Genomic DNA, 72,089 nt, shown 5'->3' with positions numbered 1-72,089 from the left:
GTCCATGAAAGCTGCCGGTGCATTGGTCAACCCGAAAGACATGACTAAAAACTCATAATGACCATATCTGGTTCTGAATGATGTCTTCAGAATATCACATTCCCTTACTCTTAACTAATGATAGCCTGATCTGAGGTCAATCTTAGAAAAGCAGGTGGCATCCTGAAGCTGATCGAAAAGATCATCAATCCTCGGAAGAGGATACTTATTCTTGATGGTAACCTTATTCAACTGACGGTAATCTATACACATCCTAAGGGGACCATCTTTCTTTCTCACGAACAAGACCAGAGCACCCTAAGGTAAGACACTCGGTCGAATGAAACCCTTATCTAGAAGGTCTTTCAACTCTGCTGGTGCCATTCTATATGGCTGAATAGAGATAGGACGAGTATCTGGAATGCGATCTATGCCGAAATCTATTTCTCTCTCAGGAGGAATTTCGAGTAGATCATCAGGAAACACTTCTGAAAACTCTCTTACTACAGGAACTGACTGAAAAGGAGGCATCTCAACACTAGAGTCATGAACTCGGACTAAGTGATAGATACAACCCTTTGAAACTAACTTTCTCGCCTTAAGGTACGAAATGAAATGACCCTTAGGCACTGCTGAACTACTACTCCACTCTAAGACTGGCTCATTCGGAAACTGAAACTTGACTGCTCGAGTCTTACAATTTATCGATGCATAACTAGCATGGAGCCAATCCATACCTAGAATGACATCGAAATCTACCATGTCTAACTCAACCAAATCAGCCATGGTGCTCTTGTGATTGATGGAAACAGGACAATCACGATAAACTCTTTCTGCTAAAATAGAATTCCCAACAGGTGTAGAAACACAAAAGGGTTCACAAAGTCTTTCCGGAAGAATATCAAACTTATTTGCAACATAAGGAGTTACAAAAGATAAACTTGCTCCTGGATCTAACAAAGCATACACATCAAAAGCAAAGACTTTGATCATACCAGTAACAACGTTAGGAGAGTTCTCTTGTTCATGACGACGGGTGATGGCGTAGAGGCGATTTGCTCCTCCACCGGTACTAGAAGTAGCTCCTCTAGGTGTCGTCCTGTCTGGGGGAGCAACTGATGAAGAATGGGCCCTACTGCCTAGACTTCCACTACCTTGATTGTTCTTAGGGCACTCTTTCATGAAGTGACCCTCTTGCCCACATTTGAAGCAACCTATCTGGCCTTGACGACACTTCCCTGGATGGACTCTACCACACCTAGTACATGCAAGACCCCGGTTACTTTCTTGTGCTATATTATTCTGAGACTGTGCAGGTCCAGCTTAGAAGTTCTGTGAATTCTGTCCTGCATACCCACTTTTATTTCTGGGTGCAGGTGCACTAACAGATGATGGAGCAGGTCCCTTTTGCCTTTGTTGAAAGGAGGAACGGTTCGCATTACCTTTCTGCTGCCCGAAATCACTACCGGTCTTAGATCTCTTATTTCTGAACTCTTCTCTGTCCCTCAGCTTTTCTTCCTCAACTTGCTGCACATAGACCATCAACCTAGATATGCCCATGTCCCCGATAAGCATTGCAGCCCTACCTTCCTTACTGTAACACCCCGTATCCGAAAATAGAGATTTCAAATTTCTGGTGTTACAGGTGGCACTCACGGACACCATCCACGGACCGTAGATGGACTCACGGTCTGTCCTGCAGGTTCGTGGTTCGTGACAGAAAACTTCCCCAGAACTCAGTCAGAAAATTTGGCTAAGTGTTGACCCACGGCAGGACTTACGGTTCGTAAGTCAGGTCACGGACCGTAGTTCGTGTCCATGGATCGATGTCCCAAAAGCCCAGCTTCAGTCCCGAACTACGGTTGACCAGCACGGACCGTCATTCGATCCACGGTCCGTAGGTCTGACCGTAGATCGAAGGATAGCAACCAGTTAGCTGAAAATTCTGATGGGTCAACTTCAGATGGTCATAACTTTTATCACAAAATTAATTATGTGTCCCATGACCTATGGTTAGATATATAATTGAATTATCTTTCCAACGCCACCAAGTTTGCTAAATTCCAACCTCCGAGTAAAAAGCTATGCCCGTTTTAGTGAAGGCCTGTCGAACAGGCTTGACTTACGGACGCAATCTACGGACCGTAGATTGACCTACGGCCCGTAGGTCCAATCCGTAGATCCCTCCGACAGCAGTTAATTCAGGGGTCTTTTGGTCTTTTCCTATTTCGTTTAACCCCTAAGATACGTCGTTTAGACCCTAAATCATGAGGTTTTAATCAGTTTAAGCCTAGTAACATAACTAGAACTTACCTTAGTCAAAATCATTAATCAAAACTTAGAAAATTAGAATCAAGAAGGAGAAAAAAGGTCAAGAACCCTAGTTCAAGAACACAGCGAGGTTTCTTCAGTTCCAGCCCCGAAATCGAAAGATTTCTTCGTGGAATTCGTCACCAGGTATGTGGGATTTCACTAGTGGGTTCTTTTCGCCTATTAGGTCCCTAGAATTCAGTCAGATTCTTGATTCCATGATTATGAACAGACCTAGGGTTTCTAGAATTATAGCAGATCATCATGGATTAGTTATTTAAATGTTCCAAATCAGATTATCATGTTATTGCTCAGTTTATCGCATGAATTTCAGAACCCTAGCTATGTATTTCTTTAGTTCTTGAATTACACATGCTAGGTCAGATATTTCAGTATTCAGTTTTACATGCCTCAGTTTATGAATGCATCATTATCAGATTAATTATTAAATTCTTAGTTTGCATGTTCAGTTTCGAGCTATCCAGTATTTACAAAAATTCAGTCATAACCAGTTAACTACTTAATTCATTGGGAGTAGCATCATGTTCAGATTATTTCATTGCTTTGTTCAGTTATATGTTCTTTCAGCTTTACTCTATCTTGCCTGCTCAATACCTTTCAAGGACTGACGCATACGTGCACTACATCTTCTCGTGATGTAGGTTCAGGTTCTCAGTATCTAGATCACGCTTAGATCGGTTCTCGATCTTCAGTTCAGCAGCATCAGTGGTGAGTCCTCATTCTTCGAGGACTAGTGACATGTTTATCTTTATCGCTTTTAGTCTTTAGTTTCAGTTTTGCTAGATCTAGTTGGGGCATGTCCCGACATTTCTAGTCAGTTTAGAGGCTTATTTCAGACATAGTTAGATTCAGCTTAGTGTTTTGAGTTTGATATTTCTTTTGTATTAAACTCTCAGATTTGATATATTCAACTATGGTATATGGGTATTCCCCATCTTTTCAGATTTATTTATGATTTAGCTTCCGCATCAGTTTATTATCTTTAGTATGCTCATGATCATGCCAGCAGGGTTAGCTTGGGATGACTTGTGGTCCTAGGTCCCGTGTCCGCGTCTCGGGGGTAGATCGGGGCGTGACAAACTTGGTATCAAAGCATTAGGTTTAAGTGTTCTACGATGTCTGAAAAGCCGCACTAGGTAGAGTCTTTTTCATGGGTGTGTAGTGCGCACCACATCTAATGAGAGGGAGGCTACAGAGTGTCTTTAGGAAAAATCTTCATTTTCTTGTTACTCTTATCGTGCGTAAGGTATGATCTAATTCCATTCTAACTCGACGTTCTACGTTTCAGTGATCATGCCTCCTCGTAGAGCTTATGTCAGGAATGCGAATGCCAGGAACGCAAACGCAGCTCCTCCACTTCCAGATCAGGAAGTGTCGAATGCTGAATTCAAGAATGTTATTCAGATGTTGGCTCAGAGTGTCGCTAACCAGAACAATCAGCGGGTTCAAGCTCCTGTGAATGCAAATGGTGGATCAGCAGCAAAAAGGGTCCGTGACTTTGTTAGGATGAATCCTCCAGAGTTCTTAGGATCGCAGACTGGTGAAGATCCCCAGAATTTCTTGGATGAGATCAAGAAGATCTTTGAGGTGATGCAAGTCAATACGAATAATCGGGTTGAGTTAGCATCTTACCAACTTAAGGATGTAGCTCATATTTGGTATACTCAGTGGAAGGAGAACATGGGTACAGATGCCACTCCCATTACTTGGGATTGTTTCAGGGAAACCTTTCTAGACAGGTTTTTCCCTATAGAGTTGAGAGAAGCAAGGGCTCAGGAATTTATGAACTTGAGGCAGGGTAACATGACTGTCCAAGAGTATGGGCTCAAGTTTAACCAACTCTCCAGGTATGCTCCTCACATGGTTGCTGATTCCAGGGCTCAGATGAATAAGTTTCTCTATGGAGTGTCAGACTTAGTGAAAACAGAGTGCAGGAATGCTATGTTATTGGGAGACATGAACATCTCTAGGCTCATGACTCATGCTCAGCAGGTTGAGGGTGATAAGCTTAGGGAACAGGCTAAGGACACTAAGAGAGCAAGAACAGGTAACTACGAGTATTCCCAACAGAAATCGGGTGGTGGAAATCGCTCGCATTTTCAGCAGAAGTCTTCTACTCCAGCCCCTTCATCAGCTAGTGTTCCATCCCCCAGGTTCCGTAATGATCAAAAAGGTAGGGCGTCAGACTCTAAGTCTCAAGGTAGTGTTTCAGGAACCAAAACCTACCCAACTTGCCCGAGATGTAGTAGGAACCATCCGGGCGAGTGCCTTGCAGGTAAGGAAGGATGCTTTGGGTGTGGCCAGTCTGGTCATAGATTGAAGGATTGTCTTTCAAGACAAGGTCAAGGAGGTAATGGTAGAGCTCAGTCTACAACTTCAGCAGCACCAACAGGTCGCCCGACTCAGCAGGGTAACTCTTCTGGTACTGGTGGCGGACAGCGCCAAAACAGGCTTTATGCTCTTCAGGCTCGTCAAGATCAGGAAGATTCTCCTGATGTAGTCACTGGTACGTTACGAGTCTTTGATCTTGATGTTTATGCATTGTTAGATCCAGGGGCTACTTTGTCTTTTGTAACTCCTTATATAGCAGTCCAATTCAGTGTTAGTCCATAAATTCTTTCAGAACCCTTCTCAGTCTCTACTCCAGTTGGTGACCCAGTTATAGCTAGACAGGTATACAGAAATTGCCCTGTCACAGTCTCTCAGAAAGTCACCTCAGCAGATCTTGTAGAGTTAGAAATGGTAGACTTCGATGTCATTTTAGGCATGGATTGGTTACATTCTTGTTATACCTCAGTCGATTGTAGAACTAGGATTGTTCGTTTTCAGTTTCCAGACGAACCAATCTTAGAATAGAAGGGTAGTAGCTTAGCGCCTATGGGTCGATTCATTTCTTACCTTAAGGCCAGAAAGATGATCTCTAAGGGTTATCTCTATCATCTAGTTCGGGTTAAGGATTCTAGTTCTGAAACCCCAACTCTTGAGTCAGTTCCAGTGGTTAATGAGTTTCCAGAAGTGTTCCCAGAAGATCTTCCTGGAGTTCCTCCCGAAAGGGAAATAGACTTTGGAATTGATCTCCTTCCAGATACCCAGTCTATCTCTATCCCTCCTTACAGAATGGCTCCAGCTTAGCTTAAGGAATTGAAAGAGCAGTTGAAAGACCTTCTAGATAAGGGATTCATCAGACCTAGTATTTCACCATGGGGTGCACCAGTGTTGTTCGTAAAGAAGAAAGATGGTTCTCTCAGAATGTGTATTGACTATAGGCAGTTGAACAAGGTCACAATCAAGAATAAGTACCCTATCCCCAGGATTGATGACTTGTTTGACCAACTTCAGGGTGCAAGTCATTTCTCAAAGATAGACCTCAGATCAGGTTATTATCAGCTTAGAGTCAAAGATAATGACATTCCGAAGACAGCCTTCAGAACTCGGTATGGTCATTACGAATTTGTAGTTATGTCATTTGGACTAACCAATGCTCCTGCAGCTTTCATGGATTTGATGAACAGAGTGTTCAAGCAGTACTTAGACTTGTTCGTTATCGTCTTTATTGATGATATCCTCATTTACTCTAAGAATGAGGAAGAACATGCGAGTCATTTGAGAGTTGTTCTGCAAACTCTCAAAGATCGTCAGTTGTTTGCAAAATTTAGTAAGTGTGAGTTTTGATTACAATCAGTTGCCTTCCTTGGGTATATTGTGTCTAGTGAAGGAATTCGAGTAGATTCCCAGAAGATAGAAGCAGTGAAACAATGGCCCAGACCTACCTCTGCTACAGATATCAGAAGTTTCTTAGGTCTAGCAGGTTATTACAGAAGGTTTGTGGAAGGATTTTCATCCATAGCCTCTCCATTGACTAAGTTAACTCAGAAAAAGGTTAAGTTCAAATGGTCAGATGATTGTGAGAAAAGCTTTGCAGAACTAAAAACTAGGTTGACAATAGCTCCTATCTTGACTCTACCAGAGGGTTCAGACGGTTATGTGATCTATTGTGATGCATCCAGGGTCGGCCTAGGTTGTGTGTTGATGCAGCGAGGTAAGGTTATAACTTATGATTCCAGACAACTTAAGGTACATGAGAAGAATTATTCAATTCATGACCTCGAGCTTGCAGCAGTGGTGTTTGCACTCAAGATTTGGAGACACCACTTGTATGGTGTTCATGTAGATGTGTTCACAGACCATAAGAGCCTTCAGTGTGTATTCACCCAGAAAGAGTTGAATCTTCTCCAGAGAAGGGGGCTTGAGTTCCTCAAAGATTATGATTTGAGTGTGCATTACCATTCGGGTAAGGCGAATGTAGTAGCAGATGCTCTTAGCAGATTATCCATGGGTAGTGTAGCACATGTTGAGGAAGAAAAGAGAGAGCTAGCAAAGGATGTTCACAGACTTGCTCGCCTAGGAGTTCGTCTTATGAGCATATCAGATGGTGATGTAACGGTTCAGAATGGGGCAGAATCTTCTTTGGTAGTAGAGGTTAAGGAAAAGCAAGATAGTGATCCAATCTTACTTGAACTTAAGGGTGCAGTCCACAATCAGAGAGTGGAGGTTTTCTCCCAAGGGAAAGATGGTGTACTTCACTATCAACGTAGATTGTTTGTTCCTGATTTGGGTGAATTGAGACAATATATTCTCGCAGAAGCCCACAATTCCAGATATTCTATTTATCCTGGCGCCACTAAGATGTACCGTGATCTGCGGGAAGTCTATTCGTGGAATGGTATGAAAAGAGATATAGCAGATTTTGTGGCTAAGTGCCCCAATTGCCAGCAAGTAAAGGTAGAACATCAGAAACCAGGAGGTATGACTCAAGAGATTGACATTCCTACTTGGAAGTGGGAAGTGATCAACATGGACTTCATCACAGGTTTACCTCGTACTCGCAGACAACATAACTCCATTTGGGTGATTGTTGATAGGGTTACTAAGTCTTCTCGCTTTTTGGCGGTCAAGACTACAGATTCGGCGGAGGATTACGCCATGCTTTACATTAATGAGATTGTGAGGTTGCATGGGGTTCCTTTGTCTATCATCTCAGATAGAGGTCCTCATTTTACCTCTCATTTCTGGAAGTCATTTCAGAAGGGTCTTGGTACTCAGGTTAACCTTATCATAGCATTTCATCCATAGACGGATGGTCAGCCAGAGCGTACCATTCAGACTGTCACGACCCGGGAGCACCCCCAAGTCGTAACAAGGCGTACTCGACCCCGAAGGGGTCTTATACGAGCCACATAGTCATTCATTGCATTCAATAATGAAAATAGTGCGGAATAAAAAAAAACTTATTTACTTCCACACATTTAAACTTCTTAAAACAACTTTAAAAACACACAGCGGAAGTCTAAGTCTCACATGGCCATCTTAGACACAGTCGCAAAACATAAATCGGGACACGGCCCTTTACAATCAAAAGAAGTCTATTACATGAACAAAAGAACTTAAAAGTCTTATCCTCGAATCCATGAGGACATACCAAGTCTTGGAGGAAAGCAATCCAACACTTCAAACTAGCTAGGAGGGATCACTTGCCGGAACCTACACTTATAGTAAAAATATGAAGAATATGGGTTAGTACACAAAATGTACTAAGTATGATGACCATGCAAAACATGCTTTAAAGGGGACATTTTAGTTAGAAACCATGCATTATGCCACCTTTTTGAAATATCATGAACAATAGCATAAAAGACATACAAGACAAGCATAACATCAAGTAAGTCATAATATCACCTTTAAACAATATCAACATGAAAACCTTTACCTTGGACCTTCACCTCAAGAAACCCTTATGCTATACCTCGTGCAATGTATGGATGGCGTCCCATACCACCATCCATACTAAGGCACCACATTTAGGTCACTTAAAGTAACTTATCATTCCTTTCTTTCACCTTTGCACAATATTCATACATAAGAGGTATATCATTAATTAAGACATGACAAGGGAAAATAACTCGTAATATAACCCAAGTATAACATGCATAACATATTAAGCATTTAAGAGCCAACATTCTTTAATAACCTCATTTAGGGTACGTTCATGTCACAGTCATTAGGATTTAGAGAAACTCACTATGACCCTCTCCAAGCCTACTCGTGCAATGTATAGGTAGCATCCCATACTACTACCTACACTTTGTAGAACCTGTCAAGAAACCATAATGAAATCTCACATGATGGGAAGTAAGCGTTTAACCGACATAGACCATGAGAGCTTGTCATGGAATCCGGTGTCATGAGTCCCCACACCGAAAAGAGGTGGTCTACTTGCCTAAGGAAGACCGGTATATATAGCTTAATGGATCCACTAGCTTCCTATGCGGGCACATAGTTTATGGGATAAGGTAGACGATCATTGAAACTCATGCCTAACTGTCGGGGGAGTTTCCATCTAACCAAATCCGCTCGGTGCTTAGCCTACATTCCCATAGAATAGTTCATTACTTTGACATCATCATACATGAAAGGGTGCCATAAGCCTACCGATTCAAGGTACATTATTTAACACATGAAAGGGTGCCATAAGCCTACCGATTCAAGGTACATTTAGGAAAGCTCATTAACTCCTCTTGAAAGGGTGCCATGGGCCTACCGATTCAAGTCTCATCATTAACCTTTATGGAAAGGTGCCATAGGCCTACCGAATCCAAGGTTCATTACTTATCATTAATGGAAGGGTGCCATTAGCCTACCGATCCAAGGTTCATTATAAGCATGTGTGGAAGGGTGCCATAAGCCTACCGATCCAAGGATTCAACAATCAACAATATAATCATTTATACAAGAAAATGATGCATAAGCCCTACCAATTCAAGGTATACTTTATATTGAAGAATCCTTCATATTATATCATCAACATTCATGAGTGTCATCAACACATCTCTGGATTTCCATACATCTCATAACTCAAACTTTAAAGCATCGATTCATCAATTCTCCATAGTTGGACATTTTGTCAAACACCTTGAAGGCATGTAATGGAATCAAAGAGCATGGAAAATAGGGTAGTAATTATGCAACCAAACCAGTGAACAACCTACAACAACACCTTTACATTCATAACATGATCACATTATCTTCATTGAATTCTCATTCGTATAATGTCATGATAACACTCCAATTTCTCATACTATGCCTTTAAGGCCATAAGCCTCACATACCAATACACCAACAATACCATAAAATAAGCATGGGTAATGACATACTTCAACAATCTAAAGACCTTTACACAAGTTTGATTCATATACATTCATTATCTAGCAACCCACTTCATAAAGGCATAAACTAGGAATAGAGAGAAATCATGGGTTCATGAAGTATTTTCATCTTAAATCGTCAATACAACAACAATAAAACCATAAAGTGCCATTAGAAACCTTTTAAAACCATTTGGTGGAAGAACCCATGAGATTGAGTGAAAACCTAGATTTTTCATACTTTGAAATAACTTTGGATTTGTCTCCTTGAATGGAAAATTAGACAAGGATCAAGACCACCATACCTTTGCTATGATCTCCCACGAAATTTGATGAAGAAAGCCTTGAATCCAAAGCCCTAGCTCCCACTTCTTCTTCTTCTTAAATGGAGGATTGTAGAGAGGGAAATGTTTTTAAGGATGGGAATGAACTAAAGGTATATAGGAAATAACATAAGTCTTTTGAAAAAAAATGGTCCAACACTTAGAAAAAAATCAGGCGGGTGAACAGTAAATGAACAGTAAAATTAGCTACTGGAATTTGCATTTTCTGCCGGACAGACTTTACGAAAATGGGCATAACTTCTTCGTCCGAACTCCGAATGAGGTGAAACGAAGTGAGTTAGGTAGCTAACTCAAAGGGCTTTCCATGTATATATTATTGGCCACCCAAATAATTTGTGTGCTAGGAGATATGACCCTCCAAAGTAGACCCTCGAAAAAGGCTTCACTTGGAAATTTTGGATTTTGATACGGTTGCTCTAAAATTTGGGTTAGACCCATTTCCCACTCAATTTGACCCCCTAAACAAGAATATGAAGTCGGATTTTCGAAAAACGAAATGGATCTTTTAATATACAGCTAAACAAGTTTCCGGTAACTTCCGAAGCACATTTTTAAGAACTTTTGGGTCAAATTCAAATATAATCATTTCATTAAGTTCTCGACTCCAAACTCACATGTGAGGCTCTAGTTTCACTCTATCATTTTCCGAGTCGTTACACAGACCTTAGAGAACATGTTGAGAGCTTGTGTGATAGACTTCAAGGGTAGTTGGGATGATCACCTTCCTCTAATAGAGTTCGCCTACACCAATAGTTATAATTCCAGCATTCAGATGGCCCATTATGAGGCATTGTATGGGCGTAGCTGTAAATCTCCAGTTGGTTGGTTTGAAGTAGGCGAAACAGCCTTGATAGGACCAGATTCGGTCCTTGATGCTATGGAGAAAGTGCAACTTATTAGAGATAGACTTAAGACTGCTCAGAGTCGCCAGAAGTCTTATGCAGATGTGAGAAGAAGGGAACTAGAGTTCCAAGTTCATGATTGGGTTTTCCTGAAAGTGTCACCCATGAAGGGAGTGATGAGATTTGGCAAGAAAGGAAAACTAAGCCCCAGAATTGTAGGCCCTTACCAGATCTTGAAAAGGATTGGTAAAGTGGCTTATGAGTTAGAGTTGCCAGCAGATTTAGCAGCAGTGCATCCAGTCTTTCACATTTCTCATTTGAAGAAGTATGTGGGTCATCCATCATCCATAGTACCATTAGAAAGTGTGGCCGTGAAAGATAGCCTTTCATATAAGGATGTACCAGTTGAGATTTTCGATCGTCAGGTTAGAAGGTTGAGAAATAAAGAAGTCGCTTCAATCAAGGTTTTGTGGAGGAGTCAGTCCGTAGAGGGAGCTACTTGGGAAGCAGAAACAACCATGAAGTTCAAGTATCCTCACCTCTTTCCTTCCGATTCCATTCCAGCTTGAGGTAATAGTTCCTCTTCAGTTTTTCAGTCATTCATGCGAAAATTCAGTCTTAGAATCATGTTCCTTAAATTTGTATTTGCATTTTCAGCATATTTGCAAGTTCTTGGAACTCAGTTCAGTTAGAAATTAAGTTCTCAGTGTTTAGTGGTAGGGATTGCAACCCTCTCCCTCTATTTCAGCTAGATTAGTCTTCATTCGAGGATGAATGGTCCCAAGGGGGAGATAATGTAACACCCCGTATCCGAAAATAGAGATTTCAGATTTTTGGTGTTACAGGTGGCACTCACGGACACCATCCACAGACCGTAGATGGACTCACGGTCCGTCCTACAGGTCCGTGGTTCGTGACGGAAAACTTCCCCAGAACTCAGTCAAAAAATTTGGCTAACTGTTGACCCACGGCCGGACTTACGATTCGTAGGTCAGGTCACAGACCATAGTTCGTGTTCGTGGATCGATGCCCCAAAAGCCCAGCTTCGGTCCCAATTAACGGTTGACCAGCACGGGCCGTCAATCGATCCACGGTCCGTAGGTCTGACCGTAGGTGAGGATTAACAGCTAGTTAGCTGAAGATTGTTGATGGATCAACTTCAGATGGACATAACTTTTAGCACAAAAAGAATTGTGTGTCCCATGACCTAATATATGATAGATAATTGAATTATCTTTCCAACGCCACCAAGTTTTTTAAATTCCAACCTCCGAGTAAAAAGTTATGCTCATTTTAGTGAAGCCCTGTCGGGAAGACTCGACCTACGGATCGAATCGACGGACCGTCGATTGATTGACGGCCCGTCTGTCTCGTCTGTCAGTCACTCCGACAGTAGTTTGGTCTTTTTCTATTTCGTTTAAACCCTAAGATACGTCGTTTTAACCCTAAATCATGAGATTTTAATCAGTTTAAGCCTAGAAACATAACTAGAACTTATCCAAGTCAATTCATTAATCAAAATCTTAGAAAATTAGAATCAAGAGAGGAGAAAAAGGTCAAGAACCCTAGTTCAAGAACGCAACAACTTTTCTTCAGTTCCAGCCTAGAAATCAAAGGATTTGTTCGTGAAATTCGTCACCAGGTATGTGGGATTTCACTAGTGGGTTCCTTTCACCCATTGGGTCCCTAGAATTCAGTCAGTTTCTTGATTCCCTTACCATGAATAGACCTAGGGTTTCTAGAATTTCAACAGATCATCATGAATTAGTTATTTAGATGTTGCAAATCAGATTATCATGTTATTACATCGTTTCTTGCATGAATTTCAGAACTCTTGCTATGTATTTCTTTAGTTCTTGAATTACACATGCTAGGTCAGATGTCTCAGTTATTCAGTTATACATGCCTCAATTATTAATGTATCATTATCAAATTAATTGTTGCATTCTCAGTTTGCATGTTCAGTTTTGAGCTATCCAGTACTTTACAGAACTCAGTCATAATTTGTTAATCACTTAATTCTTTGGGAGTAGCATAATACCGAGTTGGACTAGGGTTCAGCCAACCCATATAGTCCAGAACTACGAGCCACGTAGGTGTAAGTCCCCTCTTTGGGCAACATCAGTTTAGTGATCATGCCAGCATGTCTCTATACCTCTGGCAGGGTATATTGGGTCCTCTCGATGGGGCGTATACATCAGACTCCACATTTAGCTCATGTGGTTTTATGTCGATTATTAGTAGCTCCCACAGTTTAGTCAGACTCTTCTGCATTGACCATATTTTAGTACAGTCAGTATTCAGTCTCAGCATATTATAAATTTGGTCATTGCATCAGTTAGCTCAACATTCAGTATTTTGAGTATCTATATCGTGTCCAGATTATTTCATTGCTTTATTGCTTTATTCAGTTATATGTTATTTCAACTTTACTCTATCCTGCATGCTCAGTACCTTTCAAGTACTGACGCATACGTGCGCTACATCTTCTCGTGATGTAGGTTCAGATTCTCAGCATCCAAATCACGCTTAGATCGGTTCTTGATCTTCAGTTCAGCAGCATCAGTGGTGAGTCCTCATTCTTCGAGGACTAGCTAGTGACATGTTTATCTTTATCACTTTTAGTCTTTAGTTTCAGTTTTGCTAGACCTAGTTGGGGTATATCCCAACATTTCTAGTCAGTTTAGAGGCTTATTTCAGACATAGTTAGATTCAACTTGGTATTTTGAGTTTGATATTTCTTTTGTATAGTCAGATTTATCTATGAATTAGCTTCCGCATCAGTTTATTATCTTTAGTATGCTCATGATCATGCCAGCAGGATTAGTTTGGGATCACTTATGGTCCTAGGTCTCGTGTTCGCATCTCGAGGGTAGCTTAGGGCGTGACAAACAAGTCTTCTCATGGCTAAGCTTTTGTTTTGAGAATGTAAGAAAATGTGATGTTGTGTTTCTCTTCTAAAGATGTATTCATGGGGCCCATACACAAACTGTTAGTGTGCCAAATCGTGACACCCTATCCAATTTAGTGTGTCAAAACGAGACACCTGTTCCAATATGTATGTCGGTACGTGACATCCAATCTCAGTTAGTGTGTTGGAACGCGAAAGCCGATCCATTCAACATGCCACAATCACAATAACAATGTACATTCTCATAATCATCCAATCAAGTGTTGATTCATGGCTTATAATCATTCATTCATACTCATTGGCATTAGATGTGATCTATTGTGCAACATTCACATACTCACATGCACTACAATGAAGCAAATACTAACATACATCACACATACATGAAATCAAATCATCACCAACCTCAAAACCAAGCTTGAATACTCCTAAGAAAGTTGATTCTTCCCTTTCCGAATTCTTTCGGTTGGTTCTAGGTCTACAAACAAGTAATATAACGCAAGGATCATTAATTAAGGTCTAGTTTACCCGAATTATAAGAAACCCAATAACCCAAGACCGAACTCATGATCCTAAGGTGTAGCTAGTGCTCTTTCCCACCAACCAATTCAGTCCAAAAACCCTCCCCAATGATTAATAACCAAGAATCTAAGTTCTACGGATCGGAAAATGGATTACGAGAGTAAGAACCTTGCCTTTTGCCCCTAAAGTAATGGAAAACTGTCAAGAAATCGCTTGGGGTCTTCTCATATCTCTTAAGAACGATGTTTGCAGAATAATGATGTTTTTGGAGTTTAATTCTGACTTAAGTTGCGACTGGCCAATAGTAGCGGGACACAACCCGCCAAAGCGGCCCCGCCCTGGCAGCTTGCACGGAAACAGAGAGTCGAAAGTGGAGTTCCAAACCCCCATTTCACAACACACCTTCCACCCATGAGAGTTAGTGTCACGCCCCGAGCTACCCTCGAGACGCGGACACGGGACCTTGGACCACAAGTGATCCCAAGCTAACCCTGTTATCATGATCATGAGCATACTAACGAAAATAAACTGATGCGGAAGCTAGATCATAAATAAATCTGAAAAGATGGGGAATACCCATATACTATAGCTGAATATATCAAATCTGAGAGTTTAATACAAAAGAAATATCAAACTCAAAATACTAAGCTGAATCTAACTATGTCTGAAATAGGCCTCTAAATTGACTAGAAATGTTGGGACATGCCCCAACTAGATCTAGCAAAACTGAAACTAAAGACTAAAAGCGATAAAGATAAACATGTCACTAGTCCTCCAAGAATGAGGACTCACCACTGATGTTGTTGAACTGAAGATCGAGAACCGATCTAAGCGTGATCTGGATACTGAGAACCTGAACCTACATCACGAGAAGATATAGCGTACGTATGCGTCAGTACTTGAAAGGTACTGAGCATGCAGGATAGAGTAAAGCTGAAAGAACATATAACTGAACAAAGCAATAAAGCAATGAAATAATCTGAACATGATATAGATACTGAATACTGAGCTAACTGAATGCAATGACCAATTTATAACATGCTGACTGAATACTAAATGAACTGTAAATGTGGTCAATGTAATAGAGTCTGACTGAACTGTGGGAGCTACTAATAACCGACATAAAACCACATGAGCTAAATGTGGAGTCCGATGTATAGGCCCCATCGAGAGGACCCAATATACCTGGCCAAAGGTATAGAGGCATGATTGGCGTGATCACTAAACTGATGTTGCCCACAGAGGGGACTTACACCTACGTGGCTCGTAGTTCTGGAACTATATGGGTACGCTGAAACCCTAGTCCAACTCGGTATTATGCTACTCCCAATGAATTAAGTGGTTAACTAGTTATGACTGAATTTTTGTAAATACTGGATAGCTCGAAACTGAACATGCAAACTGAGAATGCAACAATTAATCTGGTAATGATGCATTCATAAACTGAGGCATGTAAAACTGAATACTGAAATATCTGACCTAGCATGTGTAATTCAAGAACTAAAGAAATACATAGCTAGGGTTCTGAAATTCATGCGATAAACTGAGCAATAACATGATAATCTGATTTGGAACATTTAAATAATTAATTCATAATGATTTGTTCAAATTCTAGAAACCTAGGTCTGTTCATAATCATGGAATCAAGAATCTGACTGAATTCTAGGGACCTAATGGGCGAAAGGAACCCACTAGTGAAATCCCACTTACCTGGTGACGAATTCCACGGAGAAATCTTTTGATTTTGGGGCTGGAACTGAAGGAACCTCGCTGCGTTCTTGAACTAGGGTTCTTGACCTTTTTCTCCTCTCTTGCTTCTAATTTTTCTAAGTTTTGATTAATGAATTTGACTTAGGTAGGTTCTAGTTATGTTTCTAGGCTTAAACTAATTAAAACCTCATGATTTAGGGTCTAAACGACGTATCTTAGGGGTTAAATGAAATAGGAAAAGACCAAAAGACCCCTGAATTAACTGCTGTCAGAGTGATTGACGGAATGGACCTACGGTAAGTCAATCAATCGACGGTCCGTCGATTGGGTCCATAGGTCGAGTCTACCCGACAGGGCTTCACTAAAATGGGCATAACGTTTTACTCGGAGGTTGAAATTTAGCAAACTTGGTGGCGTTGGAAAGATAATTCAATTATCTATCTAACCATAGGTCGTGGTACACATAATTCATTTTGTACTAAGAGTTATGACCATCTGAAGTTGACCCATCAATATTTTTCAGCTAATTGGCTGCTGACCCTCATATACGGTCAGACCTACAGACCGTGGATTGAATGACGGTCTGTGCTGGTCGACCGTAATTTGTGTCAGAGGCTGGGTAAGGGAAGTCTCGATCCACGAACACAGACGACGGACCGTGGTCTGATCTACGGACCGTGAGTCTTTCCGTGAGTCGGGACTTAGCCAAATTTTCTGACTGAGTTCTGGGGAAGTTTTCTGTCACGAACCATGGACCTGCAGGACGGATTGTGATTCCATCTACGGTCGGTGGATGGTGTTCGTGAGTGCCACCTGTAACACCAGAAATCTGAAATCTCTATTTTCGGATACGGGGTGTTACATTATCTCCCCCTTGGGACCATTCGTCCTCGAATGAAGACTAATCTAGCTGAAATAGAGGGAGAGGGCTGCAATCCCTACCAATAAACACTGAGAACTGAATTTCTGACTGAACTGAGTTCCAAGAACATGCAAATACGCTAAAAATGCAAGTACAAACTGAAGGAACATGATTCTAAGACTGAATTTTCGCATGAATGACTGAAAAACTGAAGAGGAACTATTACTTCAAGCTGGAATGTTATCGGAAGGAAAGAGGTGAGGATACTTGGACTTCATGGCTGTTTCTGCTTCCCAAGTAGCTCCCTCTACGGACTGACTCCTCCACAAAACCTTGATTGAAGCGACTTCTTTATTTCTCAACCTTCTAACCTGACGATCGAGAATCTCAACTGGTACATCCTTATATTAAAGGCTATCTTTCACGGCCACACTATCTAATGGTACTATGGATGCTGGATGACCCACACACTTCTTCAAAAGAGAAATGAGAAAGACTGGATGCACTGCTGCTAAATCTGCTAGCAACTCTAACTCATAAGCCACTTTACCAATCCTTTTCAAGATCTGGTAAGGGCCTGCAATTCTGGGGCTTAGTTTTCCTTTCTTGCCAAATCTCATCACTCCCTTCATGGGTGACACTTTCAGGAAAACCCAATCATCAACTTGGAACTCTAGTTCCCTTCTTCTCACATCTGCATAAGACTTCTGGCGACTCTGAGCAGTCTTAAGTCTATCTCTAATGAGTTGCACTTTCTCCATAGCATCAAGGACCGAATCTGGTCCTATCAAGGCTACTTCACCTACTTCAAACCAACCAACTGGAGATCTACATCTACGCCCATACAATGCCTCATAAGGGGCCATCTGAATGCTGGAATGGTAGCTATTGTTGTAGGCGAACTCTATTAGAGGAAGGTGATCATCCCAACTACCCTTAAAGTCGATCACACAAGCTCTCGACATGTCCTCTATGGTCTGAATGGTACGCTCTGCCTGACCATCCATCTGTGGATGAAATGTTGTGCTAAGATTAACCTGAGTACCAAGACCTTTCTGAAATGACTTCCAGAAATGAGATATAAACTGAGGACCTCTATTTGAGATGATAGACAAAGGAACTCCATGCAACCTCACAATCTCATTAATGTAAAGCTTGGTGTAATCCTCCGCCGAATCTGTAGTCTTGACCGACAAAAAGCGAGATGACTTAGTAACCCTATCAACAATCACCCAAATGGAGTCATGTTGTCTGCGAGTACGAGGTAAACCTGTGATGAAGTCCATGTTGATCACTTCCCACTTCCAAGGAGGAATGTCAATCTCTTGAGTCATACCTCCTGGTTTCTGATGTTCTACCTTTACTTGCTGGCAATTAGGGCACTTAGCCACAAAGTCTACTATATCTCTTTTCATACCATTCTACCAATAGACTTCCCGTAGATCACGGTACATCTTAGTAGCGCCTGGATAAATAGAATATCTGGAATTGTGGGCTTTTGCGAGAATATGCTGTCTTAATTCACCCACATCGGGAACACACAATCTACCTTGATAGCGAAGTACACCATCTCCCCCTTGGGAGAAAACCTCCACTCTCTGATTGTGGACTGCACCCTTAAGTTCAAGCAAGAGTGGATCACTATATTGCATTTCCTTAACCACTACTACCAAAGAAGATTCTGCCCCATTCTGAACCGTTACACCACCATCTGATATGCTCATAAGACGAACTCCTAGGCGAGCAAGTCTGTGAATATCTTTTGCTAGCTCTCTCCTTTCTTCCTCAACATGTGATACACTACCCATGGATAATCTGCTAAGAGCATCTGCTACTACATTCGGCTTACCCGGATGGTAATGCACACTCATATCAAAATCTTTGAGGAACTCAAGCCACCTTCTCTGGCGAAGATTCAACTCTTTCTGGGTGAATACATATTGAAGGCTCTTATGGTCTGTGAACACATCTACATGAACACCATACAAGTAGTGTCTCCAAATCTTGAGTGCAAACACCATTGCTGCAAGCTCGAGGTCATGAGTTGGATAATTCTTCTCAGGTACCTTAAGTTGTCTAGAAGCATAAGCTATAACCTTACCTCGTTCCATCAACACACAACCTAGGCCGACCCTGGATGTATCACAATAGATCACATAACCATCTGAACCCTCTAGTAGAGTCAAGCCAGGAGTTGTAGTCAACCTAGTTTTCAGTTCTGCAAAGCTTTTCTCACAATCATCTGACCATTGGAACTTAACCTTTTTCTGAGTTAACTTAGTCAATGGAGAGGCTATGGATGAAAATCCTTCCACAAACCGTCTGTAATAGCCTGCTAGACCCAAGAAACTTCTGATATCTGTAGCAGAGGTAGGTCTGGGCCATTGTTTCACTGCTTCTATCTTCTGGGAATCTACTTGAATTCCTTCACTAGACACAATATGTCCAAGGAAGGCAACTAATTGTAACCAAAACTCACACTTGTTAAATTTTGCAAATAACTGGCGATCTTTGAGAGTTTGTAGAACAACTCTCAAATGACTCGCATGTTCTTCCTCATTCCTAGAATAAATGAGGATATCATCAATAAAGATGATAACGAACAAGTCCAAGTATTGGTTGAACACTCTGTTAATCAAATCCATGAAAGCTGCAGGAGCATTGGTTAGTCCAAATGACATAACTATAAATTCGTAATGACCATACTGAGTTCTGAAGGCTGTCTTTGGAATGTCACTATCTCTGACTCTAAGCTGATGATAACCTGATTTGAGGTCTATCTTTGAGAAATGACTAGCACCCTGAAGCTGGTCAAATTAGTCATCAATCCTGGGGATAGGATACTTATTCTTAATTGTGACTTTGTTCAACTGCCTATAGTCAATACATATTCTGAGAGAACCATCTTTCTTCTTCACGAACAACACTTGTGCACCCCATGGCAAAATACTGGGTCTGATGAAGCCCTTATCTAGAAGGACTTTTAACTGCTCTTTCAATTCCTTAAGCTCAGCTGGAGCCATTTTATAAGGAGGGATATAGATAGGCTGGGTATCTGGAAGGAGATCAATTCCAAAGTCTATTTCCCTTTCGGGAGGAACTCCAGGAAGATCTTCTGGGAACACTTCTGGAAACTCACTGACTACAGGAACTGACTCAAGAGTTAGGGATTCGGAACTAGAATCCTTAACTCGAACTAGATGATAGAGATAACCCTTAGAGATCATCTTTCTGGCCTTAAGGTAAGAAATGAATCGACCCATAGGCGCTAAGCTACTACCCTTCCATTCTAGGATTGGTTCGTCTGGAAACTGAAAACGAACAATCCTAGTTCTACAATCGACTGAGGCATAACATAAATGTAATCAATCCATGCCTAGAATGAAATCGAAGTCTACCATTTCTAACTCTACAAGATCTGCTGAGGTGACTTTCTGAGAGACTGTGACAGGGCAATTTTGTATACCTATCTAACTATAATTGGGTCACCGACTGGAGTAGTGACTGAGAAGGGTTCTAAAAGTGTTTCTGGACTAACACTGAATTGGACTGCTATGTAAGGAGTTACAAAAGACAAAGTAGCCCCTGGATCTAACAATGCATAAACATCAAGATCAAAGACTCGTAACATAGCAGTGACTACATCAGGAGAATCTTCCTGATCTTGATGAGCCTGAAGAGCATAAAGCCTGTTTTGGCGCTGTTCGCCACCAGTACCAGAAGAGTTACCCTGCTGAGTCGGGCGACCTGCTGGTGCTGCTGAAGTTGTAGACTGAGCTCTACCATTATTTCCTCCTTAACCTTGTCTTGAAGGACAGTCCTTCAATCTATGACTAGATTGGCCACACCCAAAGCATCCTTCCTTGCCTGCAAAGCACTCGCCCGGATGGTTCCTACTACATTTCAGGCAAGTTAGGTAGGTTTTGGTGCCTGAAACACTACCTTGAGACTTAGAGCTTGACGCCCTACCTTTCTGATCAATACGGAACCTGGGGGATGGAACACTAGCTGATGAAGGGGCTGGAGTCGAAGACTTCTGTTGAAAATGCGAGCGGTTTCCACCACCCGATTTCTGTTGGGAATACTCGTAGTTACCTGTTCTTGCTCTCTTAGTGTCCTTAGCCTGTTCCCTAAGCTTATCACCCTCAACCTGCTGAGCATGAGTCATGAGCCTAGAGATGTTCATGTCTCCCAATAACATAGCATTCATACACTCTGTTTTCACTAAGTCTGACACTCTATACAGAAACTTATTCATCTGAGCCCTGGAATCAGCAACCATGTGAGCAGCATACCTGGAGAGTTGGTTAAACTTGAGCCCATACTCTTGGACAGTCATGTTACCCTGCCTCAAGTTCATAAATTCCTCGGCCCTTTCTTCTCTCAACTCTATGGGGAAAAACCTGTCCAGAAAGGTTTCCCTGAAACAATCCCAAGTAATAGGAGTGGCATTTGTACCCTTGTTCTCTTTCCACTGAGTGTACCAGAGATGAGCCACATCTTTCAGCTGATAAGATGCCAACTCAACCCGATCATTCCCAGTGACCTGCATCACCTCAAAGATCTTCTTGATCTCATCCAAGAAATTCTGGGGATCTTCACCAGTCTGTGATGCTAAGAACTCTGGCGGATTCATCCTAACAAAGTCACGGACCCTTGATGCTGCTGATCCACCATTTGCATTCACAGGAGCTTGAACCCGCTGATTGTTCTGGTTAGCGACACTCTAAGCCAACATTTGAATGGCATTCCTGAATTCAGCATTTGAGACTTCCTGATCCAGAACTGGAGAAGCTGCATTTGCATTCCTGGCATAAGCTCTACGAGGAGGCATGATCACTGAAACGTAGAACATCGAGTGAGAATGGAATTAGATCATACCTTACGCACGATAAGAGTAACAAGAAAATGAAGATTTTTCCTAAGACACTTTCTAGCCTCCCTCTCATTAGATGTGGTGCGCACTACACATCCATGAAAAGGACTCTACCTAGTGCGGCTTTCCAGACATCCTAGGACACTTAAACCTAAGGCTTTGATACCAAGTTTGTCACGCCCCGAGCTACCCCCGAGACACGGACACAAGACCTAGGACCATAAGTGATCCCAAGCTAACCCTGTTGGCATGATCATGGGCATACTAAAGATAATAAACTGATGCGGAAGCTAATTCATAAATAAATCTGAAAAGATGGGGAATACCCATATACTATAATTGAATATATCAAATCTGAGAGTTTAATACAAAAGATATATCAAACTCAAAATACTAAGTTGAATCTAACTATGTCTGAAATAAGCCTCTAAACTGACTAGAAATGTTGGGACATGCCCCAACTAGATCTAGCAAAACTGAAACTAAAGACTAAAAGCGATAAAGATAAACATGTCACTAGTCCTCGAAAAATAAGGACTCACCACTGATGTTGCTGAACTGGAGATCAAAAACCGATCTAAGCGTGATCTGGATGCTGAGAACATGAACCTATATCACGAGAAGATGTAGCGCACATATGTGTCAGTACTTGAAAGGTACTGAGCATGCAGGATAGAGTAAAGTTGAAATAATATATAACTGAACAAAGCAATAAAGCAATGAAATAATCTGGACATGATATAGATACTCAAAATACTGAATACTGAGTTAACTGATGCAATGACCAAATTTATAACATGTTCAGACTGAATACTGACTGTGCTGAAATATGGTCAATGCAGAAGAGTCTGACTGAACTGTGGGAGCTACTAATATCCAATATAAAACCGCATGAGCTAAATGTGGAGTCTAATGTATACGCCCCATCGAGAGGACCCAATATACCCTGCCAGAGGTATAGAGGCATGCTGGCGTGATCACTAAACTGATGTTGCCCACAGAAGGGAACTTACACCTACGTGGATCGTATTCTGGACTTTATGGGAAAGAAGAACCCTAGTCCAACTCGGTATTATGCTACTCCCAATGAATTACGTGGTTAACTTGTTATGACTGAATTTCTGTAAATACTGGATAGCTCGAAACTGAATACGCAAACTGAGAATGCAACAATTAATCTGATAATGATACATTCATAAACTGAGGCATGTATAACTGAATACTGAAATATATGACCTAGCATGTGTAGTTCAAGAACTAAAGAAATACATAGCTAGGGTTCTGAAATTCATGCAATAAGCTGAGCAATAACTTGATAATCTGATTTGGAACATTATAATAACTAATTCATGAAGATCTGTTGAAATTCTAGAACCCTAGGTCTTTCCATAATCATGGAATCAAGAAACTGACCAAAATCTAGGGACCTAATGGGCGAAAGGAACCCACTAGTGAAATCCCACATACCTGGTGACGAATTTCACGAACAAATCCTTTGATTTCTGGGTTGGAACTAAAGAAAACTTGGTGCATTCTTGAACTAGGGTTCTTGACCTTTTTCTCCTCTCTTGATTCTAATTTTCTAACATTTTGATTAATGAATTGACTTGGATAAGTTCTAGTTATGTTTCTAGGCTTAAACTAATTAAAACCTCATGATTTAGGGTTTAAACGACGTATCTTAGGGGTTAAACGAAATAGGAAAAGACCAAAAGACCCCTGACTTAACTGCTATCGGAGTGACTGACGGGCCGTCATTCAATCCACGGTCCGTCGATTGGATCCGTAGGTCGAGTCTGCCCGACAGGGCTTCACTAAAATGAGCATAACTTTTTACTCAGAGGTCCGAATTTAGAAAACTCATTGGCGTTGCAAAGATAATTCAATTATCTATCATATCATAAGTCATGGGACACACAATTATTTTTGTGCTAAAAGCTATGACCATCTGAAGTTGATCGATCAACAATTTTCAGCTAACTGGCTATTAATCCTCACCTACAGTCAGACCTATGGACCGTGGATCAATTGACGGTCCGTGCTGGTCAACCGTCAATCGGGACTGAAGCTGGGCTTTTGAGGCATCGATCCACGGACACGAACTACGGTCCGTGACCTAACCTACAGACAGTAAGTCCGGCCGTGGGTGAACATTTAGCCAAATTTTCTGACTGATATTGATGCTCTTAACCCCATCGTTATTGCTCATCAAAATGCAAATACTGATGAGATCAATACGAAGCTAAACAGATTGGAGATTTAACTCGAAAGGGAAAAAAAATATGGAGAAGAACTTCAAGCATCGAGGAAAGAACCTTCAATTGAAAAACTCAGTTCCTTTGACCTTAAAAATCTGTGCAAGGACTTGGAAGTTGCAGATGAAGAAATTGAAAGAGTAGTGAGCATAAAAAAGGAGCGTGGTTTTGAATTCCCACATCAAACCATTGGAAGTGCCTTTGCTCCTATAAGAGTTATAGAACACTCTTCTTCTGATTCCGATGACGGGCCATCTGGATCCAATGAATAGAATTTTCTTTCTTTAATTAAAATTCAATCACTTAATTTGATATTTATAGAGTTAAGTTTGTCATATTAATGATTATGTTTATTCTATCTTTGATTTTAATTTATCTTCCAGTACGTTTATCATGGAATAAAATGTTTTTTAATTTAGTATTTTCTTCGTTTCAATTTCTTTTCTTGTTTTTTTTGTCCTTCTAAAAAGGAAAGACTTTTTTTCCTTTTTGGTAAAACTTAGTTTTTAATTTTCACTTTCCATGTTTAAGAACATAAGAATAAAGAGAACCTTGATGCATTTTACATATCTTCAATTTAAGATTAAAATATTCAAAAATCTTCTTTATTTTCATTAATTATGTGCCAAGAAAAAATAAGACGAATAAATTAAACTAAAATAGGTATGCGGTAATTTATCATTTGTAATATTCAAAGTAAGTGTTGAAAGCACAAGTAGTAAAAATTATTGAATAACACAATGGAACTTATGTGAAGTAGCTTAAAGTGCAAAATCTAGTTTAAAATAAATTGAGTTCTTATGAAGTATCACGTGTATCTATATCTATATATGATAAATAATGTTACTTTATATTGAACGGTAAACTTGCTGACCACTTTACATGTACCTATCCATATTGGTAAATATTTAATATTTTTATTGTTAATAAAAGGCCACTAGACTTACTATCTAGTGTTATATATTGATAAAAAGTAAAAATCAATATATATCATAAAACTTTAATTCAAACAAAGAATTAAAAGATCTGTCAATGTTCAAATTCTTGCATTCTTAATCTATGTAATTATGAGTTCTCAATAGATATAGTCTTACTGTAAGAATCACATTCATTTGATTAGATTTAATCCTTCTCATTGCTGCAAAATAAAGGAAATATATGTAACGACCTGCTCCTGTCATTATAGAAAATCTAACGGAGAAAAATTTTGGGCACGAAAATTTTTGGTAGTAACTTGAGAATTCCTAACCATGTTAAAATTTGGACGAAATTGAAGTCAGTGAGGTATAGGAGAATCTGGTAATGAATGAGTGATCTAATTATGAATTTGATTACACGAGTAAATAGCTAAGACGTTAAGAAACCCTTACGACTTTACGGAAATGAATTCGGGCGAATAGACCTCCCGAAATAGACCTTACTATGAACGGGTAGTTTCTTACTCTCATGGGTTGAAGGTGTGTTGTGAAATGGGGGTTTGGAACTCCACTTTCGACTCTCTGTTTCCATGCAAGCTGCCAGGACGGGGCCACTGTGGCGGGTTGTGTCCCGCTACTGTGGGCCAGTCGCAACTTAAGTCAGAATTAAACTCCAAAAACATCATTATTCTGCAAACATCGTTCTTCAGATATAGGAGACGCCCCAAGCAATTTCTTGACAGTTTTTCACTACTTTTGGTGCAAAAGTTAAGGAATCTTACTCCCCTAATCCATTTTTCGATCCGTAGAACTTAGATTCTTGGTTATTAATCATTGGGGAGGGTTTTTGGACTTAATTGGTTGGTGAGAAAAAGCCCTAGCTGCACCTTAGGATCATGGGTTTGGTCTTGGGTTATTGGGTTTCTTATAATTCGGGTAAACTAGACCTTAAATACTGATCCTTGCATTAAATTGCTTGTTTCTAGACCTAGAACCAACCGAAGGAATTCGGAAAGGAAAGAATCAAGTTTCCTAGGAGGATTCAAGCTTGGTTTTGAGGTAGGTGATGATTTGATTTCATGTATGTGTGATGTATGTTAGTATTTGCTTCATTGTAATGCATGTGAGTATGTGAATGTTGCACAATAGATCACATCTAATGCCAATAAGTATGACTGAATGATTATAAGCCATGAATCAACACTTGATTGTATGATTATGAGAATGTACATTGTGATTGTGATTGTGGCATGTTGAATGGATCGGGTTTCACGTTCCGACACACTAACTGGGATCGGATGTCACGTACCGACATACATATTGGAAGGGGTGTCACATTTTGACACACTAACATGGATAGGGTGTCACGATTCGACAAACTAACAGTTTGTGTATGGGTTTAATGAGAGGACCATTGACTTGTCATATATGTGTATTATTGAGAATGTGGAATGGTACATTGCTCCTAAAAAGACAATTGATATTGTATATGTTCGATATATGTGTGTTTACTACGATCTGACTGCTTATATATGTTTCAGTTACTGGAATAGCCGTGTGATCCTACCAATACGTTGTGGTTGTGTACTAATACTGCACTTGCTCTTTGTTTGTTGAGTACAAGGCATCTTCAGGCGGCTAATGACAGACCTCGTTTAGGAGATTTGTGAGAAAGATCGGATTCAAGGGTGAGCCAATTCTTTCAGGCTGTCATGGGTCATCTATGTGTTAGTCCACTCTTTTCGGACTCGAACTTTCTAGTTAGACTTACTCATATGTTTAATTTAAGTTGTACCAATCTTCCTTAGACTTGTTGGAATTTAGATGTTTTGGTACATTGACTTTCAGTTTCTAGGAGTGTTTTCCACAATGTTTTAGTGATGATTCGTTAGACTTTCGGAGTTTATAGGAACTCCACATTATTTCTGCATTTAAACCTGATTTTGAATCGTTAAATGACTAGTTTTTCGGTTAGCTGATTAGTATTAATAGTTCTCCCACAGGAGGGTTAGTGTGGGTGCTAATCACGACGATCTGGGTCGTGGCAATATATCAATTCATTGAATATACGAGTATGTAATATAGTTGAATAGCGAATAACTGAACTAAAAGTTTGAAGGTAATTCAACTGAAATATAGTATAAATCATGATGAAATATGATTTAAGCTCTTACCGAAAGGATGCAAGAATAGTGAATCCTAAACAGAAATATATATATATATATATATATTTAATTAGTGTAGAGTTTCTCTAACCGACGACCATCATTATAAGCCTCGTAATGATACATAGTCTCACCCATACCACCAGAACTATCCTATACCAAGCAAGGGTGTAGAACAAATTCAACACATGGATCTACTATAAAGTTTGTTCAAAGGCAAAGAGGAGTCGCCCAAAAGTCAGTGTGATCCTTACCTATGTTGGCTACGTGGTTTATGGGAAATGTGACGTGTTTTAAATCTTCCCCATATCGGTGCTCAATACTACTCTAACTATATCTAATTCAATGCTCAAGTAATAATTATCTCTCTATGTTGTGATAAGTTCTTAAAAGGGCCTCTTAAAGAGGTAACTGCTAAAGTAAAAACATTGCTAAAGTAAAAATACTCTCTCTAGATTTTTCGATGTGTAAAGTTTTGTGTGTATATTTCTTTTACATGTAGAAATTATTAATGAAAGAAACATGTTACGAAAGTAATATAAATTGTTCAACATATAGATATCTACTGATAAAAAGAAGAAGCGTCACTGAAAAAAGTTAGTAACTACACAAATAAATGACAAAAAAAACAATGAAAAAGACATATGGATGAGTTTCACTAAAGTGATTTCAAGTCGCAAAGTTAGATAGATGATATTATGAAAATGAAGTATATACTAAAATTGAAATTTATACTCTTTTGGATGGTTATTATGTATTATTTCATAATGCGTCATATAATGTTCAAATATCATATGGTTATTGGATAATAAAAAAAAAACACAAAATTTGTTGCATCATATTAAGAATTTAAAATGAATTACAAAGTGCTCGAGAATATTCTAAAGTTTTTTATACAGGTTAAATTGCATTAGGATTTTCTATTACTATATTCTTTCACTTGTCATATGTTACTAGTATATTTTACGAGTTTAGCAAAGCTCTAGAACACACACAACTAACTTAAAATTTTAAATAGAGGTGCTTAAAGTTTTTTGTTTGTTAAATATGAGTTAGACAGTAAGTATTTTCATATTGTTAATAATAGTGGAATGTCTTTATTAAGCATGACTTTATTAGGAAATATACATAATTGAACAATTGCAAATTTAGAAAATATACAAACACAATAAAAAAAAATTACCTCAGAAATTATCATCAATTTACATATTAACTTATGTTACAAATGAATGACACAATAATATTTTTTCAATAATCCAATAACATAATCTAACTAAAAAATATGTCGTTTGTAGTTACTATCTTTACACGTTGACTAACAATACAATGAACCAAAAAGAGAAATTCAATTAATATGAAATGAGTTTTGTTCAAATATACCAAATAAGGAAACATCATAAATATTTTTACTTTTTTGTCATTTGAGTTCATTTTCAACTGATACTATGATGATTTTATCGCTATAAATATATCTTTAGAAGAGAAATACAACATCACATTTTCTTACATTCTCAAAACAAAAGCTTAGCCAAGAGAAGACCTAATTATGGCCGAAGAAGAGTTGAAATAGCGAGGATGCAAAACCAAAGCAATTTACAAGTAACATTCTCAAAACAACGCGATGGAGTCTTTAAAAAGGCAACTGAGCTCTCCACTTTGTGTGGTGTTGATGTTGTCGTTGTAGTTTTTTCTCCTAGCAATAAACCATATTCATGGGACACCCTTCCGTAGAGTCTATTATGAATATACTTTTGGGAGAAAATCCTCTTACTTATACTGATGCTCCTAACCCCATCGTTATTGCTCATCAAAATGTAAATACTTATGAGAGCAATAGGAAGCTAAACAGATTGGAAATTTCACTCGAAAAAGAAAAAAAAATATGGAGAAGCACTTCAAGCATCGAGGAAAGAACCTCCAATTGAAAAACTCAGTTCCTTTGACCTTAAAAATCTGTGCAAGGCCTTGGAAGCTGCAGATGAAGAAATTGAAAGAGTAGTGAGCATAAAAAAGGAGTGTGGTTTTGAATTCCCATATCAAACCATTGGAAGTGCCTTTGCTCCTTTAAGAGTTATAGAACATACTTTGTCTGATTCCGGTGAAGGGCCATCTGGATCCAATGAATAGAATTTTCTTTCTTTAATTAAAATTCAATCACTTAATTTGATAATTATAGAGTTAAGTTTATCATATTAATAATTATATTTATTCTATCTTTGATTTTAATTTATCTTTCAGTATGTTTATCATGGAATGAAATGTGTTTTAATTTAGTACTTTCTTCGTTTCAATTTCTTTTCTTGTTTTTTTTTGTCCTTCTAAAAAGGAATGTCTTTTTGTCCTTTTTGGTAACACTTAGTTTTAAATTTTCATTTTCCATGTTTAAGAACATAAGAATAAAGAGAACCTTGATGCATGTTACATATCTTCAATTTAAGATTAAAATATTCAAAAATCTTCTTTACTTTCATTAATTATGTGCCATGAAAAAAATAGATTAATAAATTAAATTGAAACGGGTATGCGGTAATTTATCATTTGTAATATTCAAAGTAAGTGTTGAAAGCACAAGTAGTAAAAAATTATTGAATAAGACAATGGAACTCATGTCAAGTAGCTTAAAGTACAAAATGTAGTTTAAAATAAATTGAGTCCTTATGAAGTATCACGTGTATCTATATCTATATATGATAAATAATGTTACTTTATATTAACCAGTAAAGTTACCGACCACTTTACATGTACTTATCCATATTGGTAAATATTTAATATTTTTATTGTTAATTAAAGGCCACTAGACTTACTATCTAGTGTTATATAATGATAAAAAGTAAAAATTAATATATATCATAACACTTTAATTCAAACAAAGAATTAAAAGATCCGTCAATCTTCAAATTCTTGCATTCTTAATATATGTAATTACGTGTTCTCAATAGAAATAGTCTTAATGTAAGAATCATATTGATTTGATTAGATTTATTCCATCTCATTCATGCAAAATAACGGAAATATACGACCTGCTCCCATCGTTAAAGAAAATCCAACGGAGAAAATTTTTGGGCACGAAAACCTTTTGGTTGTAACTTGAGAATTTCAAACCTAGTTAAAATTTGGACGAAATCGAAGTCAGTGAGGTATAGGGGAATCTGGTAATGAATGAGAGATCTAATAATGAATTTGATCACACGAGTAGATAGCTAAGACGTTAAGGAACCCTTATTACTTTACGGAAATGAATTCGGGCGAATAGACCTCCCAAAACAGACCTTAGTGTGAACGGGTAGTTTCTGCCTCTCATGGGTTGAAGGTGTGTTGTGAAATGGGCGTTTGGAACTCCACTTTCGACTCTCTGTTTCCGTGCAAGTTGCCAGGGCGGGGCCGCTGTGGCGGGTTGCGTCCCGCTACTATTGGCCAGTCGCAACTTAAGTAAGAATTAAACTCCAAAAACATCATTATTCTACAAACATCATTCTTAAGAGATAGGAGACGACCCCAGGTGATTTCTTGACAGTTTTCCACTACTTTAGGTGAAAAAGCCAAGGTTCTTACTCCCCTAATCCATTTTTCGATCCATAGAACTTAGATTCTTGGTTATTAATCATTGGGGAGGGTTTTTGGACTAAATTGGTTGGTGGGAAAAAGCCCTAGCTTCACCTTAGGATCATGGGTTTGGTCTTGGGTTATTGGGTTTCTTATAATCCAGGTAAACTAGACCTTAATTAATGATCCTTTTGTTATATTACTTGTTTGTAGACCTAGAACCAACCGAAAGAATCTGAAAAGGGAAGAATCATGTTTCTTAGGAGGATTCAAGCTTGGTTTTGAGGTGGTGATGATTTGATTTCATGTATGTGTGATGTATGTTAGTATTTGCTTCATTGTAATGCATGTGAGTATGTGAATGTTGCACAATAGGTCAGATCTAATGTCAATGAGTATGATTGAATGATTATAAGCCATGAATCAACACTTGATTGTATGATTATGAGAATGTACATTGTTATTGCGATTGTGGCATGTTGAATGGATCGGGTTTCACGTTCCTATACACTAACTGGGATCGGATATCACGTACCGACAAACATATTGGAACGTGTGTCACGTTTTTACACACTTACTTGGATAAGGTGTCACGATCTGGAACACTAATAGTTTGTGTATGGGCTCCATGAGAGGATCATTGACTTGTCATATGTGTATTATTGAGAATGTGGAATGAAACATTGCTCCTAAAAAGATAATTGATATTGCAAATGTTCGATATATGCGTGTTTACTATGATGTGACTGCTTATATATGTTTCAGTTACTGGAATAGCCGTGTGATCCTACCAGTACATTGTGGTTGTGTACTGATAGTGCACTTGCTTTTTGTTTGTTGAGTACAGGGCATCTTCAGGCGGCTAATGACAGACCGTTTAGGAGATTAGTGAGAAAGATCGAATTCAAGGGTGAGCCAATTATTTTCAGGCTGACATCGGTCCTCTATGTGTTAGTGCAATCTTTTCAGACTCGGACTTTCTAGTTAGACTTACTCATATGTTTAGTTTGGGTTGTACCCATTTTCCTTTGACTTCTTGAACTTTAGATGTTTTGGTACATTGACTTTCAATTTATAGGGGTGTTTTCCACAATGTTTTAGTGATGATTCGTCAGACTTTCGGAGTTTATGGGAACTCCACATTATCTCTGCATTTAAACCTGCTTCCGAATCATTAAATGACTAGTTTTTAGGTTAGCTGATTAGTATTAATGGTTCTCCCACCGGAGGGTTAGTGTGGGTGCTTATCACGACGGTCTAGGTCGTGGCAATATATCAATTCATTGAATATACGAGTATGTAATATAGTTGAAAAACGAATAACTAAACTAAAAGTTTGAAGGTAATTCAACTAAAATATAGTATAAATCATGATGAAATATGATTTAAGCTCTTACCGTAATGATGCAAGAATAGTGAATCCTAAACAGAAATATATATATATATATATATATACACACACACATCAAGAATTGTAGTTGATCTTGATGGAATGGTCTTTAGGAGGAACTCACTTGGAGAGAGGAACACGACTCCGACAGTCATACCTTAGACTCATGGTATCCCCTAGTATTTAAATCTTTTTTTTTATGTTCGGGGACGAACATGGATTTTAGTGGTGGATAATATAATGACCCAGGAACGTCGTTTTTGGGATTTTTCATAAAATTAGCATTTTACCCCTCTTGATAGCTTCCCCGAGTAAAATTTGATTAGTCGGTAAAGTTGATTTGAAAATTTTAAATTATCCAATAACTGCGGTTATTTAATTGATGGGTATATATTAAATAAATTATTTATTTAGTTGGTGGTTAATGGGTCAATGTCATAATTTAATATCCTATACTATTTGGCCCATGATAAAATAAGTTAGTAGGGTTTAACATATTAGTCCACAATTTGAGAAAGAGACAAAGAGAGTTAGAAACTTACCTATGCGGACGAAAGCAAAAACTGAGAAGTTCGTGAAGAACTTATACGGCCTCAACAAGGGAAACAACGAGTATTAGGTAAGAACAAAATCTATCAAATTAATTTTCTATCCTTGTACAAATATATACTAGATATGTATATATAGTTGACCGAATTGTAGTATGTTAATTGGTTTTGGGGTTGTGGGGAAGCCATTAAATACCAATTATCTCAATCTGTACCCATTTTATATATTAAATAATGTTGGATGAAGAAATTGGAGTGAACGCCGATGCACTGTAGCATGTTGGTTGTTGGAGTTGTGGATTAGTTAAAGGTTTCGGTCATGTATTGTAGTGTTGGAATTTTTTAAGAACAAAGGATTGTAAGTGACCATTCTTCATGTGATGTTGGCCAATGATTGCCATTATGAATACATTGTGATAAATTAAATAAATTAATGACGGGGTTTAGATTTTTGTAAAGTTTTCAATAGTTAAGGATGCTGATTACGTCTCTAAATTTGGTCACCATATTATGATTCAAGTTTGCATATTAATATACATAATTGAATAATAGATATATTATATTATATGAATACCATTAGATTATGGTATTGGAGGAGTTAAGACTTAACCCTAGGCTTGAAGTTTGGAAAAAAACATGAGAGTGGACATGTTAATTGGCACCAAGATTAGAAACTTGATTATAAATGAGTGAGTTTTTGGGTCTAGGCTAGACCTATAATAATATGAGTGTATTGTTAGTTTCAAAATCTTATTGTGTTTTTAATATGAATAGATCGCTTTGAGCTGGAAGTCCAACGAAAAGGGAAGGCTCAAGTCTCAGAGTGATTGTTCGACTATTTGAGGCAAGTGGATTTCTAAACCCTTGTTAAGTGTATGGAATTTGTGTATATCTTTGTGATATGTGTTTAGGGGTAATGAGACTTGATAATAGGTTGACTTGTACATATTGATTACTTTCTAATGATGAAAAAGGGGTAATAAAAGGCAATGTGTTTAATTGTTGATGTGTGATGTTTAAGACTGGGTTGAAAGGCTTGTTGAATCATTGTTGATGTTGTATCACGGTTGTATTGTTGTGAATTGTGTATTGTTATAAAAATGGTCATCTCCTCATTATTTGTGTGAACATGTCATTTACATTGGTTCTGAGACATGATTGTGATAAGTGTTATGTGATCAGAGGATGTACCATTTCGAGGGACATATCGCGCGCCGCGATGGATACTATATTGTATTGCGTGCCGTGATGGTTACTATTATTAAGGGTCGTATCGCGCGCCGCGATGGATGCATGGACAGATATGTCCCTCATGGGTCCGGACTGAGAGACAGCGGGTGTGTATCAATAGGTCAAACATGCATCACTATACTTGACATTGCATCACATTGCATTGCACATATTTATCATTAGTGAACTTGATATTGTGTTTTTCTGATCTTGTGAGTGCCTTTCTATGTAACTTTGTTTGGTGAATATTGAGCTTGTTGTTGAGGATATGTAATTGTTAGAGTGTTGTTGTTGAGTTGTGTGCTATGTGAATTATGAACTGTTAGGTTGGGCTGGTTTTATGCAAGTTGTAGTTGTAGAGGTTCGGTTGGGGTGTAAGGAGTACCCGTATTCTATCCCCTTAGCTTGTGTTTAGAGGTTTACTTGTTGAGTACCGTATGGTTTGGTACTCACCCCTTGCTACTACATTTTTTTGTAGGTTACTAGCCCAGACCTTTGTGATATATTCTCTTCTTTCTGAGGCTTCTTGGAGATTTGTGAGGTAGTTGTTTGTCAACTCAGTAGACCTTCTTACTCCTGTTTATGATCTTGTTCTACTCTAGAAACAATGTCATATTAGACTTGTATTTTTCTTTTGATTAAATAGTAATACTTTACAGGCATGTACACGTGACAACCAGATTTTAGAGGTATTTTTGAGTTTATTATAAAAATTTCCGCATTTTATTGTAATGGTTGAGTTTTAGGCTGACTTGTCTTGGTGGGTTAAGACGAGTGTCATCACGTCTATTTTTGGATCGTAACAAATTATGAGTTTGAACAGACGAGTAGATAGTTAAGACGTAAAGGAACCCTTACGACTTTACGGAAACTAATTCCGGCGAATAGACCTCCCGAAACAGACCTTAGCATGAACGAGTAGTTTCTGACTCTCATAGGTTCAAGGTGTGTCGTAAAATGGAGGTTTGGAACTCAACTTTCGACTCTATGTTCCGTGCAATCTGCTAGGGCGGGGCCGCTGTGGCGGGTTGTGTCCCACTACTGTGGGCCAATCGCAACTTAAGTCAGAATTAAACTCCAAAAATATCATTATTCTACAAACATCGTTCTTAAGAGATAGGAGACGACCCCAGGTGATTTCTTGACATCTTTCCACTACTTTAGGTGCAAAAGGTAAGGTTCTTACTTCCCTAATCCATTTTTCGATCCGTAGAACTTAGATTCTTGGTTATTTATAATTAGGGAGGGTTTTTGGACTGAATTGGTTGGGAAAAAGCCCTAGCTGCACCTTAGGATCATGGGTTTGGTCATGGGTTATTGGGTTTCTTATAATCCGGGTACACTAAACCATAATTAATGATCCTTGCGTTATATTACTTGTTTGTAGACCTAGAACCAACCGAAAGAATCCGGAAAAGAAAGAATCATGTTTCTTAGGAGGATTCAAGCTTGGTTTGGAGGTAGGTGATGATTTGATTTCATGTATGTGTGATGTATGTTAGTATTTGCTTCATTTAATGCATGTAAGTATGGGAATGTTGCACAATAGATCACATCTAATGCCAATGAGTATGAATGAATGATTATAAGCGATAAATTAACAGTTGACTGTGTGATTATAAGAATGTACATTGTGATTGTGATTGTGGCATATTGAATGGATCGGGTTTCACGTTTCGACACACTAATAGGGATCGGATGTCACGTACCAACATAAATATTGGAAGGGGTGTCACAATTTGACACACTAACTTGGATAGGGTGTCACGATTCAGCACACTAACAGTTTGTGTATGGGTTCAATGAGAGGACCATTGACTTGTCATATATGTGTATTATTGAGACTGTGGAATGATACATTGCTCCTAAAATGATAATTGATATTGTATATGTTCGATATATGTGTGTTTACTATGATGTGACTGCTTATATATGTTTTAGTTACTGGAATAGCCGTGTGATCCTACCAGTACACTGTGGTTGTGTACTGATACTGCACTTGCTCTTTGTTTGTTGAATACAGGGCATCTTCAGGCGCCTACTGACAGACCTCGTTAAGGAGATTAGTGAGCAAGATTGGATTCAAGGGTGAGTCAATTCTTTCAGGCTGCCATGGGTCCTCTATGTGTTAGTCCACTCTTTTCGGACTCGGACTTTCTAGTTAGACTTACTCATATGTTTAGTTTGGATTGTACCCATTTTCCTTAGACTTGTTGAACTTTGGATGTTTTGGTACATTGACTTTCAGTTTCTAGGAGTGTTTTCCACAATGTTTTAGTGATGATTCGTTAGACTTTCGGAGTTTATGGGAACTCCATATTATTTCTGCATTTAAACCTACTTCTGAATCGTTAAATGACTAGTTTTTGGGTTAGCTGATTAGTATTAATGGTTCTCCCATAGGAGGATTAGTGTGGGTGCTAATCACGACTGTCTGGGTCGTGCCAATATATCAATTCATTGAATATACGAGTAAGTAATATAGTTGAAAAACGAATAACTGAACTAAAAGTTTGAAGGTAATTCAACTAAAATATAATATAAATCATGATGAAATATGATTTGAGCTCTTACCGTAAGGATGCAAGAATAGTGAATCCTGAACAAAAATATAAATATATATATATATATATATATATATATATATATATATATATTAAATTAGTGTAAAGTTTCACTAACCGACGACCATGACTATGAGCCTCGTGATGATACATCATCTCACCCATACCACCAGAACAATCCTATACCATGCAAGGGTATAAAACAAATTCAACTCATGGATCTACTATAAGGTTTGTTCAAAGTCAGTGTGATACTAACTTACGCTGGCTACAAGGTTTGTGGGGAATGTGAGGTGTTTGAAATCTTCCCCATATCGGTGCTCAATACTACTCCAAAAATATCTAATTCAATGATCAAGTAACAATTCTCTCCTATGTTGTGATATGTCCTTGAAAGGGCCTCTTACAAAGGTAAGTGCTCAAGTAAAAATACTCTCTCTAGATTTTTCGATGTGTAAAGTTTTGTGTGTATATTTCTTTTACATGTAGAAATTATTAATGAAAGAAACATGTTACGAAAGTAATATAAATTGTTCAACATATAGATATCTACAGATAAAAAGAAGAAGTGTCACTGAAAAAAGTTAGTAACTACACAAATAAATGACAAAAAAGTAATGAAAAAGAGATATGGATGAGTTTCACTAAAGTGATTTCAAGTCGCAAAGTTAGATAGATGATATTATGAAAATGAAGTATATACTAAAATTGAAATTTACACTCTTTTGGATGGTTATTATGTATTATTTCATAATGCATCATATAATGTTCAAATATCATATGCTTATTGGATAATAAAAAAAGAGACAAAATTTGTTGTATCATATTAAAAATTTTAAATGAAATACAAAGTGCTCAAGAATATTCTAAAGCTTTTTATACAATTTAGATTGCATTAGGATTTTCTATTACTATATTCTTTCACTTGTCATATATTACAAGTATATTTTACGAGTTTAGCAAAGCTCTAGAACACACACAACTAACTTAAAATTTTAAATAGAGGTGCTTAAATATTTTTGTTTGTTAAATATGAGTTAGATAGTAAGTATTTTCATATTTTTAATAATAGTGGAATGTCTTTATTAAGCATGACTTTATTAGGAAATATACATAATTGAACAAGAGAAAATTTAGAAAATATACAAACACAATAAAAAATATTTTACCTCAGAAATTATCATCAATTTACATACTAACTTATGTTACAAAAGAATGACACAATAATTTTTTTTCAATAATCCAATAACATAATCTAACTAAAAAATATGTCGTTTGTAGTTACTATCTTTACACGTTGACTATCAATACAACGAACCAAAAAGAGAAATTTAATTAATATGAAATGAATTTTGTTCAAATCTACCAAATAAGGAAACATTATAAATATTTTTACTTTTTTGTCATTTGAGTTCATTTTCAACTGATACTATGATGTTTTTATCGCTATAAATGCATCTTTAGAAGAGAAACACAACATCACATTTTCTTACATTCTCAAAACAAAAACTTAGCCATGAGAAAACATAATAATGGCCGAAGAAGAGTTGAAATGGCGATGATGCACAATCAAAGCAATTTACAAGTAACATTCTCAAAACGATGCGATGGAGTCTTTAAAAAGGCAATTGAGCTCTCCACTTTGTGTGGTGCTGATATTGTCGTTGTAGTTTTTTCTCCTAGCAATAAACCATATTCATGTGGACACCCTTCCGTTGAGTCTATTATGAATAGATTTTTGGGAGAAAATCCTCCGACTGATACTAATGCTCCTAACCCCATCGTTATTGCTCATCAAAATGCAAATACTGATGAGACCAACAGGAAGCTAAACAGATTGGAGATTTCACTCGAAAGAGAAAAAAAATATGGAGAAGTACTTCAAGCATCGAGGAAAGAACATCCAATTGAAAAACTCAGTTCCTTCGACCTTAAAAATCTGTTCAAGGCCTTGGAAGCTGCAGATGAAGAAATTGAAAGAGTAGTGAGAATAAAAAAGGAGCGTTATTTTGAATTCCCATATCAAACCATTGGAAGTGCATTTGCTCCTCTAAGACTTACAGAACATTCTTCGTCTGATTTCTATGATGGGCCATATGGATCCAATGAATAGAATTTTCTTTCTTTAATTAAAATTCAATCACCTAATTTGATACTTACAGAGTTAAGTTTGTCATATTAATGATTACGTTTATTCTATCTTTGATTTCAATTTATCTTTCAGTATGTTTATCATGAAATGAAATGTGTTTTAATTTAGTACTTTCTTCGATTCAATTTCTCTTCTTGTTTTTTTTTTAACTTGTCCTTCTAAAAAGGAATGACTTTTTTTCCTTTTTGGTAACACTTAGTTTTTAATTTTCACTTTCCATGTTTAAGAACATAAGAATAAAGAAAACCTTGATGCATTTTACATATCTTCAATTTAAGATTCAAATATTCAAAAATCATCTTTATTTTCATTAATTATGTGCCAAGAAAAAATTAGATGAATAAATTAAACTGAAAGGGGTATGTGGTAATTTATCATTTGTAATATTCAAAGTAAGTGTTGAAAGCACAAGTAGTAAAAAATTATAGAACAAGAAAATGAAACTCATGTCAAGTAGCTTAAAGTGCAAAATCTAGTTTAAAATAAATTGATTCCTTATGAAGTATCATGTTTTTCTATATCTATATATGATAAATAATATTACTTTATATTGACCGGTAAAGATGCTAACACTTTACATGTACTTATCCATATTGGTAAGTATTTAATATTTTTATTGTTAATAAAAGGCCACTAGATCTGATTATGAATTTGATCACACGAGTAGATAGCTAAGGCATTAAGGAACCCTTACGACTTAACGGAAATGAATTCGGGCGATTAGACATCCCGAAACAGACCTTAGCGTGAACGGGTAGTTTCTGACTCTCATGGGTTGAAGGTGTGTTGTGAAATGGAAGTTTGGAACTCAACTTTCGACTCTATGTTCCATGCAAGCTGCCAGGGAGGGGCCACTGTGGCGGGTTGTGCCCCGCTACTGTGGGCCAGTCGCAACTTAAGTCAAAATTAAACTCCAAAAACATCATTATTCTGCAAACATCGTTCTTAAGAGATAAGAGACGACCCCAAGCGATTTCATGACAGCTTTCCACTACTTTGGGTGCAAAAGTTAAGGTTCTTACTCCCCTATTCCATTTTTCAATATGTAGAACTTAGATTCTTGGTTATTAATCATTGGGGAGGGTTTTTGGACTGAATTAGTTGGTGGTAAAAAGCCCTACCTACAACTTAGGATCATGGGTTTGGTCTTGGGTTATTGGGTTTCTTATAATTCGGGTAAACTAGACCTTAATTATAGATCCTTGCGTTATATTACTTGTTTGTAGATCAAGAACCAACGGAAAGAATCCGGAAAGGAAAGAATCAAGTTTCCTAGGAGGATTCAAGCTTGGTTTCGAGGTAGGTGATGATTTGATTTCATGTATGTGTAAAGTATGTTAGTATTTGTTTCATTGTAATGCATGTAAGTATGTGAATGTTGCACAATAGATCACATCTAATGCCAATGAGTATGAATGAATGATTATAAGCCATGAATCAACACTTGATTTTATGATTATGAGAATGTACATTGTGATTGTGAATGTGGCATGTTGAATGGATCGGGTTTCACGTTTCGATACACTAACTAGGATCGGATGTCACGTACCGACATATATATTAGAACGGGTGTCACATTTTGACACACTAACTTGGATAGGGTGTCACGATCTGGCACACTAACAGTTTGTGTATGGGTTCAATGAGAGAATCATTGACTTGTCATATATGTGTATTATTGAGAATGCGGAATGGTACATTGCTCCTAAAAAGATAATGGATCCTGTATATGTTCGATATATGCGTGTTTACTATGATGTGACTGCTTATATATGTTTCAGTTACTGGAATAGCAGTGTGATTGTGTACTGATACTGCACTTGCTCTTTGTGTGATGAGTACAGGGCATCTTCAGGCGGCAACTAACAGACCTCGTCTAGGCGATTAGCTAGCAAGATCGGATTCAAGGGTGAGCCAATTCTGTCAGGCTGTCATGGGTCCTCTATGTTTTAGTCCACTCTTTTCGGACTCGGACTTTTTAGTTAGACTTACTCATATGTTTAGTTTGGGTTGTACCCATTTTCCATAGACTTGTTGAACGTTAGATGTTTTGGTACATTGACTTTCAGTTTCTAGGGATGTTTTCCATAATGTTCTAGTGATGATTCATTAGACTTTCGGAGTTTATGGGAACTTCACATTATTTCTGCATTCAACTATATTACATACTCGTCTATCAATGAATTGATATATTGCCACGACCCAGACCATCGTGATTAGCACTCACACTAACCCTCCGGTGGGAGAACCATTAATACTAAACATCTAACTCAAACACTAGTCATTTAACGATTTGGAAGCAGGTTTAAATGCAGAAATAATGTGGAGTTCCCATAAACTCCAAAAGTCTAAAGAATCATCACTAAACCATTGTGGAAAACACCCCTAGAAACTGAAAGTCAATGTACCAAAACATATAAAGTTCGACAAGTCTAAGGAAAATGGGTACAACCCAAACTAAACATATGAGTAAGTCTAACTAGAAAGTCCGAGTCCGGAAAGAGTGGACTAACACATCGAGTACCCATGGCAGCCCGAAAGAAGTGGCTCACCCTTGAATCCGAACTTGCTCACTAATCTCCTTAACGAGGTCTGTCAGTCGCACCTGAAGTTACCCTCTACTCAACAAACAAAGAGAAAGTGCAATATCAGTACACAACCACAGTGTACTGGTAGGATCACACGGTTATTCCAGTAATTGAAACATATATAAGCAGTCACATCATAGTAAACACACATATATCAAACATATACAACATTAATTATATTTTTAGGAGCAATGTACCATTCCACATTTTCAATAATACACATATATGACAAGTCAATAGTCCTCTCATGAAACCCATACACAAACTGTTAGTGTGCCGGATCGTGACACCCTATCCAAGTTAGTGTGTAAGAACGTGACACCCGTTCCAATATGTATATCGGTACGTGACATCCGATCTCAGTTAGTGTGTCGGAACGTGAAACCCGATCCATTCAACATGCCACAATCACAATCACAATCACAATCACAATGTACATTCTCATAATCATACAATTAAGTGTTGATTCATGGCTTATAATCATTCAGTCATACTCATTGGCATTAGATGTGATCTATTGTGCAACATTCACATACTCACATGCATTACAATGAAGCAAATACTAACATACATCACACATACATGAAATCAAATCATCACCTACCTCGAAACAACGCTTGAATCCTCCTAAGAAACATGATTATTCCCTTTCTGGATTCTTTCTGTTGGTTCTAGGTCTACAAACAAGTAATATAATGCAAGGATCAATAATTAAGGTCTAGTTTACTCGGATTATAAGAAACCCAATAACCCAAGACCAAACCCATGATCCTAAGGTGCTACTAGGGATTTTTTCCACTAACCAATTCAGTCCAAAAACCCTCCCCAATGATTAATGACCAAGAATCAAAGTTCTACGGATCGAAAAATAGATTAGGGGAGTAAGAACCTTACCTTTTGCACCTAAAGTAGTGGAAAGATGTCAAGAAATCGCCTGGGGTCGTCTCCTATCTCTTAAGAACGATGTTTGTAGAATAATGATGTTTTTGGAGTTTAATTCTGACTTAAGTTGTGACTGGCCCACAGTAGCGGGACACAACCCGCCACAGCAGCCCCCTTCTGCAGCTTGCACAGAAACAGAGAGTTGAAAGTTGAGTTCCAAAACCCCATTTCACAACACACCTTCAACTCATGGGTATATCCATCTAGTGGGGCCCAAGCCGATTGACACTAGCTCAAAGTTTTACAGACCTGATCAGAGGCGCACGTATCACTCCAACAGTATTGGACATGATACCGAGGACTGTATCAACCTAAAACATAAGATCCAAGACCAGAACGTGATCTCTCTTCTGACAATCGCGCCCAATGTCAATAGTATTCCTTTGCCAAATCATGGAGGGGCCACTATCAATATGATAGAGACATATGATGATTGGTGCGTCAATAGTTCTGATTGCTCCTGATGAGCTGGAAAGAGTTGTAGCCTCGTTGAGCATTAGAGAGAAGAAAGTGTTTGTGATTCTGACACCCGAGAAGGTTGTTGCCTTGGTGCCACGAGAAACTCTTGCCCGACCAAAGTTTGTGATTGAAAAGGTTGTTACCCAAGGTATGACCAGATCTGGCAGGTGCTACATGCAAGAAGAGTTTATCCTGGGTGTGCAGAAGAAGGACCAAACAAAAAGGCCGATCAGTGAAGTCGGGGCCGAGGAGTTTTGGAGAAAAATGCAGCCGAAAGATTATTCAATTGTGAAGCATTATGGTTATCCATGATGTGAATAGGATGTAATGAACTTGATTAATTTCGTGATTAACCTGATGATTGATTATTATGTGCATGGTATTGCATGAATAATTGAAATTGTGTAAGATTTCATGGAATCTATAGGTTTTCAAGAAAATCTACCTCTAAGGTTCAAGAAACAAAAAAATTCCATATTTTCATCCAAAGATATAATCTTATAAGGTATGTAAGGCTATTCATAGTATGGATTGAGTTCGTCCTCACGCCCTACATCTCAATTAAGTCGGTAAAATTTTAATCTAGGGTTTTTCCCTTAGTTTCAAGAATCCTTTAGATGGGTTAAGTTATTAATTTTGAGTTCTAAATTCTTGATATGAGTTAAGTTATTGATTATGAGTCATAAATTCCTGGATTTTGAGTATTCTTGAGATGAGTAATATCATTGAATTCTAAGTTCTTGATTTTTGAGTATTCAGTTTTCTATATTGTTATTGAGATCCTTAAGTTAATTTGTTCATGTTTATATTTCAACATGAACCCTATTTTGAGTTCAATTTTTGAAAATCTTTTAAAGTAAACATTTATGGCCTTAAATTGATTTTCTGAGAAAGTAAAGATGAGTTTCAGGAGAGTTTTATACATGATTGAGAAAGAGTATAAGGAAACTAAGTATTCCCAACTGTATCATTCTTACATGGAGAAAAGAGAAACTTTGATTTCTAAAAAGAGTTTATGAGTTCAGAGATATTTCTGAGCAATTACCTCTTTAAAGAGGTTATTTTGAATAACTACCTCAAAATAGAAAAAGAGTATATTTTTTACATTTGAGCATGAGTATATTATTGGGAGTAGTATTGAGCACTGATATGGGAATGAGTTCAAACAACTCAAAATACTCATAAACCATGTCTGCCAACAAGGGTAAAGGATCATACTTTTTAAATGAATCCTTATTTCTTAGTGAATTCACTTAGTTGAGAGGTTTTATACCCTGCCACGGTATAGAACGATTCTAACAGCGTGGGCAAGACGTTGTATCATCACGTAGCTCATAGTGATGGTAGTCGGTTAGAAAATCTCACAAATAGAGTTAAAAGTGTATTTTTTATCATATCACTTAATATGTTGAGTTCAGAGATGAGTAAGTATTTGTAAAGTTTAAATGATTTCACTCCTTTATTTTTTTACATTCAGTTGGGTATATATTTATATCTATTGTAGTCCTTTCAGTTCAGTTATTTGTTCTTCAGCTATCTTACATACTCGTACATTCAATGTATTAATGTCATTCGACCTACATCTTTTATGATGCAAATTAATGTACTTAGGATCCTCAACCCGAGTTCAGTTGAGATCACTTCATCCGCTCGTCAGTTTTGAGTAAGGCCTCCTTGATTCTGGAGGAATCCATCTTTTATGAAATATTGAGGTGTTGTGGGTCTTATCCCGACACTTGTCTCTATACAGTAAAGGATTCAAAGAAAAACAATTTTGAAGAGTCTATCAGTTTCGGAGGTTTTATTTCAAACTTATATTTTATACTCAATATATTCAGAGATATTTGAGATTCAATAAATAATTGTTAAACATTTTTTTTATTTGATGTTTGTGTATGCTTGAGTTATTCTCCCGCTTGTAGTTAGCCAAGGATGAGAGTTTGCTTGGGACCAGCAATGATTCTAGATTGTTGGTCACATTTAGGGTGTAGGCTCGGTCGTGACAGCCCCCAACCTTCAAGGGGTGTGTCAATGGTGCCCTTTCGCCCAAAAATCCCATTTTTATCACAGATTAGTGTTCGTAAAGTATTTACTATCAAAATATACAAGAATCTGGACATTCTAATTCCTAAATCGTGCCCAAATCTAAGTTTCGAACCAAGAACAACCATTTAACTTTCCCTGTTGTTGCTTCCAATTGCACACGCAAGTGAATGTGGTCGCACAAGTAATATAGTGACCCTAAAAGAGCCAGATTATCGAACCCAAAGGACTTGTCAATTAATTATTCTTACTAAATTATACTAATTCTAATTATTTATTTAAGGGGGGGATTTAAAAGATGAATATATATTAACTAAACTAAAACTAAAGATAAAATAACTAAAAAATAATTAACTAAGAAAAGATAGATATTTAACACAATCAATGAATGAATCGATCTAGGATTATGATTTAACTAACAATCATGTTTAGCATCAATTTCATCAACTTATTTGACTATCTAGTTGTTGATTCACGGGGTTAATAATATAGTTGAGATCTCCCGACCTCTAACCCTCTATCACAATTGACAGTCTAACTATATCATTGAGCGGGGATAGACTGAACCAACTATGGAGCATTACGTTGTATTCCCGTATTTGAGCCAAGCAAGGTACCTAGGTATATCCCAATCCTAGACACAAATTAATTCAAGTGATATGCAAGAAAAAATCATGCTTCTTATATTCCACGTTCTATCCCTCTATTCCTCTCCCGAGTTCAAAAGAAGACAATAAATTTATTTTAATGGTGATCAAACATCAAAATAGTAATCACAAGAACATAAGAACAACCAATATGATAAGCAATTATGCCGAATCAAAATCACTAAACAATCATCTTGTAAGTAAATATAATCCAAGAATGAGGAGTTTAATCCCACATAGACATAGAGCAATTATGATGAATCATTCAAAGAAAAGATGTAAAATAAAATAAAATCCTAGATCAAAAATTATTTTCTACATTGTATCATCCTCCCTCAATAATAATTCTTATGGACTATTTATAGATATAAGAAACCTTGAATAAAATAATTGAGTCCAAAACAAATTAGGAACCCAAAACCTAAAAGGAATTAGATTCGTGTGGAACAGTGTTGCGCCGCCATCTTGCGATAATGTTGCCACGTGGCAGCAGTGTTATTCTGAAAGTGAATTTCTCTTCGCTGCACTTTTATATATATAATATATTATTTTATTTTATTTTATTCATTAAGTTGTCTGCGTGATTTCCTTCTTCAACCTTCCATATTTAATTCGTTTTAGCTTCAAATTTCTTCATCTCCACACTAATTCAAACCTACAAATAAAATATACTATTAAGCACAATCCATAAAATTCAAACTCAAAAATAACATATATAAATACTAAATGTGAGGCAAATAATGATTAAAAATATGTATTTTTGGGCCCACGTCACCTGCCATTTCGAACCCGTTTCGGCCCTATTTTCTCTAATCCTTATGCTCAAAACATTGTAGTAGTGTTGTAAACATAAGGAGAATCCCCATGCTTCAACAATCAAGGGAAAAATTTCAAAATTCAAAATATCAGCCCAAACTCCATTCTACTCTATCGATTTCTAGCATGCAATAATCAGTATGTGTGTAATGAAGTAAAGAGAGTAGGGAACATGATAATTAACTTAGTTTTGACATTCAGAACAAAATGATCGAGACTGAAAAAGTGAGTTTGAGAGAGTGAAAGAGAGAAATGGGAAGAAAATTCATTCCTCTCCCTCTTGATCCCAATTCGGTTACACGACCAGCCGTTGTATCAGTGTTATACCTACTATAGCAAGGTCCAAATCAATGGGCGGGAAATTTTTGTTTTAGATTATGGCTTTGTTCGCTCGAATTTTCTATCCTGGTATTCTTGGGCACGGGGACATCGTAGTGTTATGTGGTTCGCGTGGGGTTGAGTTTCTTTTTGGTATTGTAAAAATTAGACGGTGATCTTCCATGACTGTCTTGTTCTCCCTTCTACCCTGATATTCGTTCAGGAAATAATGATGGTTAAATTGATATCATTGTAACGACATGAACCTACGTTATTTAAGGGAACCTCGTGTGAAATCCCGAAAACTCTTAAAATATGTTGCCAATTTAAAATTTGGGGTGCACGATGAATATTTGTTTACTTTAATTGATTTGAGGTGACATTAGCTCGTCATAACAGGATATACCTTACTATGAAGGCGCCGCTATAGATGCCTGCACGGCTGCTATAGCGGGTCTGATGGAATTAGACCTTATGTCACGACCCAGACTGTTATGAGTGACACCCACACTAACCCTCCAATGGAAAAACCAACTTTCCAACTAATCTGAAATCAAACAAACAACTAGGATAACAATTTAAAACAATAAAGATTAAGCTCTCATAAAAGAAATTCATTGTCATAAACAACTATGCTAAAACAATTCCCTAGAAACTGAAAGTCGAAGTATCAAAACTCTAAAATAGTCAAAATTAGGATGCAACCCCAAAACTAACAGTAATAATCTAAAAATGTCTAAGTTCAAAAAGATGGACCAAGGGATATAGAAGAATACATGGCAGTCCAGAAGAATAACTCACCCTATGATTCAGATAACATCGGTCTCACAATTGAGGTATCATAGTAACCACGTTGAATATGCCTAGTACTAAAATAAAAAAAAGAGCAAGTGCAATATCAATACACAACCACAGTGTATTGGTAGAATCATCAACCAACTCAAAAATATGAATATAAACATGGAACCGAATTACAGTAATACTAGCCAACAAATATATCAACAAGTCACATTAGATATAAACTTCCAGTCACAAAACTTGACTTAACAAAATACAATAAACATTTCCCATATGATTACAATAATAGATACATGGTTCTCTCATAAAACTCACACATAATTTTTTAGTATACCGGCGTGGTAAAAAGCCAACTGAATGATATCTTGTACCAGGTGTGGTACCCCGAGAATTGTTAGTTAATTTGTGACTTCTCAAAACCTATGGTTTCTATGATCTTTATGGTTTTTCATTACAAATAAAGTTTTCTTCATGATCAATTGATGCTTGGACGTAATCAACTGATACTATATCGGTTCAAGTGTCATACGATCGTGTGTAGTGATATAACCCAACCATGGGTCGGGATCGTTCCCACAGGGAGTGGTTTTGAGAATTAATAGAAAAATAAAATCTAGTTCTAATTAGTCATAGCTATAAACTTTAACGAATATAAATATATTAAATCTTAAGGGGTGACGCAAGCGTCAATTATCAATGGGGGTTTGTGTTAAAGCTAATAGCAAAAACGACAAAAATATAAGGAAATGAGATAGGGAGACGGGATTCTTGCGATGTGATAGGAATACGGAATAAACTAAACTATCGGGTACATGCTTTTGATCGTAAATTGTTGAGTATTTGTGACTAGGCTAGACTATAATAGGGATAAATTCTCTCGAGCAACTTACCTCGAATCAACTCGGTTTCTCTCGAACACCGAGTTGTCGCATTAAGCACAGCCTCCGCCTTAGCCCATTCACTCTCTCGAGCTGAATGTGTGGGAAAAGGACTAGGATTCACTCTCTCGAGCTGAACCCATGTCGACCCAATACCACCGGCTATCAATTTAGTAGTCTTAGTTTTATGACCTCTCTCTCGAGCAAGCCGAAAACACTAAGATGAAATCGTATTTGCAACTACAATCCCATTAAGTTCATACACAACTACTAAACGAAATCACATTTAACAACAAATAAACCATCAATAAGCAACACCCAACAGATAATTTAACCCATATTCACAAAATCACACCCCAAGAATTGGGGTTTTATCTAGACATGTAAAAGAGGTAAAAATCAATACCAATATCAGTTTCCATCAACTGGGTATGAAGAATTAAGACTTAAAACACGTCAAGAGTGAAGAATCTTCGAGACCCACTTCCAATTTCTTGGAGTTGAAACCCTTTGAATCTTCAAGGTTTTAGAACAAAGTCTCCAAAACCCTCTAAAATTTGAAAATGAAAATATTCTAAGTTTGAATAAAAATTATCTATGACTTGATACTAAGCTAATAATTTAAAAAAGTATTAATAGTGTTTGAAAATTTGTGCTGCAGCGGATCACTCGGCGCAGTTAGTTGGGATCGCCGATACACTCGGCGATTCACCATTTGGTTGATTTCATCGCCTTCTTGCTTTAGCCTTCAGCCTCTTCGCGCTTTGAGTCGTTGGACGATATGGTACTGCTTCGCGGAACTACTCGGCGACACGCCAACTGCTCCATTTCATCGCCAACTTGATCTTTCCCTTCAGGGCTCAGCACACTGGAACAAAAGGCGATCTCCAGGCCGATCGGCGACTTGCCAATTGGGCTCGGCGATCTTCAGACCTTCATTTCTTCGTTCTTTTCAGCCGCCTTGTTCCTTCTTGCCAAGTAGTGTCTATGCTTTGCCTCAAACTCCAAATACCTGAAACTTAAGGGTTTTCATCAAATATTGAGACAAAATATGCATTTGAGGACACTAATTCTATCAAAATATAGCCCTAAATGAATCCAATTTATGGACTCATCATCAATCCTTAATTGCATGATTACAATTATAATTTCATATTTTCAATGATAACTTCATGAACCTATAGCATGAAAGTATTTTCATGACTCGGAATTATGTCATTTCATACGCATGTTTCAGATTTTCAAGATTTAGATGTTTTCAAATAAACTATCTTTCAGATTATTTTCTATTATCATGATTTAAGATGCTTTCAAATAAAGTACATCTTAGTATGATTTTAGTTATCATGTCTCATGAACTACTTAATGTGTATCAGTTATTAGTATGATTCAATATTATTAGATTATTACTGTTTCCAGACTATGCATGTTTCCGTTGGGAGTATACTTAGCATAGAGCGACCTTAGAGATGAAGATTTTCGGTCAGCATCTGTGGATCTTTAGTAGTTATCTCTAAGTCCTAGAAGTATATTTCACCATAGGATTTTCTCTCCGATAGACAGTAGTTTAGTGGATCCACATTAGCTCAGATTTCAAGTCCCTTATGATTGCAAGTATTGGACACCTTCTTTTCGGTGTGGGGGCAGTACATTGAACTCCACGTAGTAGCTCACATGGTTTATGTAAATTTTAGTATATTCCACAATCAGCCTTTCAGTTATTGCGTGAGCTTGTACTTGTGTATTTCAGATCAGTATACTTCAACTTCATGTTATTTTACTTTGTCATTGCATCAACGAATTTTACAAATTCAGTATGTTCAGATATTATGTTTCCTATGCATATTCCTCATACTCAGTACATTCAAAGTACTGACCACATACTTTCTGCCTATATTATTTGATAATATAGGTTCTGACATTTAGTATTCAACTTGTGGTTAGTACTATCTCTGATAAGCTAGCAATAGAGTTTGGTAAGTCTTCATCTCTCCGAGGACAACCCCATATGTTCCTTTCAGTTATTTACTTTTAGTTTCAGACAATTGGAGTTAGCTAGGGAGGGATTTATCTTAGCAACTCATATTAGTAAAGGCTTTAAGACAATTAGGTATAGATTCACCTTATGTTATTTCTTTCGGATATTAGTCTATCTCAGTCATATGGGTTTATTCATATATTTTAGATTTATCTTCCGTGTTTACATTCCAGTTTCTATTGAGCCATACCATAAGGTTAGTTTGGGGTCATTTGTGGCTCTAAGCATAGTGTCACGTCTAGGCGGTAGTCTCGGAGCATGAATCTTCCTCTTCTCTAAAAACTCTTGTTTTTCACCACCTTGATTGCGTCTTCCCAGAATAATTATTTTAAGTCTCTTTGTTTTTTTTCTGAATTATATTTTTCACATCAATCATCTTTGTCTCTTCTATATTTTCCTTCTTCTTTACTTTTTCTCTTCATCCCTCTTCTTACTATACACCTTTTCATTTGTTTCTTCTTTCTTGTACTCCATGGATAAATCGTAGAAATCGTATCCTCAACCCACTCGAAAGAGTTCTAAAAACAAAGGAAAATACATTGCATTTTATCCTATTTCAATGAACTCTGATTTTTCTGGTAAAATTTTTTGACTTTGTTTACTTCTCACATCCTCTCATGATTTAGCGATGACATTACCTCTAAAGACTCGATGGAAAAGTTTAATTTTGACCTCAACAGTTCTTGGATGTCAAAGTTAAATTCTAGACTTGTTTCAATGAAACATTATTTAATTCTCTCAAGTCCAAAATCATTGTGCATGGTAGGTCTGTTGACTTGTTTTCTCTTAACTTTCCTATCAAAGAACTCTTCAATTTTCAGAATTGGGCTAATATCTTCTCATATATCACAAAGTTACTTATGAACTTCTTGTGAAGCTATTTTATACTAATCTAAAGTCTCTTAAGTCAGGAGAATTAGAAACCTAGTTCTGAGCAAATGAATATTTCTCGACTGTGACATTTTTTATACTATTTTTGAAATTTTACTGATTTGGACTCTCCTCCCTCGTGCTAGGTCACACTCTACTCTTACTTTTCGTGATACTTCCTTCTCCGTTTTTCTCCTATTCAAGCACAAAATCATGTTAACTCTTTCATCTTAAGCTATATGCTAGACTCTGCCTCAGACTTCTCTAGTTTTCCCTATGCAATATTGATCACTTCATTTTAGATGCAAATAACATTTGTCTCGATGATTTTCCTCTACTTCTTATCAAATAATGTTATGACTCTAGAGCATTTGTCAATATGGGGTACATTCATTTCGATGATTTTTGGGCTATCAAATTTGATAATGTAGGACCTAGTTCTCTGTCATCTTCCAAATTCAAGTCTTATTCCTCGTCTGACTTCAAGTTGTTAAAAGATATTCTTGCAAAGCTCTCATAGATTAATGGAAAATTTGAATCTCTCTAAGACCTTTTTGTCGCCACTCATTTCCATCTAGAAAAAATAAAGGACGCGATAAAGAAGACATGTGTTGATCTTGCAAAAAAATTCCTCAAGAAATCAATCAAAGTTACAAATCGAATCCAAATCAGCACTAAGGGATTGCTACCACAATCTCTACTCAATTTGCTACCTTGAAATCTATCATTGTCAACAATATCCTAGCCTATTTTCTTCGTAATCAACATTGATTTTCTTTCCTATGACTGTCATTTTCAAAAAATATTTTTGCTATGATTTGCTAATATGTAATTGGGCATAAACTCACGGGATTTTTACCTTATTTTTGCTACTATAATCTATCTCATATGAATTACTTAGTATATTTGATTACTTATTTTTTCCTATTGTGTAACTTGATTGGTTACTATCTCATGTATGTATGTGTTTTTGCTCTGCTTTGTATATGTTTTTTTCCTTTTTGCTGATGTCAAGGGGGGATAAAGTTCAAATAAGAAAGATATCAAAATAACTAATATTTTAGTCTTAACAGAGAAGATCTCAAAAAGAGGAGCTATTCTTGAACTCAGCAAATCAAGGAGAATTTCAAAGTCACAAAAATTCAAATTCCTTATAATCTCTATTCTACTTTTAGCAAGCATTGTATTTCTGAGTGAATTATTCTGTAAGCAATAAAAAAAAAATTAATATGGTGAGCCTCTGTATGAAAAGATTAAAAAAAAAAAAGAGAAAGAATTGAGTGTAGATTTATGATCTAATCATCAACGCAATGTACAACTACAAATCACTCAAGAATTATAAGAGAACACTCTTGCAACCTCAAGGGACTAGACTAAGATCCATTTTGGATCTCAGCCAATATAAAAACATTTGGTATTAAATTTCATTTCTGCACTTTACTTATTAACTTAATTGTTTATTGTTTTTGTGTTTACCAGTTGACTGCTAAAACAATTAGTTGACTAAGAAAATTAAAAAGGGTCAATTCACCACGACCCATCTTGCACTTTCAGCTTCTACCCTCACCACTTATAGTGCTTGCGTAGATCATAAACAATATTTTTGACCAGATATTCTCTATTTACTTACGAAATATTAAAAAAAAAAAAAAAATCACTTATTTTTTTGCGAAAAACATTTTCATTCGTATCAAAAGTCTCAGAACAAATTCTCACTTCGTCCCATATTAGTTGTCATAAATAAGAAGGATAGTTTTACTGATTTAATTATTATATTTTTTAAAAACTTAACAAATTTGTCGACACTTTCAAAATGAATTAAATATAGAGGTAAAATGATAAAAAATTTAATTAATTCTATCTTAATTTTATAAACTAACAAGTATTTTAAGACAACGTAAACAACTTATATGGGACAATCATATTGGGGGTTTTGAAATGTTGACTTTCAAACTTGGCTCTTTTGCCTCTTTCTCAAACATGCCTTTTGCCATACTCCACTTTTCATTGGTATAATACCTAAATGTGACATAACAAACGACATCGTTTAAGATGACACTTCTTCTTAGTCAACAACAGAGATATTTCCTCTCTTTTGGTGCCCATTTGGAGATTTAAACAAACAATATATATATATATTTAAGAGCTCTCTTCTTTTCCAAATAAAGAAATATATGTTGTAAAAAATTTATTAATATTTTAAATCATATGTGTTTAGTTGTTTTATTTTCATACAAATTGAGGAGTTGACAAACCTTTGTTTGGATGAATCCAAGGTAACTGAGTGATTCCTCTGTCTTTGTGTCTTCAGATATATCATGTATGTATATAATTTCATAATGGGTCAATTTTATTTTTCTGTTATTCCTTAAAGATTCTTACTTTCTTGACTTTTTCTTGATTCTTGATTGATAAATGAGAAGACCCGTGTTCTTGTTCTTTCTATCATTGGGTGTGACAAACTATGCAAGAAAGAGTGTATCTTTGTTTCCCCACTAATGATTCAACTTAACCCTGTTGTTTCTTTCTTGGTCTAGCTGTATATTTGAGATGATTGATGCATTATGCATAATATAAGTTGCAAGAAAAAAAGAACAGATTTTGAGAAGGAAAATTAACTGCGACTGTGTGATTTTCTGTCTGTTATATCACTGTTTGTATTGCATCATATTCAGCTGAGGGGAAACAAGGGTAGTACCATTTTGCTTGTTTGAATGTCAAAGAAATTCTTTAGTAAGTTTTTTAGTTTGAGTCTAATTTGTGAAGCAGGAAATAAGGCAACAGAAATTTTTTTGGCTTCATTTTCCTTTAACTTGGTTTGAGTAAGTTGGTTGTTAGAGTTTGAGTATATCTTTGCTGCATCGCTTTCGTGCTAATAAATGGTAGATAGTGTTAATCTTTATGAGGTTAATAGACTGATATTGTACATAGATTGGGGCTAAGCAACCATTTCCTGATTCGAAGTTTAGCATGGACCTTCTTTAATTGTTTTGGCTAATGTTTAAGAATGTTATTGGCTGGAATAGTGCACTCTGGGTTCTGTTCAATAATTCTCAGTAGCAAAGGAAGTTAATCTTAGTTCCTTCATGTTAAATCTCACAGAATTTGATTTTAAGTTGCATTATGATATTTATGCTCTAGATCTGCGGTATCCAATATTTTATGCTTCGTGTATGATGAATTCTTATGGATGATGTCTAAGTTGCAGCTCTCTCTGCCACTTTATTGAAGCTTATAGCTTTAGTCATTTTCTTTTTAATTGAAGAAGTTTACCTGTGGCTGCCTCTCTGGATGCTCCTGATCCAGTTTTGGAAAGGGTTCTTATAGAGGACACTAAAAATAGTAGCCACGGCGGGGAGAGGAACTTCTTAGCTCATCAACCAATTTTGCTGGATCAGGTCTCCAAATCTTTCAGAGGAGAAGTAGTGAGCAGGTGCACTCAACTGATAATCTTCCTTTGTCTACATTTCGATTGTCTTTCATCCTCATCCTTAAAACCTAAAGGGGATTATTTCTTGTTGGTGGAGCTTGTTAATGATCCTTGGTGATAAGTTAATTTCTTGTTGGTGGAGCTGTTAATACTGTTTAGTGCTAATAAATTTCATTTCAACTTGGTAGTAATTTAACAGATAAGATAGCTGCTACTTTCTCTAGGTCTCTTAGAGTTTCAACTGATTTTACAACATACCTACTACATGAAGATTTATATTTTTTATATGTCGATATACATGGGCTTCAAATTATGGGAACTATAGTCCTTCTACCTCGTGCCTCACCTTTCAAAGCTGGTGTATCTTTTCCTTCTTCCTTGCAGTGGTGGCTGCAAACATTGTTTTCTACTTTGGATACAAGTCTTCATTTTGCATTATGTTCTTGAAATGCTGGATGTAGAATTGGAGCTTTCACTAATATGTTTCCTAGTAACTTCATGTGTATAAATTGCCTAAGGAACTGCATGTCTTAATGTTTGCATTCTGTTCTCTTAGTCTGTTTTTCTTCAATCAATGTTTGGAATTTCAAATGTGTGGAAGCATAATTAAGTAATCAAACGTGTGTTCTCTCTAACAACTTATGCTTTAAGATGAGATGGTCACACACTACAATATGGTATCAGAGTAGACAAGAGATCCTGGATTTGAGTATCCCCATCACCCATTATTATCATAAACAATTTCAACGAACTGGGACCATGAAAAGGGTCCGCAGATGAGAGGCATTTTGAATCATAATTAAGTAATTAAATGTGTGTTCTCTCTAACAGCTTAGGCTTTTAGATGAGATGGTCACACATTAAAAAAAAAATGTTTTATTCTGTGTTTCTACAGAATGTACATTGCAGTATGTTCTTTTGTGGTTCTAACTGAAATTTTGAATATATGTGTACCTGCATTGTTGCTTTAAAAGCCATTTTGGTCAGTAACTGAATGCCAAGAGAAATAGTATAATATTTTGCAGGGATTGAAGTGGAAATAAGAGTTGTAGTATCTTTCTTTGCTCTCTTTTTTCTTTTGGTGGAAAGAGGATAGTAGGGAAAAAAACATTTTCATGCTGTTTTAGCTCTCATCGGATCTGCAGATTCTAAGTGGTCCATTCTATGTGATTAAGTATATGTTGTGTCTCTGAATTACAGCTTAATGATGACTAGGTTTTCTCCTTAACTTGAGTTTCCTTTTTGCAGTACTAGGGACTCTATTAGGCAGTTGCCATTGGTTTTATCCGTCTGTTGTTTGTTTTCATGGTCATGTCACTAGTTTTTGACTTAACATGTCTCTAGCAGATCATCTAAAAATAATGGGCATGCCAATGAGAAGAAAATTTAAAAGTTACTGTGTTGATGTTATTTGTTTATGATTGCCTTCAGATCTTTTTCCATGAAGGCTGCAAATAGAAACGATGAAAATTTGGAAAATGGGATGTTGGAGAGAGACATAGAGAAGTCAGTACGCAGCAATAAAGTTGTTACAGTACACAACAAGGCCTTGCTATCTGGAGTTGCTTATTGTATTTCTTCCTGTAGCATGATATTAGTGAACAAGTATGTACTTTCCAGCTATGGCTTTAATGCGGGGATATCATTGATGGTCTATCAGGTACTTCCCAGTCTTTGTTATACTTTTGAGCTTATCAAGGTATAGAGGTAGGGTAATGACAAATAATTGTTGACCCTTTATTCAGAATTTTGTCTCAGTGGTGGTGGTTTCTTCCTTGAGAGTTTTTGGGATAATTACTACGGAACCACTCACTTGGAGGCTAGTCAGAGTTTGGTTGCCTGTTAATGTTATATTTGTTGGGATGCTTATAACAAGTATGTTCAGGTAAAAGATACTCCCTCTTCATGTTTGTCGTACCATGAATTTCATTATTTGAATGTGCCTATTGTTTTATTTACTGCTGGTTGCAGAAGTCATGCATTGCACCTATTATTGTTGGATGCACAGTTCTCTGAGATCAGTTTTTCGGTGTGATCGAGTTCAGCTGGGCCTTTATGCAAGATTATATTTATTGGGAGTAACAGATTTCTGGTTCAAACCTTCATGCAAGTGTTAGTTTTACTACTTCAAATTTTAAGGCCACGCTAGGTGTTCAAATGGTTTCTTTATTTGCGGGACGGTTCTTGATCCAAAATAGAAGGAAATTTTTGTCTAATTTGATGAAATAGAAACAAAATGGAAATGTGAATTCTCTGGAACAAGCTCTAGAATTAGAGGCATATATCTTTAGGGTTAATCTTTGTCTCATTCTTACTTGTTGACCTTGTCTTTTGCTGAGTAAGAAATTCTGAATATAGATTTCTTTCAGTAAATGCTGTTAGGTTCACCTTTTTGGGAATATTTTTTTAAAAAATTCTTTCAGTAAAAGAAGTCATCCTTGTCAAACTAGTGAACTAACTCAGTATAGTGTTCCCTTTTTTCCAAGACATCTAACAATAGAAGAGACTATTTTTGGAGCCACTTAGAGGAATACGCCTGGATTGATGAAATGAAAAGTTGATAGGCTCATCATCACATGATTCTTGGAACTCGACTTGTAGTCAATAACATTTACAATAAAATGTCTCCTTTTTCTTTGGTCTTGGCCTTCCACACATCAATAGGGAGCAACTCTTTGGCTCTACCCTGCTGAGTTTACTTTAGATGAAACAAAAGATGCTTATGATGTAGGTAATGATTCATGAACCTTAGAATTTGATTACACTACATGTCAAAAGTAGAAAAGGGTACAAAATAATGAAAATTATATATAAAAAAAAGGTATTTTAGTTTCAAGTACAGCTATTTGTGTTCTTTCTGCTTTACCATTTTCATTGCCAATTTCAGTACTCTGGCATTTTATATCCATACGATTCTGCAGATTAATGAATTTTTTAGCATAGAAGCTGTTTTAGTGTTTAATATTTAAAGCTGTGATTCTATGACTTGGCTGAATTACTTATAATTGTGTTATATCCTACAGTCTTAAGTACATCAACGTTGCTATGGTCACTGTCCTAAAGAATGTCACTAATGTGATAACTGCTGTTGGTGAGATGTATTTATTCGACAAAACGCACGATAACAAAGTTTGGACTGCACTTTTTCTGATGGTATGATAGTAGCTTAAAAAGAATTTTTCTTCACTGTTTTCTCTTAGTAATATCTATACATTCAACTTGTTCAGCAATTAGAAATAAATAGTAGTAGCTCTGCTCTTTCCACTTGCCCTTCATAGCACCACAGCTACTATCCTGGTATGTTTTTTGGGTGTGAGAGAGAGCAAGATAGCATGCATCAACTTGTCTGTAGTTGGTAAATGACAGTTATTACTCTAGGCTTTACATTATCTTCTTTTCACTTGACATAATACTCTGCTGTTATTTCGTTTTTGTTTTTCTTCTCTGTGTCATTAACACAACAATCTAAAAATAACTAGTACAACAGGATCGGAACTGTCTACTAATTTATTTTTTTCCAAATCTGCATCATATACATTACTTGTTCGTGTGTTAAGCACCGCATAAAGTTCAAGTGAAGTATGTAAATACGAAGTGTTACAGGTCAAGCAAATGCTACTCTATATTGCTTTTGATATTATTGCAGTGATTCTAGCCTCTCTCATCCCTGTGCTCATATAAAGTAATTTGTTAATGATATGTTTCGTTGCTTTGTATTCCAGAACTTACATTAGCATTCTTTTTTACCTTTCTTGTCACAATAAGAGTTTATAGCGCTACTGATTTTTCAGTAGACACTACTCAGAGTATTCGCTAGTAACCTAGTCCTCAGTCAAAGGCATGATGAATTTCATGAGGCGACCAAGTGGTATAAGCTGTAGTGAGAGAAAATGCAACATATGATAAGGAATAGTATCATCTTCGTTTTCGAGATTTACTTCTTATAACAGTGGTACTTTCTGGTAACTAGTGATATGAGTAGTTTTGTCATATAATACAAAAGTATTTGGAAGTTGGTCATGAACCCTAAATTCATCAAGTCTTACATCATTTGACTAAAGTTGCATATACTAGAACTAAATTTGAAATATTGTTCATTTATGAGATGACAGTTGTAGAGATGTTACACTTAAGTTGTGTTTGCGGATTATTTCAGCAGTTAGTTACACTTAAGTTGTGTTTTGCAGATTATTTCAGCAGTTACCGGAGGAATTACTGATCTTTCTTTTCATGCCATTGGTTATACATGGCAGATCATTAATTGTTTCTTGACAGCATCATATTCTGTAAGTACATCTTTCTCTCGTTGTGTTTCCTTTTCTGGGTGCTATTTTATCTGGCATTTGTTTCTTCTGGGAATATTATCTTTGTAAAATTCATGATTTTCGTTATAGTTGTCAGACATATGAACTTACGATAGAAGATATAGCTTAATCATACAATAACATATCCAGTGTAGTCCCACAACTGGGGTTTAGGAAGGATAATGTGTGTGCAAACCTTACCCTTATGTTGGAAGGTATGAACGTTGTTTCCAATAGACCTGCTGCTTGGATACTACTCAAAACAAAGGATAAAAATGAATAAATTACCTAAACATTTGTCAAAGATGATGACCTTTACCGGCAGTAATAAAGGCGCCAAAATATTCTAATAGAATTGGACATAACCATTGCAGAGTACATATAATACAGTTTTTGTGTGTCCACCATAACATGACCTAGATCATCAAGAATTAGATCTTGTTTTCCAACTATTTCATTGAGTCAAAATGCTCTAACCTAATTCCAGTATTATCAGAAGCAAAAAGCTCACCAACATGGGTTGTGGTGCAGTGATGTAAGTGCTCCATCCTTAATCAGAGATCTCAGATTAGAGCCCTGGGTATGAAGAAAATCTTGTTGGGAGCATCACCCCTAATGGACCCTGCAGTGCGCGATCGGATTTAGTCGCAGCTCCAATGTAGGCATTAGACACTGGATGGGAAACAAAAAAATGAAGCAAGTAATGCAAAAGAATTCTAAGGTCTGTTGGGGTTTTAAGCACAAATAAAGCATGGGTTTTAATTAGAAAAGGCACAAAGGGAAAAATAAATACATATATGTTATGAAACATAGACTGTATACTAAAATTAAATAGCAAGAAGAAAGAGATAGAGTAGTAGTAACTTTCTTCCAATATTCTTGTGTATTGTGCATATACAATGTAAGTTATTTATAAGTCTCAAGTAACTTGGAAAGCCAATTTTACTAGGAAAAATTGTGGGAAAAAGTCCTAGTGAAGAAAAAGATACAGGTATCTAGTAATATGCATTGAGAGTTGCCTCATTAAAAATCTTACCAGGAACATCCGGTGAGACAAAACATTGGTTAAGGAAAAAAGAGTGCAACACGTATTTACTTCCCCTAATGAAAGCATCACTTAATATCTCGAAGACGAGACGCATTTCAATCTTGTATCTGAACTTCTCAAAGGTTGAAAGCGGCAATGTCTTAGTGAACATATCTGCTAAATTATTACTTGAACGAACTTGTTGAACATCTATATCACCCTTCTTTTGAAGATCATGAGTAGAAAAAAAAAATTGGTGAAATATGTTTTGTTCAGTCTCCTTTGATGTATTTTCCTCTTAGTTAAGCTATATATGCAACATTGTTTTCATATAATATTGTTGGAGTATCTCTTTCCAAAGGAAGACCATATGTTCCTCAGATGTGTTGGATTATTGATCTCAACCAAACGTATTTTCAACTGCTTTATGAATACTATTATCTCTGCATGATTTGAAGTAGCAACTGTAGTTTGTTTTGTTCAATGCCATGATATAGTTGTACCTTCACATATAAATAAATAACATGTCTGAGAGCAGTGTTTATGTGGGTCAAAAATATATCCTATATCTACTTAACCTATTCATCGTGATTTGGACTCTTTTAAATAAAAGAGACCCCTATCAATGACCTTATTTTAGACCCATAAAAGAAATTCAGGTATCTAGTAATACGAATTGAGAGCTACCTAGTAAGGTTTTTAATGAGGTAGCTCTCAATGCGTATTACTAGATACCTGAATTTCTTTTCTTCACTAGGACTTTTTCCCGCGAGATTTTTTCTAGTAAGAATTCAACTAGACACACTATCTATTAATGGACATCCAAGGGGGAGTCCATGTCCATATGCACTAGTAGTTGGTGGATGTCCATGTCCATTTGCACTAGTTAATTTGGCTTTCCAAGTTACTTGAGACTTATAAATAACTTACGTTGTATATAGAAATATAAAAAAGAATTTTGGAAGAAGGTTACTACTGCTCTCTCTCTTTCTTCTTGCTACTCCCTTTGTCCCAATTTATATGACTTTCTTTTCTTTTTAGTTTTCTTTTTAGTTAGTCCCAAAAAGAATGACATGCTTATATATTTAGTAACAATCTAACTTTAAAATATCCATTTTATCCTTAACGAAATGATTTATAGCCACACAAACATCTATGACTTATTTTAGACCACAAATTTCAAACGTCGTTTTTTCTTTCTTAAACTCTGTTTCAAGTCAAACTAACTCACATAACTTGGGACGGAGGGAGTATTTAATTTTAGTATACCATCTATATTTTATAATACGTTCTCTGCACGAGGCTTGCTTTAGGGCTTAAGCGCGCCTTTGACAACACCGCCTATTTCTTTTTTTTTTTGAGTTCACCGAGAAAGCCCAGTTAAGCGGCTATTGGAAATATAAAATTAGAGATTTTTCTCGTGTTAATAGCTTAAAAGAATTCAGCTCATAGGTGAGACATGAGAGGGCATGTTGAAGACATTATTGATTTGATAGATCACTGTCCTGAGTGTTGTTTGTAACAAATTCAGCTTCTAATGAAGTAGAACTACATAGTTTAGATTTCACTGATATATCTCAAATTTATATGTGTGGTCCTATCCACCAATGTGATGCTGAAGAGATCTGACAGGAACATATCGGCTTGTAAACTTTAAATGCTGAAAATGTGTTATACAGTTAACCAAATTACCATAAAACCTCAATGTTACCATATCAAAAAAAAACAAAAAAAAACCATCATATACTCTTTATGTATTCTCAATATGAAACTAAATTGATGATACAGTCTTGATCTTGTAATGTCAATTTTGGTTTACACATATCCTACTGGTGAAAACAGTTAAACTTTGCTAACTAGAATGAGCAGGTCCAGCCTTTTAAGAAGAAAAAAAGAAACTTGTTGAAAAAAAAAGAGTGAGGATCCGAGACTGGTGCTTTTACAGTTAACATGATACAAGCTAGCGTTTATTGCATATGGTCTGAATGATTAATTCATAATCTTGTACGGGAAGATCTAACCTTGACAGTTTGCGACAAACTGCTCAAGTTGCAAACCTAAGTTCCTTATTTGGACAATTCTGAAGTCTCAAGACATCTGCTGAAAGATTTTAGTAAGGATAGTTTAGTATAGTTCTGTTCCCCTGTCATTGAGAATCAACTTCAAAGCTCCTTAATTGTTATCTTCTATAATATCAGAATTGAGAACTGATTATTATTCTATTCAAGGAAGGAGCGGGTTGCGGAAGTCGTTCATGTGATACACCCATTGAGATGAAGCCCATTTAAACTTGTACACTCAAGAGCCAAAGCTTGAGCTCAGTTTCTTTATGGTCAAATGCATTATTAACTTATCTCTTTTAAATATATGTAATTACATAAAATAGGTTTGTGGTAATATATTTTGACTATTCAAAATACAATTTTCTTGTTATTCATGTATAAAGATTACTAGTTATTCATATAATAGATTTAGTGTTACAGTCTAGGTAAATTATATTGAATGTTCGCAGCTAAATTCTTAAAATGCATTTATTTGAAAATGTCAATTTCTCTAATAAATATATAACTTAAGCTCAATTGTGACTCGAACTTGAGCTTTGCTGAATTCAAGCCTAGTTAGATTGTGTACTTGTCCCTTATTCCAGTGAGATAGAACTCGGCTATTTAATGTTCCGGTCGAGCTCAAAATGTCGAGAACTTGACTTGGCTTGATTTCTTTATAACACCTCCAATTCCTTTTGTCATTAATAATGGGAATAAGCAGCAGTTCTTCCGTATTGAGCTTCTTATCCTGTTTTTTTTTTGTTGAGGTTACATTTAATTTGATGTTCTAATTAGTCACTTGAAATTTTCTTCTTTTTGGGTACATCTTCTTCAATATGATGACCTGGTTCCCATTCTAATGTTTAATTTTTTAATTTTTATTGTTTTGATCTTCTGGTGCAGTTGACTCTTCGCAGGGTCATGGACACTGCCAAACAAGTGACTAAATCTGGGAACCTTGATGAATTCTCCATGGTCCTGTTAAATAACACGCTTTCACTGCCTTTGGGCATTTTGCTTATATTATTATTCAACGAGGTGGACTACCTTTCTAGAACGTGAGTTTTGGTTTCTTAAAGTAGCAATTGTTTTCCTCAATTTTTTATTTATCTCGTCCGTAAGTGGTTGCCTTTCTCTGACCATACACATTGCATGCCTCATGCCTATTGTTAAAACCTGTAATAGGTAAATGTTGGTGGATTGATTTCTAGTTGAAAGCCAATGTTGGCCTGAATGTTCTTAATCCAACTTTATAAATGTAATTCTATAATGGTTGTTGTAGAAGTTGAAAAAGCATAACTATACCAGTACAGATATAATTGATAACAATTGCTAACTATGTCAAATTTGAATAGGAAGAAGAGAAAGGAGGGAAATTTTCATATTTTGTCAAGTCTGTAGGAGTCATTTTTAATCTTCAGTTCTATATAGTGACAACAATAGCCCCACAGACTCAAAATGTTATAAAATATAACTGACTTAATAGTAGATTCTGAAAGGAGGCCTTGGAGCAACGGTAAAGTTGTCTCCATATGACCTATAGGTTATGGGTTCAAGTCATGGAAGTAGTCACTAATTCTTACATTAGGGTACTCTGTCTACATTGCATCCCTTAAAGTCACCGGACCCTGCATATATGTGGGATGCTTTGTACAACGTGCTGCCCTTTTTTCCCACCTAATAGCAAATTTCTCTGCTGCTCTTTACCTGCTGAGCTGTTCCCCAAAAATTACCCAGTTGGGCATAAGCCATCTATCTACCCATATGTATGCAGTGTTAGTTGTGCAATTACTAATTCCTTTGTGCTTCTCTCTTTGAAGATTGTTGTGCAATTGGTTGCTATTTTATCACAAGTGAATACTGTTTCATTGCACATTGAAGATTATGCTACATGTATCTTTATCTGCAGACCACTGTTACAATTGCCAACATTCTGGTTGGTGACAACCTTTAGTGGGTTATTGGGCTTAGCAATTAGCTTCACATCCATGTGGTTTCTTCATCAAACAAGTGCAACTACTTATAGGTATGGTTTTTTTCATGTGAGTTCATTATTTCATTTTTCTTTGAGTACTCTGATGTAAACATTTCCCTCTTCGATTTTTCTTTAACTTTTGGTTTCTGCAGTCTTGTTGGATCACTAAATAAGATACCTCTCTCTGTTGCTGGTATTTTCCTTTTCCATGTTTCAACAAGTCTGGAGAACTCTGCCAGTATATTATTTGGTGAGGGTTTACTCTTCTCTTTACCTTAGTACCTTTCTTAATCAAAGATTACGCTTCAATCCCAAGTAAGTTGGAGTTGGCTATATGAATACTCACTGTCCATATCACTTCATTTAAGCTGTAATCCCCCCCTCATTTATCCAGACTTGGGAGTTGAGAAAAAAAGTGTGTTGCATTTTGCAGGGCTGTTGGCTGGAGTATTTTTCGCCCGAGCAAAGATGCAGGATAAATCTCAAACTAGATCCTGAATGTCAAAACTAACACCCTTTCTTTTGTAAATTATGTCTGGTCTTGAATTGTAGAGCTTGTTGTATACTATAAACTATGACATGATCAATCAATTCAAGAGATAGATCAAGATTTTGCATTCATCAAGAACCTGTCTATTTTGATTTTAAGCTTTTTACTGTGCATTTTTGTATTTTACTTATTCCAATTGATCATATGATAAGAATGTGTAACCCCTGAAATCAGCATCACGCAAGTCTTCAAGGAGTTTTAAATAGATAAAGACTCTGTTTACTTCAACTGTGTTTAGATAATTAGGGAGCACAATTTTTTACTGCTAAACATGAAAATGGAAATATGAACAAAACTGTCTAAAATACTCCAAATAGAGTTTAAAAACAAATCAAAAGAAGAGATATAATTCACAACAACATCATACTTGATGCAATCCAACAAGTGGGGTCTGAAGAGAGTAACATATACGCAAACGTTACCCTAACCTTTGTGGGGTAGGGAGGTTTTTCTGATAGACAAAAGAAGAGCTATAAAGATAAAAATGATACATTACAAGATTCTTTGAGGACTTGATGCATATTTTTTGTTTGTCTAGAATGTCAAAAGTATACAGAAAACCAAGTTTTGATGGCAATTAGAGCTTTTTGCGTTGCTCACAGAGTAATATTTTCTCTGTGCTCCTTAAACTGTATAGTTTTCCAATCAAATGGAGCTGAAGAAACTCCATTCTCAATTGCCAACTCTAGTGATTAGTTGTAATCTCAAATATAACTCCTTCAAGATTCTTGATAATACGTCGAGTCCCAGAAACTTCATTTATCTGCAGACCATGCCGAATTGCTTCATTGATGACCATAGCATCCATGCTGCATAAGGAATGACCGTTTAGGCACACAGAACAAAAATGCATCAAGAATGAAATGAAAATGACTACAGTTGCAAGAAACATGTCAACAGTTCTCAAGATTAACACTTCTGCTGTCAAGCATGGACACCTAAACGATACACATGCACCATTGCATAGCATTAGTTGAAATAGCAGGAAACATATCTAAATGACCTTCCCAACCTTAGAGTAGTTCAAGATTTGGTCTAGAAACTCATGCAAGATAGGTAGCTAAGTAAAATAATGCAGCAAAGCTATTGATTACAGAATCCTATGAATCAAGCAAAACAAATTCTCTCTGTCTCCTGTTCAAGCACAACAAATTTCAGTATCTCCTCCATCTACAATTCTTTTAATTACAATTATTTGTTTCGATATCAATGGGATAGAAGATTGTTTGCTGGCTACTTAATATGCATTTTTATTGAGAATGAGAGAATCTATCTAATTAAGCCGGGATGATTTGCTTCATAGAACTAGTTCCTCTTCCAACACATTGGTTAACAACCTGTACAAGACTAGCGATCAACACTTCCTAACAAAGCTATACCATTTCATATGAATTATCTTTTGATACCTGATCATCAAAAGCTAAGAGTGGATTATTACTAATAGAAAAAAGATACTCATTCCTTTTTTTCAGATGCTAGTTGAAATTTTGTTGAATAAGATGGGACATATACTAGTATACATTTTCTAGACAATGAGAAGTCTATGAGTGAAACTTGCAGCAATAATTTCTCGAATATCATTTCCACATTTGGGAGTTATCCACACATTCAACAAAGTCCTTCAAAATCTTGCAGCCAACACATAATCATGATCAAAATAACCAAGTCAGTGAAGGCAACTTACACTTTTGCTCGTGAAACATAGGCCAAAATAAATTTGCATTTCTTCTGGTCACGATCTCTAAGTAGCCGCTCAACAGTATCAAAAAGCAAAGGAACATTTGCCTGCTGAAAACTTAAAGCTTGTCAAGGGATACACTATTCTTTCTAGACTATGATATCATCCAAATGATGATAAAGTAACAAAAACTAAGTCTATAATTCAATCATTTGTCAGTTAAGACAATCTAGTTGCTACTAGGTTTCAAATGTAGATCAGTTGATTTGACAACAGGTGTCTTCAGGTGCCAAGACAAGGACAGAGAACCAGAATACTTATCTGACTTTAAAAGACATCCAAGGAGAGAATGATATTCATATCTTATAGGCCTGATGAATTGGAATTTTTTAATATTACTGAAATGAAAGGAGCTAGTTCATTACTGCAAAACATTTCCAGATACATGGCATCCAATCTGAAAGACAATTTCCAACCTCAAAGACTGAAAGAGGAATGGGTTAGTTCATCATAGGCTGGCAATTGGCAATTTGGCATGATGTTGTTAGCTTCAAATTAAGTCAACACATAACAAATAGAGAACCAATTAATGCAGTAGGAGAAAAATCAACTAGGATATAAATGTCAGCTCCAAGAACTAAATCAAATCCTTCTGGGTGCTCCTGTAATATGCAATTCAGCTGATCAGAGCTACCCCATTCCAGTTTCTCAGCTTTTAATTCTGCATCAAAGATAAGTTAATGAGACATGACCTTATCGAAAATGGCATTTGATTCCTCAATTGTTCACACACCTGTACAACACATAGAATCATCTGAAGATTCCTGCAGCTTTATGTTTTTCTTCAGAATCTGGAATGAGAGAAATATATTAGAAGGTGAACTTGCAACACATTCCTCCAGCAAAATTCAATTGCTCAACCTTGCCTTGAGAACTTCATCATTATGATCTGTCATCACTACTCCACGACAGAATCTACTGCAGAGTACTCCAGTTATACCTGTAAATAGGATGCAATCAACTAATTTTATCTTAAATAAAATAGAGAAAGAGAAATGATATGGAAAGTAAAATAAAAAGAAGTACACACATGGTTGCCTTGGGAGAGGAACTATATGGTGTTATTAGAAGTTACAATTGTAATAGTTTAGGAACTTTATTCATGTCTCCCGTCAAAAGAGGCCTTTAAGTTAAATAGTCTCTCTTACTTAGCTCATTTTCACACTTCAATCTTGTCCTTGGTTTATTGAAGAAGTTCTCCCTCCCAATAGTCTAATCCACATATAAAGGTTTATTCTGAATCAACTTATATAGTAATACCGACTGAAAATATCAAAACATTTGCAAAAATTTGTGGTAATGTTGAACTCAATGAACACCTTAAGACAATTAGGCCCCAGACAGTCTTTAAAGTAGAAGCCAGTTCAAGTAAAGCTTCAGGCTTTGAGTAAAGAAGAGGAAGAGGTCCATCACATTTCACATCAGACTAAAGGGACAAAAGCTATAATGGAGCCAGATCAGTTACCCACTTTATAACTTCAAAAATGTGGCTGAATTTTCTTATATGTGAACATTTCGTCTTCCGTGTATGTTCCTTATCTTTCTCATCAGAATGGAATGATCTTTTTGAGGTTGCATATTTGTCATCGACCAAGTATGTTAATCAAGATCTTAAGCAAGCACCCAATATGATCTTATATGTGAACAATTCCCTTTCTTATATCATTTTGCTATCTTAAACTTCAAAGGAAATAATAGGTGGACATGTTATGCTTCTAGTACTATCTAAGACTCTAAGCCATGTCTTTTTCTTCTACTCGTATCTCATTAATTTGGACATGACTTTCATGTGATTTCCTCGAGTTCCCATCTCAGCCAAATAAGTTCACAACAGTTGAGAAAAGAACCATCACTCAAGGTGAAATGTTTCTCTTGGTTGGTGTATAAAGGGGCTTGTCTTACGCAAAGTAACCTTCAAAGAAATATACAACTTCGCAACAGATGTGTTTTGTGTGAAGGGATGCATGAGGACAACAACCATCTCTTTCTTCATTGTGAATTGAACTCTCAGATTTGGGACTTTGTTTTAATAATGATGACCAAACAGAAGACGACACATAAATATATAAAAATTGATTGTGATTTCAGGAATGATACTAACCAACACCAGAGCCTAGTTCAATGACAGAACATCCTTGAAGCATGTTAGCATTCTGTGTAAGATAATCATTCATCAGCACTGCCCCAGGCCACACCAACTGTCCTGTCAAATCAAAATCAGCTGTTCCACAGATAGTCAGCCTACAGTTATTAATTAGGTAATATTAATGCAAGCATGGGGACATCAAAAATTATTTGAGGAATTTAAAGTAAACAAATCAAACTAAGAAAAGCTTTTGGTAAAATTTGGTTTTGCAGTGCTAGGTAAAATTCTACAAATGGAATGGGAGAGAGCTAACAAACTATTTGCACGCATTCATCAACTACACATCATCATTGGTTTATTCAGACTGGATTATATTATATCTGTGACTCTTAATCTTTTGAGAATATCCCCCCCACCCCACCCTCACCTCATTAAGAGAAGTGTTTCCTTTTGAGAAAGTTATACTCAGGATTAAGTATTGGGTGAAATATAGATTTGGCTCAGCACGTTCACTTTTTAGCAGATTTTTAGTGCATTTTGAGATATCCACATGAAATACCAGTACACATGTCTTATCTATTTCACATGGATACACTGAGGCAACCAATCCTTGCACCAAATTAAGTTAGCTTCTCAATGTAGTTTTCATTTTCTAACAAAGGCTTAGGTTTTCTCTTAGTTGAGGTAAGATAGCCCATCCATCCTTGATTTTTCAATGCTCAATTCCTTATCAATCCAAAATCCATCAAGTTGAAGCCAAGAGATCCGGAAAGCTACCGAAATGAAGAGCGACAGCTGAGAAACACATATTATTTGGAGGGCCAGCAGCAATGCAGCCCATTCTCAGAATGATATATTGCCTAGACGCAACCACATATCAGCTATGCTCAAGGTGAAAATCCAATAGGTCAGGTCAGGTATTTGAGGAAGTTTTCGACAGAGGAAAAGGAACATGAGTTTTCAGACAAACAAGCATAACAGAAACAGAGCTATCCATGAAGCTACTACTTCCTTGACTAAAGTACAACAAATCCAACTAACTTTGCTTGCAAAGAAAGAAAAGGATATGGCAACAAATAAACAGCTGTTTCTCATAGTGTCATATAGTTCCAAGGATTCCTAACCTTAATTAACCCATCTTGTTAACTATGGTAGTGCTAGTCCTTATAACACTGGTTTTGATAAGTAGAGGACCCTAATGAGGAAGCAACCCCTACCTATGACGGAAAACATAAAATATTTATATAAGCATGTGTAATAGATCAACCTGATAATTATGTATGTCACAATAGAATTAGCATTCTCAATAACTCCCCCTCCCTTCCCCCTTTGTGCCACATAAGCCTTCCTAACCTAGAAAACATTAAATTTGCTCCAGTTCTCTCCATTTTAAGATCTCATATAGTTTAATTTGTTGGAGAGTGTTTGGTAGTCTGTGTAGAGAGAAGAATGAGGATGGTTTTTTGTTGCCCAACAAATGAGAAATGAACCAATGATGATACTTTACTAGATATATCATATTCTTTAAAGAAATCTCTTTTTATTTGAACGTGAGTACAGGTATGTCTCTACTTCCCCTTTTTTTCTTTGCTCAGAAATCATGTGATTCAATATTATAGGCTTGCTAGAGACAGTTAAATAACTGAACTACGTTATCAGAACTCAACTAACCACAACTGTGAGATATTTCAAATTGATGTGGCAAAGAAACAAAAGAAGGGGGGTTAATTAGGTTGAAACAAGTCCTCAACAATAATACAGAAGAGGAACAGAGAGCACCCCACCATCCCTAAGAACATCAATCTTTTTAAAGGATAATCTGTGAGCTCTGTAGGGACAATGATCAACGTTTTCATGACATTAAGTCCAACAAAAACATAAGCACAAGAAACTGACCAAATCGAGCATCACCTAAGGTGTAGAATAATCTCTAAGCATACTCAGTTCTGTAGGATTGAGATGCTAAAAGTAAAGGCCTTCTGACTAGACATCCCTGAATTGGAAGAACTGATATTGTCGGAAATCTTGTTCACCAGTCTTTGTCATTAAAGTAGAACCTTAAATAATATGCTAAGTTCAATAGACCAAGCTCAGACAATTTCTGCCTATAAAGTAGTATAGAGAGCTCGGTGAACTCAAGCATCAATAGCATGCCTCCGTGCTTAAGGACATTATTGCCCCAACTCTAAGAACCAGAAAGGTCCTCCAAGCCAGCAAGTGCTCAAGATCAAGAAATGCAATGAAAGCATCCCCTCCCTATTACCTACAACCTTCAAATATGTAGATACAAGCAACCTCTACATACAAAGCTTCCTACATATTTCTTTGACAAATACCCAATTACCCTTTGGTGAAATTTCTAGAAACATGAAATCCAAGGTCTACAAAGATTGAAGTTCCAAAATGTCAAAAGCAAAGGAAACACCTATACTAGAAATACAACAAATAAAGATGACGATAAAGAATACAACAACAACATACCCAATGGTTTGGAGGGTAGAGTGTACGCAGTCCTTACCACTACCTCTAAAAATGTCACACATTTCTTAATTTTCTACAAAACCCATAAGGAGATACATGACTTGTTTCTTTTATTCAATCTATTATATAATTATACTCACATATTTCGGTAAAAATTGCATTAAAGCACCCTCTTTGTCCTCATAAAACAAAGAAGAAAAAAAAAGAAAAAAAAATTTCCATTCCCCCCGTGCTAAGATTGATTCTTATATCATCAGTTTACAAGATTGTGAGACAATCCCAAGATCCCACCCCCAAACAGCACTAGTTAGTGTTTTCACAAGCTACACAAAGTAAAAATTAAAAAAAAAAAAAAGACTTACTTGAAGAAGATTGGAGGCAGTAAAGCTGAAGAACATGAGACCCAAATGTAAAATCTGTAATCTGGTAGCTGCAGAGAGTGAACTAAACTCATTTCAGTATACAACAAAGCACAAAATTGTATGTACATGTACATATAAAAAAAGAGAGAGAGATGCCCTACTCGTCATTGATGAAGAAAGATTCGTCTAAGCACACTATATCATCTTCTTCATTTTCTTCTCTACTCATGGTTACTGTCTTCCCTCTAAGCACACAACCGCGCAGTTGCCAAATTCGTTAGAAAGCTCTTTTCACTTAATTTTGTTCTTTTGGGCTATGAACCTTCCCTTTCAATGTCCAATTTGATGGGCTTAGTTTTGAATTTGGGCTAATTTGCAAAAATACCATATTTTAGGAAAAATTACTTGGACGAGTATCTTTTAACAAATAATTATTGATGTTAGCTATACCTTTTATTTATTACCATTTTTAGCAATACTATGTCAAATCTACAATATGTATTAAAAGTGAATTATGTATGCAATATATATGTATTATAATTGTTTTTTAAAATATATTATGCTTGTTTAGTAAGAAATTGACATATTGTATTATAAGTGTATTAAAATATGTAATAAATATATTATTCATCAATAAAACGTGTATTCTATGTGAATAATAAATTGTTCTTTGTAATATGTATTAAAATTGTATTTGGTTTGAGAAATAAAATTGAGAAAGAACCTTAATTGAAAATCAATTGTGATTTATGGGGACCCGCTCCTGTCGAATCTTCCCAACATATGAAATATTATGTCATTTTTGTTGATGATCACACGAGATATACATGGATTAATCCACTGAAAAAGAAATCTGAATTTTTTGGGGTCTTTGTAAAATTTCAGAAAATGGTGGAAAAACAATTTTCTAAAGAGATTAAGATTTTTTAGTGTGATGGAGGTGGTGAGTTTATCCAAACAGGCTTTATCAATCATTTGGAAGATTATGACATTGTGAGACATATTTCATGTCCTAACACACCTGAACAAAATGGAGTTGCAGAGAGAAAGCATAGACATATTGTGGAGATTAGCTTAACTCTACTACTTCATGCTAACCTACATTTGTTTCTATGAGTTGAGGCTTTCCTCACTGTAGTATTCCTAATTAATAAGTTGTCTTCCTCAGTCCTAAAGATGGTGACTCGATTTATTACGTTGTATGGGGAACAACCTGATTACAATAGCCTAAAAGTATTTAGGTGTAGATGTTTTCCATATATCAGGGTAGCAACAAGTTCAGTCCAAAGACTTACTTTTGTGTGTTCATAGCGCACAACAACTTACACAAAGGATATAAATGCTTTCATCC

General features: G+C 36.5%; 3 protein-coding genes across 10 annotated transcripts; 2 read left to right on the top strand and 1 right to left on the bottom strand.

Annotated features, from left to right (window-relative positions):
* The first annotated feature begins 37,743 nt into the window (after positions 1 to 37,743).
* LOC125818397 (agamous-like MADS-box protein AGL62) lies at positions 37,744 to 38,304 on the top strand. The gene has a single exon (XM_049497917.1). The coding sequence runs from the start codon at positions 37,744 to 37,746 to the stop codon at positions 38,302 to 38,304; it is 561 nt and encodes a 186-aa protein (XP_049353874.1).
* A 14,596-nt stretch (positions 38,305 to 52,900) lies between these two features.
* LOC125818069 (GDP-mannose transporter GONST1-like) lies at positions 52,901 to 64,135 on the top strand. Of its 8 annotated transcripts, XM_049497584.1 has the most exons (11): positions 52,991 to 53,016; positions 54,006 to 54,173; positions 55,602 to 55,696; positions 55,808 to 55,830; positions 55,916 to 56,055; positions 57,194 to 57,323; positions 58,358 to 58,456; positions 62,450 to 62,604; positions 63,456 to 63,572; positions 63,674 to 63,771; positions 63,955 to 64,135. In XM_049497584.1, the coding sequence occupies exons 1-11, from the start codon at positions 53,006 to 53,008 to the stop codon at positions 64,017 to 64,019; spliced, it is 1,101 nt and encodes a 366-aa protein (XP_049353541.1). In that variant the 5' UTR covers positions 52,991 to 53,005; the 3' UTR covers positions 64,020 to 64,135. The 8 variants fall into 8 exon arrangements, with proteins under 8 accessions (XP_049353539.1, XP_049353540.1, XP_049353542.1 ...); XM_049497582.1 differs by having other exon boundaries at positions 52,901 to 53,016; positions 55,602 to 55,830; XM_049497583.1 differs by having other exon boundaries at positions 52,931 to 53,016; positions 54,009 to 54,173; positions 55,602 to 55,830.
* Positions 64,136 to 64,544: 409 nt separating this feature from the next.
* LOC125818072 (uncharacterized) lies at positions 64,545 to 71,008 on the bottom strand. Its single transcript, XM_049497593.1, has 8 exons — positions 70,900 to 71,008; positions 70,739 to 70,806; positions 67,911 to 68,030; positions 66,676 to 66,749; positions 66,543 to 66,600; positions 66,361 to 66,470; positions 65,756 to 65,859; positions 64,545 to 64,880 (listed from the first exon to the last, which is right to left on the bottom strand). Exons 1-8 carry the CDS (start codon positions 70,965 to 70,967, stop codon positions 64,757 to 64,759), a joined length of 726 nt encoding a protein of 241 aa, XP_049353550.1. The 5' UTR covers positions 70,968 to 71,008; the 3' UTR covers positions 64,545 to 64,756.
* Between the last annotated feature and the right edge of the window lie 1,081 nt (positions 71,009 to 72,089).

Source organism: Solanum verrucosum, unplaced genomic scaffold (genome assembly GCF_900185275.1).
Source record: "Solanum verrucosum unplaced genomic scaffold, falcon-dt-bn FXZP01000253.1, whole genome shotgun sequence".
In the NCBI taxonomy this organism is placed as follows: domain Eukaryota; kingdom Viridiplantae; phylum Streptophyta; class Magnoliopsida; order Solanales; family Solanaceae; genus Solanum; species Solanum verrucosum.
This window is presented reverse-complemented; position numbering and strand designations above follow the sequence as displayed.

Coding starts and splice junctions, on each gene's coding strand:
- LOC125818072 (XM_049497593.1), bottom strand. CDS start 70,967: ATGAGTAGAGAAGAAAATGAAGAAGATGATATAGTGTGCTTAGACGAA. Junction 68,031..70,738: donor CTGCCTCCAATCTTCTTCAA/GTAAGTCTTTTT, acceptor TCTGTGGAACAG/CTGATTTTGATTTGACAGGA. Junction 66,750..67,910: donor TGAACTAGGCTCTGGTGTTG/GTTAGTATCATT, acceptor TCCTATTTACAG/GTATAACTGGAGTACTCTGC.
- LOC125818069 (XM_049497582.1), top strand. Junction 54,174..55,601: donor AGAGGAGAAGTAGTGAGCAG/GTGCACTCAACT, acceptor GATTGCCTTCAG/ATCTTTTTCCATGAAGGCTG. Junction 62,605..63,455: donor GTGGACTACCTTTCTAGAAC/GTGAGTTTTGGT, acceptor CTTTATCTGCAG/ACCACTGTTACAATTGCCAA.
- LOC125818397 (XM_049497917.1), top strand. CDS start 37,744: ATGGCGATGATGCACAATCAAAGCAATTTACAAGTAACATTCTCAAAA.